Source organism: Lygodium microphyllum, chromosome 4 (assembly GCF_053477565.2).
Source record: "Lygodium microphyllum isolate KBCC chromosome 4, Lygodium_microphyllum_v1.1.10, whole genome shotgun sequence".
NCBI lineage: Eukaryota > Viridiplantae > Streptophyta > Polypodiopsida > Schizaeales > Lygodiaceae > Lygodium > Lygodium microphyllum.
This window is the reverse complement of record NC_141138.1, coordinates 22,882,354-22,943,301: the sequence shown is the minus strand read 5'-3', so window position 1 is coordinate 22,943,301 and position 60,948 is coordinate 22,882,354. Positions and strand designations below refer to the sequence as shown.

General features: G+C 38.6%; 1 protein-coding gene across 1 annotated transcript; it reads left to right on the top strand.

Moving 5' to 3' along the window:
* The first annotated feature begins 14,816 nt into the window (after positions 1-14,816).
* Positions 14,817-16,713, top strand: PRXQ (Thioredoxin superfamily protein). The gene is made up of 4 exons (XM_087675799.1): positions 14,817-15,233; positions 15,344-15,481; positions 15,587-15,676; positions 16,262-16,713. The coding sequence occupies exons 1-4, from the start codon at positions 15,027-15,029 to the stop codon at positions 16,478-16,480; spliced, it is 654 nt and encodes a 217-aa protein (XP_087531925.1). The 5' UTR covers positions 14,817-15,026; the 3' UTR covers positions 16,481-16,713.
* The last annotated feature ends 44,235 nt before the right edge of the window (positions 16,714-60,948 follow it).

Here is a 60,948-nt window from a genome sequence, read left to right as displayed (position 1 = left end):
TGTTGATGTGATTGATGTGATGCATGGCTTGATTGGAGAAGAGATGTATAAAGGTAGAAACAAGACAAAGCTTGCAAAGAATGGAATATTCTTCTATGACCATTCTTATATTGTCCCCATACAGCATAGCCAAAGGGGATCAATTTCCCCCCTTCCTTTGCCGATTTTTCAAGCTTTGGGTGGCCTTTGTCAAGTCCAGCTACTAGTGAGGGCTATAGATGTAAAATATTTTTTGAGATACATAAAGCATTAAAACCTAGTATCTCAAGTAGACTAAGTAAAGTTACTTTGTTCATGCCTATTAATATATTTGTTGACTTCTTTTCTAATGTTGAGATAAGAAAATCAAAGGCCATGCTTTCAATAAAGAGACTAACATATGATCATGTTATGCAATTTGTTGATGAGGAATGGGACACTAGGATAGAAGGAAAATTTATATGTAAGATAGATCAAGACTCTATAGCTTGTAAATATATGATTTCTACTCAAAATTTCATCCTTAGCTTTTATTGTAGTAGATGGCATTATGTTGGTGGTAGTCTGGTTGCTTTAGACCAAAATCTTGATAATTTTAGCAAAGATCCTATAGTGGATCTTGATGTTTGGTTCAATATTTTTATTTCCTAAAATATTTTCTCTCCAAGATCTCTTATAGGGCATTTTTGAGACCTCCAAACTCCCCTAATGAGGACTTGATAGGATATGAAGGATCCCATAACCCAGGACTCTAGATATGGATAGAAGATATCAGAATTACAAGATCCCCCTCAACAAGGATGAACAAGATACAAGACAGTACCAGATAAGATCTCATACTATGATATTACAAGGTGACAAGACAACACTAGTATAATAGAGAACAAGATAAGACAAGACTAGATACCATGACTAGACAAGAACTAGAACTAGAACTTAAAGTTAATTACTTGGAGGTCTCGACTCTTTGAGCTCCCAAGTCTGGCATTGGCAAGACTAAGGAGCTCTATAGCAAGCCCCTCCTTTTATAGGTGTTGAAGTGCAGCTAAATATCTTCTAGAATATTTCGTGATGACATCATCAATGATGTAGGAAATGTCATGGCATATCTTCTAGAAGGTTCTATGATGACATGGCAAGGGGTGGGTTCACATGGTTGGCTCAAGGATGTTCTATGAAGGGTGCATTTGCAGCCTTACGCTTTGAGCCATTTCCCTTCTTACTTCTTTCATTGTGTCTGATTTCCTTCTGGGCTGCCTCTTTTAGCTCTCGACACGCGCTTCTCCACTTTTTCCACTTTTTTCTTGTTCTGAGGTTAGCATGGCAATAGGGATGAAATGTATATTTTTGTGAATCTATCTACCACAACAAGAATAGAGTCATTTTTGTCTAATTTGGGAAGATTTGTTATTAAATCCATGGATAGAGAAGACTAGGGTCATGCTGGAACGGGCAAAGGTTGCATGAGGCCATGTCGTTTGTGACAAGGTATCTTGGGCCCTGTTGCAGGTATCACATGATTTTATATATTCCTTAACTTATTTCCACATCTAGAGCCACCAAAAATCTCTTAAAATAAGCTCTAAGGTCTTATTAACTCCAAACTATCCTTCTATTAGGATATCATTACATTGTTGGAGTACCTAAAGTCCCGGCTTTCCTAAAGGGATGTAAAATAGGTCCTTGTAGTATAACAATCCATTAGTCTCCCAAAACTCACAAACTTCATTTCCTTTTCCCTCTGGATTTTTTATCTTGACATTTTTGGCCAAATCGTCATGTAGCAGGGCTTCATGGATTAATTGGACCAAGGTAGGGTCATCTTGGTGACAACTGGAGATGGTTGCTAGCTAGAGGTGCTCTGACTTTAGTAGTACTACTCATTGTTTATCAAAATCTTCTTCTCCCTTCTTAGGTGCCAAGTAGGATATTCTTGATTAAGCATCTGATTGGCATTGTTGGCATCCTGGGTGATAGGTGATGACAAAGTCAAACCTAGATAAAAAGTTACTCCAGCGAGATTATCTTCGATTAAGGATGTAGATTGTCATAAAGTACTCTAGATTTTTGGGATCTGTATAGACGATAACTTTATGGGCTACACCCTCTAGATGATGAAACCAAGTATCAAAGGCCCTTTCTTATTTCAAGGTCCAGTTGTACAATCTCATTTACAACCAAACATCCTCTTTTTCCTGCTCAAGGAGGATGGTTGTAACAACTCTTGGGGTCCTTGCTCTCTTATTTGGAAAATTTAGGCCTATGTGTCCAAGGTTTCCACAATATAGACATAGATGATTGTCTCTTCATCTTTGCTTTTCTTGTGGGTCAAGGGCTTAATTTTGATACTATCTATTCATCAGTTTGGGCTTGGTTTCTTCTCTAATTAGGTCTCTGATTGGGGCTGGGTTCCATTGGCAAGGCCTTAATTCTTCTTGCTTTTCTTGCTTCCTCTCGAACAATCTATTATCACACTGGATGGCTTGCATGATATAATTATTGAGTGTTTTTGCCTTAGGCATAGTGAGCATGAGGTCCTTGATGTCATCTCAAAAAAGTCCATTTGAATTGGCCAATAAAATACTCCCCATACCAAGTGAGGTCACAAATTAATTGCCTAAATTCAAATGCATAAGTAGAGGCAGGGCGGTTACTTTGTCGTAACTTTCGAAGTTTTGTTTCTGCTACTCGACTAGTGTCTACATCTCCAAATGTGGAAGTGAGCCTCGTAAAGAAATGCATCATAGTTATGAAGTATTAGCATATTCTTTTCCGAGATTAGGGAGATTGGGGCAAACCATGATAAAGCTGGACCACAAAGCAAAGTCCCAATGAATCCCACCTTGGAAGTATCATCTAGATACCTATCTGGTTGCATGTGGATATAGAGCTTTACTTGTTGCAGGAATCCCCTGAACTTCGAACGATCACCATTGAACTTATTTGGCATGCTGATCTTGGGTTCTCTTGTTGGGGATTGATAAACATGCAAAATCATCTTATCACTTCCTATGTTGTTCTACAAGTCTCGAATCTGGTCTTGCATCTCTTAAAGCATAGGATCTAAATGCATAGGGTGTTCTACTTGTGTCATTCATTTAAGTCTTGAATTTGTTGTTGAAGGTTTTGAAGAGAGGCCACGATTCTTTCAAGGATCACCTCCATGGTGCTAAGTAGGACTAGAAGGTGGTCTTGCCAAACTATTATGGGAGCACTAGACTGTGCTAGAGAGACTAGACTAGGTGCAAGATTTGTTATAAGAATTTTGATTACAAAATAATCCCACGTAGGGGCACAATATATAATGATAACTTAACAAGATATGAAAAATCCCACAACCCGGGACCGTAGGTATAGATAACAAGACTCAATAGGATATGAATAATCCCACAACCTAGGACCATAGGTATAAATAAAAGACAACAAAATTACAAGATCTTCCTCGAGACGGGGATGAACAAGATACAAGACATTACTAGACAATATCTCATACTACAAGATTACAAGGTGACAAGACAACATGAGTATAATGTAAGACAATACAAGACTAGATACCATCACTAGATAAGAACTAGAACTAGAACTCAAAGTTACTTACTTGGAGGTCTCGACTCCTTGAGCTCCCAAGACTTGCATTGGCAAGACAGAGGACCTCTATAGCGAGCTAAAGATCTTCTAGAATGTTCCATGATGACATCATTGATGATGTAGATGATAACATGGTATACATTCTAGAAGATTCTATGATGACACAGCAAGGGTGGGTTCTCATGGTTGGCTCGACGATGTCTTGTTAAGGGTGCATTTGCATGGGCTATGGATTTATATGGCATGAGCAAGGATTAATCTATACACTTGATCATGGCATGTCCGTGACACCACCACTCCCAAGATGGCGCATGAGTCCCCCGGTCGTTCCCTCACTACCTCTCGCTATTGTCCCATCACCTTGGAGAGCCCATAGCCTCGTCTAATCCTCTTGATCCAACCAATCAGGCTTTGTTGCACCATTCTTGATTGTCTTATGCATATCTAACCTTCAGTGTGACATGTAAGTATGCATACAATCTATCATCCATCTAGTGGAGGATGGATCAATTAGTGTAGGTATTGAAAACTCTTTATGCAAGGATTCTATCACATATTCCTTGCTCACCTCTAGTGTATTCTTCTTCCAAATGATACAGCACATTGTGCCTCAAGACTTGTTGACACAACTACCTCATGCATAAAAGCATCCTCCTCCCCTCATCATTCATGAGTACGGCATTGGTTTTCTCATCCTCCACGAATTACCCGTACCCTAGTGGGGTGCATCCAAGGCTCCCACCGGTGATGCTTCTGAGCATAACCAAAAGATGAATATATATCTGGCATATCCATAAGGGTGGCATCTCTCGAAGCAATACCCATAGGTGCCACCTACAAATGGCTAAGAAAAACCTAGTGTTAAGGGAGTGGATGTGCCTATAGGTGTATTAAATTTGGAAAGTAACAAGTATCCACTCGATCGATAGGAAGGGGATACTACATTAGTGTCTTTATAGAATGCACTTGATCCATCCTCTCCAGAACAGACATGGAAGCGAGTAGTAATCGACCATAGGGTCACAACATTTGTATCTCCATAGCACCCCCTAGAACCACCCCAAGAATGAGGAGAGGGATTTTGCAGATCCTCAAGTCATCCACCATAAGCACCACCTCCATTAGTAAAGTGAGATGTCCTTAAGCCTCCCTCCATGGCCAACCTATAGTGTCGACTCCATCTACTAGAGATCAATGCATTTGAGCATATTGAGATAAAACATGTAGAGTGTCCAAATACCCATCAAGACAACTCTTGGTATGCCATGTCCATGAAGCGCACTATCTAATTTGGAGACATATGTGTGAAGATCTCCTACAACTCCTCATTTATGTATTATCAGCTCATCTTGCTCTTTGGAGCATTTATAGTGACCTGCACAGCCAAAAATTGATGTTAGCACATTTAATATAAGGGTGAAATTGAAGCACAATAACATATAGACCACTCCTCTAATACGTCCCATCAGCTTATAGTTTCTCATCACATGTACCATTTGGAGTATTCACTCGGTGGATGATAATTAACATGATAACAATTTATAATTTTTCAAACTTAGTGTCATAGATCTCGTAGAAGGAGATAAGGACATCCTCCATTGAGTCCAAGGAGTAGTGGAGACAGTCTATCTCTTTGAGAAGTACTTACCCACAAGTATGCTCACAATACAGAGTCACCTCCTAGTACATCTTGTGGATCTTGTGGATGAAGTAGAGATTGTAGACCCAATCCATACTCGAGGATGTTCTTCTTGGAGCACTTCATGAAAACCTTGAAAGACTTTGTGTGACAACGGGCTCATCCAGGGTGGGGTAGCATGGCTAAAGGTTGGCTAGTGTAGGAGGCATTGGTATATATTTTAGAGTGGCTGCCAAATGGTGCATTCAAAAACTAGGATACTATGGACGCTGAAGGAAAATGACAAACTAATAAGAGATGTGGTAGTTGGAAATGGGATATAGAAGAGGATGGATGGAGCCATGGAGGAGAAAGTGAATCATTTTTATATTCTACACTCCATTGATTTTTTTGACTCCATTATAAAAAATTGCTTCTTGTGCTATTCAAGGATGCTCCCGTTTTTTTTCCAGGTTGCTAAAATATCACATATTACCACCTGGAAACATGATGCTTGTGTCCCGTAATGATGTACGATTGGTCTGAAGGTGATGTAGTCCAAAGGTGAGTACATGCTTTATTTGCTATCATATCTAGATTTTATGCGCAACAACTAAACTAATCGTTTCAGTGTACACTACAAAATCTTCAGTGTGGCATGGTTGCGTGGGCGACATTTTCATGTTGAACGCATCGATAACATGTGCTCCACAATGAATTGTGGTGTCATGGCAAAGTTTGAGCAAGAGAGCCAACGACAGGCCACAGATTTGAATACTATAGTAGATGAGATAGAGTATTTTGGAAACCTGCAAAGTGTTATCAGAATACCAAAATAGATGAGATGGAGTATTTTGACAACCATTTAGCGAGGTCCATCTGGATTTTTGGAGGTAGATTCCAAGAAAAGATGGACAGATTCGTGTGACACATTTGTCCTGCCAAGTCATTATGAACAAGTGTATGGTCCTTTTTTAAAGATTTTTCCACGATAGGAAACAATCACAAATATTGATTCACTCTTATATGTGATATTGAAGTAATCTTCTATCCAAATCCCTAACTAACTCAATGGTGATATGTTGTGCTATCAATACCTCGGAGTACACGAGTGTATGATGAAAGCAATGTCCCCAGTGTGGACAAGGAGAGTATATAGGTAGAGCGGTCGATGTTGTAGAGGGTGGAGGGCGAAGAGGGGTCACTTTCTCTCTCTCTTCCTTCTCCTCCCTTCTTCTCTCTATTTCTTTATTTCTTTCCGTCCCCACTCTCACTCAATGCATCTCATTACCATCAAAATCAAACATAGAAAATAAAAAACTTATAAAATAAGGACATTGATAGACCCCCTCTCCCCATCTCTGTTTGTGTCTATCTTCTCCCTCCCCCTTTATTTTTCTATCATTCTATTCTCTCTAATTTTCTCATTGTTTCCCTATTTCTCTCTCCCTCTCTCTCATTCTCTATTTGTTGTTCTCTCTATCTCTCTTTCTATCTCTTTTTCTCCCCCCTCTCTCCCTTTTCTTTTCACTCTCCTTCCTCTCTTTACCTCACCCTTCTTTTCTACCTATTTCTTCTCTCTCCATCTCTCTTTCTCTCCTCCCTTTCTTTCTTTCTATCTTTCTCTTTCTTTGTTGCCTCTCTCTTTGTTTCTCTCCCCCCTCGTTGTTTCTCTTACTCATTATCCTCTCTCCCTTCCTTTATATTGTTAAAAGATGAGGATCTAGAGCATAACACAAGCTATGGTATATGAAAGATAAAGACCAAACTTGTAATGATATGGACAAGTAGAGACAAACTGTTACACAAGTGAATTAGGTTCCAAGATGGAAGCTTGGACTCATAAACACAATCTTGTGTAAGATCAACAATGACAAGATACTTAACTGAAAGTACAAAGTGTCATGACATTGTATTCATTCCATATGAAAGTGATAGTCAAGTACACTGCTTTATAGAATTTGGGTTGTTCCACTCTCCTCACTATGCATATGGGATTTAGGATAGCTCTTCTTGGATGTTACATCATTTGTCTATTTCTCAACATATATCCTGTTTCTCTCTTTGTTACCTTTCCTCCTTTCTCTCTCCTTCACTCTTTATCTCCCTTCCTTCTTCTCTCTCCCTCCTTTCCTCCCTTTCTCCCTTTCAATTCATTTCATTACAAAGAAAATTAAAAAAAATAGCGATGCTAAAATAGCAACGCAAATAGCGAGTCCGCTATTTTGCATCACAAGTCACCGTCACTATTGCCCCATTCCCTTGTAGTGAGAGAAGCACAATAACTCATATGTAGCTCACAAGAAGTCCAAGGAACACAACATTGAGAAGAAGACATGAACAAGCATTGAAAGTAATGAAAGAGAGTGTTTGAAGTAATTTAAGGGAGACAAGAAGGTGATAGTGCTAAACTTCATCTGCCACAATCATGTTCTCACAAGCTGAATGCTTGAAGTCAGAAGGAGTATGCTTGTAACCCTGAGGAAGACCAACAACTCTTAAGACAACTGCATAGTTAGTTCATGAATAATCAGATTACCACAATCATTGTAGGCCAACACTCAAGAGGATGGAGAAGCATATTGTGACGTACATGGTGGTGTCATGAGAAGGCATCGACGAATTCGAAGCTTCACTAGATGACCGCCAAAAGCCACGAGCATGGCAAGGTGGTTCAACACCATCCTAGGAGGCACAAACCTAGTGGAGTATATCTACAGTAAGCGAATGAGGTTTTAGAAGGTGGTGTTCTACAACAAAGAAAATATGCACAAGGTCCTCTCTCAAGGCATATACTTCTAGGAGTTGGACCTAGTATACATCACACCATGGCAACTCTTGCACACTGAAAGGGATTCACTGAAGAAACAATGTCTAGTGTGGATCAAGACCCCGGATCTCCCCACCTATGTGTGGAAACTTTTGCCCAAGATCACTAAAGGAGTTGGTAAAACATTGTATGTGCCACTACTAGCTAGCCCATTCAAGAATAGGATATGCTTGCTATGAAATTCAGAAGAAAAGAAGCCAGACGTTGTGGAGATTGTTGGGGGTAAAGGCACCTCCACCTAGCCGCCCGTGTATTACTACACTGACAATACACGTGCCACTGTACACTGCAGGTGGCAGGCGCCCGTCACAGTCACTTATTCCTTATTCTTTTAGTGACAGATTGAATAAAGGAAGGCCCGGCCACATATTGTGGTCGTTGGAGTTCCCATTTCTTGTCTCTCTCTTTCTTGCTCTTGCTCTCCCGCCATAGTTCTCTCTTGCAAGCTTCGATCCTTCTCACCTTTCAACTGGCATCAGAGAAGGTCCTTCGCGAGTGCTTCTCGGCCTTCCCTGGCATCTATATGAGGTATGAGAGCCTGCTTCTCACTCAGTTCTCAGCCATTCTTTGACATGAACAACAAGGTTTCATGAAGAGGCAGCCATAGCTTCCATCATTGAAGCTTGTTGTCTTCACCTCTTGCTTGGACTTGTCCTAGGCTTGTGTAGATCTATTGTAGACCTTCATTGGGCTCTTGCTTATCCCTTACCCACCCTGATTTGGCCCCTCAAGTACAACAGCATGCTCACGTTTTATTTGCGCATGTTTGCAAAAATGGCTCAAAAATCACTCTTTTTGTCATATCTCGGGCATTCGGAACCCGATTCAGGCAAGGTAAGAGTCTAAGTTGGGGTTTTTGCATGCTCCAGATGTGATGGTGATGTTGGATTTGCCAAATTATGATGATAGAATATTCTACAATAGATTTCAGGTCTGAGACAACATGTATTTGTATGCATATGGCTTATGTAATGCTTCTACTGATGTCTACTACTGGATCAATTGTGGATGTTATGCCTCTTATGTGAGACACATTTGGAGCTGATTTAGCTCAGCCATTGTTTGTTTTGAACAATCCCATATCTGTCCAAAATAGGGCAACACTTATCTCTTGAAGTCTATGCTTACCGGGATTGATCACTTAATGCATATTGATGCCCGGATGATGTCTACATTAATGGAGATGCTATGTTAATGGATTGCCATCATTTTTGTACTAATTTGAGGCCTGAAATACTCAGTCTAGAGCAGTGAATGTATGTTGTAAACAGTTGGGGGATGAAGCTATTCTACTCATGTATGCTTATGTCTATGCTATCCGGGTCATATCTTGGAGATGTACATTGATGTATTAACCATCGGGGATTGGAAAATAGTTCAACATTGCTTCTTAATCATTGGTTGAGCTTGAGCTCCGCTTTTCATAGCATTTGGATATTTATCTTGGATGTACCTTGGCACTTATCGGTCTATGCTTAATCGCTTTGGACATGCACTTATGCTCATGTCACCTACCTATGTCAGTTACATTGTTGGAGCTTGGATGCTATTGGAGTTTTACTTGGGCTTGACATTCGATTGTCTGAAGCATATTTTGGAGATTTATTGGCTTGCCAGAGTTTATTTTGGAATATAATTCGATGTCTTAGACACATTTCAGCGTTGGCTTGCATTGGCAGAGAACCAGTCAGGGAAAAGGCTCAAATGCCTAAGGTTAGATAATGGGGGTGAGTATGTATCACGTGCTTTTGAGCAGTTTTGTGATGAGTGGAGTATTAAGCATCAGTTAACCACCCCTTACATCCCACTCTAGAATGATATGGCTGAACGCATGAATAGGACCATTCAGGAAAGGGTCTGTAGCATGCTTAGCCAGGCTGCCTTACCGCAGCACTTTTGGGCTGAGGTAGTTACTACTGCAGTGCATCTCATTAACAAGTCACCTCGCAGTGGCATTGACTTTCAAGTTGCAGAGAAGGTATGGGCAGGCAAAACCCCCTCTTATGATCATTTTTATGTCTTTGATTGTGAGGCATTCTGCAATGTGCCCAAGGACAAACACAATAAGCCGGATCCTAAAAATGTCAAATGTATTTTCATTGGCTATGGAGATGTAAGAGAGATGGGTTACCAACTATGGGATCTGCAGGTGTAGAAAGTGATCCGCAGCCATGATGTCATCTTTCATGAGGATAAAATGCATATGCAATCTGAAAAGGTGGTTGAGGTACACAGAGTTATCTTTCAGGAGGAGCCACCTGCTCCTGTTCAACCCGCTCCACGGCCAGGTAGACACCGCGAAGCATCACCTGATGCTCATGGCCTAGATGTAAGACATGCTGATATTAGATAGGACGTTGGTCAGGCAACAGAGCCTGGATTGAGGCATTCTACTAGAGATAGACGACCTCCTAACTGTTTTGCACCCTCTATGGATTATGTATTGTTTACAGATGTAGGAGATCCTCTTACTTATGATGAGACTATGCGCAAGGGTGATTATCACTCTTGGGAGAGGGCTATGCAGTCTGAGCTTGACTCATTGCATAAGAATAAGACTTGGGATTTGGTTTCCTTGCCTCAAGGTAAGAAGGCTTTACCAATGCAAGTGGGTGTACAAGCTGAAAAAGTATCCCTAGACACCCTAAGCTGGCATATAAGGCTCAATTGGTTGCTAAGGGTTTTAAGCAGGAGCATGGTGTTGACTTTGATGAAGTCTTTTCTCCTGTGGTCAAGATGACCACCCTATGCTTAGTCTTGGCCTTGGTTGCACAGCTTGACCTGGACTTGTACCAGATGGATGTCAAGACAGCTTTTCTACATGGGGACTTGCATGATGAGATTTATATGGAGCAGCTTAAGGGCTTTGCAGACCCTGGTAGGGAACACCTAGTGTGCAAGCTAAAGAAGAGTCTATATGGCTTAAAGTAGGCACTTAGGGAATGGTACCATAAGTTTGATGCATTCATGCAGTCACAGGGCTATAGCCATAGTGCTATGGATCCGTGCTTGTACACAAAGAAATCCTGTGACGGTTCTTTACTAATTTTCGTACTCTATGTGGATGACATGCTTTTAGTAGGGACGGCTCATGAGGAGCTCGATGCTCTTAAGGCTTAGCTCAAGAAGAGCTTTGAGATGAAAGATATGGGACATGCCTCTCATATACTTGGTATGCGCATCATGTGCGATAGATCTCAGGGACTCCTCTATTTGTCATAGAGGGAGTACGTACATAAAGTCCTTGAGCGCTTCCGCATGTAGGATGTTAAGCCTATTGGCTGTCCATTACCTTCTCATGTGAAGGTTTCATAGCCCAATTGTCCGCAAATAGATGAGCAGAGGGACGAAATGGCCAAGATTCCCTATGCATCAGCCGTGGGCAGTCTTATGTATGCCATGATAGCCACCCATCCAGATATTGCATTTGCAGTTGGGGTTGTGGCACATTATATGGCTACACCTGGCAAGAAACATTGGGATGTCATGAAGGGTATCATGAGGTACCTGAAAGGCACAGCAAATATGCGTCTTTGTTATGGCAACCAGGATACAGGAGTCATGGGGTACACTGACTCTGATTATGTAGGACATGCAAATAGTAGGAAGTCCACTTATGGCTATGTGTTCACTTCTGCTGGAGGGGCTATCTCTTGGATGTCCAGGGTGCAAAAGTGTACAACCCTTTCTACTATAGAGGCCAAGTATATTGCAGCCATAAAGGCTTGCAAGGAGGCTATCTGGTTAGGCCATTTGATTGCAGACCTTGGTATGACAAATGTTATACCTACACTGCATTCGGATTCTATGAGTGCCATTCAGTTGGCCAAGAATCTGGTCTTCCATGCTAAGACGAAACATATTGAGCTGAGGTATCACTTCATTTGCGAGGTCGTTGAGGACAAGTCTGTTGACCTTGTCAAGATTTCGACTGAGCAGAATCCTGCAGACTTGCTCACGAAAATCTTCACTACCGAGCTGTTTGCCTTTCTCAAGAGATTGATGGGCATTGGATGAGATGACATCTTTTTTCTCATCCTGTTGTGTATGTGTACATGTTGTACTATCTTTTTTTTTTCTCTCTCACTGGAGCAGATTTGCCTTTAAGTGGGAGGTTGTTGGGGGTAAAGACACCTCCACCTAGATGCCCGTGTATTACTACACTGACAGTACCTGCCACTGCACACTACAGGTGGTGGGTGCCCGTCACAACCACTTATTCTTTATTCTGTTAGTGATAGTTTGAATAAAGGAAGGCCCGGCCACACATTGTGGTCATTGGAGTTCCCATTTCTTGTCTCTCTCTTTCTTGCTCTTGCTCTCCCGCCATAGCTCTCGCGTGCAAGCTTCGATCCTTCTCACCTTTCAAATTGACATCCCTATGATGGGCCAACTCAAGTTGTACCCCTCTTGGAGCAAGTTCGCATGAACATGTTTCTCACGTGGCCAATTGGGACCACTATCATAAAGAATGCACATGCAATAATGAAGGGGAGGACAAGCAAGATCAGGAACATAGAAATGCATCATGGGCCAAGATGGCAATAAGTAATAAAAATCTTCTTAGTAGGTCACCACCAGACCTACAATGATAAAATGATGGTTGGTAGGAAGTCAAGTCATCAAAACGAAATAACACTACAAACAAGCAAAATACAAACTAGAAGGAGAACAAGGAAAAGGGAAGTCTACTTGTCAAGTACTTCTAGAACAAAGCCAAGATTCCAATGTATAGTCATAGTAGGGTAAATGCTTTCACACAGCTCAATAAAATTTCTTTGGAGCAACGTGGATGTGAATACCCATGTGTGAATGTGAAGATTTGCATGGCAATGGGATTGGGAGGCAAAGAAATTTTCAAGTCAAGTAATCAAGAATGGTTTATGGCGAGAACCAATAAAGAAATGCTTGGGGACGTCAAGGGCCAAATAAGCAATGGTGTTGCAAGTACCATTGGTGGCTTGGTTGGGGATTCATATATGCAAAGTAACTCATCCAAAGAAGACAAGTAACTTACTTAGAGACCAATTGATATGTTAGCCTCAATGCAAAGGGTCTTAATGGGGAATTATTGGAGCTTAGTTTGGACTCAAATCAAAAAAGGAAATTATGATGTAACTTTTTCAAAGAAAGACACAAACTCCATAAAAGGAGCATCTTTGAGTTTTTACATGGCAACTCTACCGATTTTGTAATAAGGCTGAAAGGGAATGAGTCAGGCTATCTCACAATCATCAAAACCTACAAGTAGCCAACTAGGGCTTTCAGTGTTGATGAAACTAGGAAGAAGCCCCTTGTAACATCATTAACATCTATGACTACAACCAGACCAGATAATTGAGTGATGGAGATACTTTGCGTTGCTACCTCCAAGAAAATGCCTCATTGGAGCGGATTTCAACATGGTCCTAGACATCAAGGATGCCTTTATAAACGTGTCATTAATTGGTCCTAGTTGGAAGCTTTTTAATATTCATAAGCATACCCATCACATGAATAGCCATTTTACATAACATTTCTTAAGCTGCCCAAAATATTAGGTGAGCCAAAATAGAGGTGGATCACAAGTGTCCAATCTCAAACCACCTATCTATAATGTTAAGTCAATGGGTGGTTGATACCTGTCAAATCCCAGGCATGCACAAATTGCGTATTATCAATCATCCACACTACACACAAAAGTTCTTTCAATACATGGTAGCTAGTGCCATTTCCAAAATGGCCAAAGCCATCTATAAGTTTTCCCTAGAGCCTTGGGCTTTCTTTGTTCTCACTCTTCAAGATTGTGTGTCTCTACAAGGATATTGGCCATGCAATGAAGAAAAGCAAGAAACCTCTTGGGCCAACAAGATGCTACAGAGCATTATGAAGAAGAAGGGGTTAACAAGCTTGGACCTGAGCAAGGAAAATCTATAGTAGATAATATCTCATATCCAACTAATAAGGAAGGTGGCGCATGTTAAAGAACTAGAGAAGTTATGTTCACTTTAAAACAGAAGACTCGTCCCAAACCCACAATGCTCCTCCTTAAAGGTCATTAAGAGTCTAAAAGCAAGAAGAAACAAAGAAAGACTATCCATCATTGAACTGAATGCAAGATCATGGGTCATTGATAGAATTTAGCTCCTTATACAAAGATGAAGAGGTCGTTAATAAGATTTTGGAGCCAGTCAGTAAGGTGATCACTAACGAGGATGGCCACTATGGGATCACAATGGAATTCATGAAGTACCATTGGGATCAGCTTGGCCTATTGATCACAAGGATGATCAACCATCATTGGGAGGAGGTGGGTAGTATCCCATCTTCTTGGTCCAAAGAGATAATGACTTTAAGCCCTAAATAGAAGACATGCACCAAGCTTACACATTGGAGACCCATAGCACTCATGAGTGTGATATACAAGATCTTCACAAAAACCATCGCTTCTGAGCTACCTTTGGTGCTTCAAAAATACATAAGCAAACTACAATATGACTTCCTCAAAGACAGGTCCTCTTGGAGAACGTCTTGAATGCCATCCTGGCTAAAAAGGGCCAAATTTTAGTTTTTCCGCAATTAAATATTGAAAAAACCTTTGATCGTGTCAAATGGAGATTGTACGCCATGAAAAAGGATAGACATGTTCCAAAGCCAAACTTGCAATTCAGCACATGACATACATACAATAGTCATTAACAAACTTGATTATGAGCTACGAGCAACCGCCATAAGCTTTTACAAAAGAAATCGTGGCGGGGGCACCGTGGTGTGTGACGGGCCTTGCTAAGTACTTTTACTAGCGAAATGTGACTCGTGAGGTGAGGTTGTGGTAGAGAGAGTGCTCTTATCTGCCTTGCACCGCCCCTCTCCCTCTCCCTCTCCTTTCCTCTAGTCCAACACTGACTGGTGCGTGCTGCTGTGGTTGGAGATAGGCAAGGCAAGTACACGTTGTAGCTTTACTCTCTCCAATTGCGCGAGGGAGGGAGGGGCCGGAGAAGAAACAGAGAAGCTGCATTGGACGTAGAAGCCATGGCTGCAGCGTCTTCCTCCCTGGCTCTGTCTCATCGCCCAGCCACCACCTGTCCCCTCTCTTCCTTCCCCTGCACCAAGGCCACCCCCCCATCCATCAAATTCGTATTTTCGGAAGTCCTTGGAGGCAAGCTCTTCTGCTCCTCTCTGTCTCTCGGCCCCCTTCCTGCCCAGCGCCCTCTTCAGCATCATCTCACTGTCTGCAAGGTCTACTCTTCCTGACATTCTAGTTAATAGCCCCTCTGCTGGCTTTGCATAATTTAGGGGCAATGCATGTCGGGATACTGAAGAGTTTCGTGTGTGTGCTGCCCTCTCAGGTGTCCAAAGGAGATGTGGCGCCCCCCTTCACCCTCAAAGACCAGGACGGCAGGTCTGTCTCTCTGTCCAAATTCAAGGGCAAGCCCGTGGTCCTCTACTTCTATCCTGCGGATGAGACCCCCGGCTGCACCAAACAGGTAAAGCTCCTGCGGCTCACCCCCCTTGAGTCCGGCATCTCAAAAGATCGCCATGTTTTGCATTCGTCCTCACGATATTGGCTTGTTTCTTCCCTTCTTCGTCAGGCTTGTGCATTCAGGGATTCTTATGAGAAGTTCAAGAAAGCAGGAGCTGAGGTGATTGGAGTTAGCGGTGACAGTCCCGAGTCTCACAAGGTCAAGAATTTTCATCACAGGCTGATTCCTCTTTTGCATTTGAGCTCTATTTCTCTAGTCGATATGTAGTTGAAGGGACTTGCACAAAACTGATGCAGTATTGAGAAAGTGTATCTAGATGCATTTGGGTTCTGACAGCAGAGTGAATGATCAGCTGCATGCAAGCAACGTCACCGTTAAATGGCACAACCGTCTACGTAAGTTTCACAATCTCAGTCGAATCATAACACCACTCAGGGAGTCATAGAGATCCGGAAAGCAAATTGAGTAAGGTAGGAGACTATCTATGCAGTGAATTCTTTTAAGTCCCAGGATACGGATCCGTTGCAAGCCTCCGCACACTGCAATGAATCGAAAACATTTGGACTAGGAAACAATCCTTGCTTAGAAGCTGCGAATGTTTAGTTTGTTTGGATTGGCAGTCACCCCAGGCCATTGGCAACCTGTATCGCATAAGAATTATCTCATTGAAGGTGTAATCTTTGGTGTGTTTGGATCAGATTGAGATTCTCAAGGAGGCCATGTCTGCATGTAACGCCGTACATCTGAGGTGCTTATCTTTTTTGCCCTGTTTGGCATACGCAGAATTTTGCCAAGAAGTATAGGTTGCCGTACACACTGCTGAGTGATGAGGGGAACAAGCTTCGCAAGGACTGGGGCATTCCAGGTGATTTCTTTGGCTCACTGCCTGGGCGCCAGACGTATGTCATTGACAAGAAAGGGGTGGTTCAGCTGGTCTTTAACAATCAGTTCCAGCCAGAAAAGCACGTGGATGAGACACTCAAGATTCTCCAGACCATGTAGCCTGTCTTCCGTCACAACCCAATGAAGGGGAGTATATGCCGATGGCTGTACATAACTGGTTTTTCCTGTCATTTCTGGATACAGTCTCCACAGGACTTTCAAAAGAACCGCTTAATTGCAGTGCCAAATTTTTATGCTTGGCACGAGAGTCGGTTTCATAATGCCATTTTCCCAGACTTTGTTGTAACTTTAGCATTATTGTAATGTGAATCGAGTATAATGGTTCAATGTACCACCACCTGTACGGTCCAATGGCTAAGCGACGCTAGTGGTTCAATGTACCACGGCCTGTATGGTCCAACGTATCTCTCGGTTGATATATCTGTTCCCCCGCAGTTTGTATGTTGTGTCTTGAACAGACGGAGAATTCCAGCACCTACCTCCTCAGCCGATGGCTTAGTACTCACCAATGCAATCTGCAAGGAACAAGGGAACATGTGCACCATAGAACCCACAACAGAGGATAGAATGCCCTCACGTGATTTTGAAGCTCATTAGATCGAACCTTGACCACAATCTTTTGCTGGGCTTATCTAGAGACTGTAGAGCTCAGTTTGTTGGGCAATGTCCAAAGGTTATTTGCGCGCATTTTTGGATCCCATTGTTTTTTCAAAGATAGAATTGACTTATAATTTTTAAAGATATATATTGTAAGGTTATGGTATTCTGCACACATCATCTTTATGAGTCTCACATTGTGTTCATTTTCTCTCATATATCCAAAAGGCCAATGTGGCCTATGAGACCACACTAGTACATACAATGAAGTGTGTGTGTGTGTGTGTGTGTGTGTGTAGAGAGAGAAAAAACAAATGAGTATATTAACATCTCCAAAAGACCAATGTGGCCTATGAGATCACACCAACATATACAATGAAGTGTCTCTCTCATCTACAAAAGGTAAAGCATATGTCTATGATGTTAGGCAACATATGTAGGATAGATATAAATTACACTATTAAAAAAGAGGAGAGCCAAAAGATAGAAATGCTCCTTTTCTCAATTAAATATCTTTTTTCCTCGGGGGCATTTGTCTCCTACTATGGTGCCCAATGATAGCTCTAATCTATTTGTAATAAGCGTGTTGGACATGGATATCTCACTTGACCGTGTGGTGCCCAATGATAGCTCTAATCTATTTGTTATAAGCGTGTTGGACATGGATATCTCACTTGACCGTGTGATAGTACTCTATACAATCAAATGCCCCCTTCAAAATGAAGCTCCTCTCAGGTGTAGCCCTGTTGGCTATATGTCTTGGTAGTGGTGGTCATGCTAGACTCTATGGTAGAGAAAAAATCCATACCAACCCTCTACCTAGGTGGACCTTGATATGGGGAGCTTCTATCCCCTAGAGTAGCAACTCTATGCCTTTGAAACTCCAAATAAAGGAATTCCAAAAACCTTTGATCCTCAAATTGCATCACTTGGGCCAAAACCCTCTCAAAAAAAATAGTGGTATTTGCCTTGAATATCATGGTATACTATATAGTACTGAAAGACATAATGCTCTTAAGTCTCTCTAGTTGTATGTCTTCATGTTACACATGCAGTCCTCTATCTTCATACCTTCCATTTGTATGTCTCAGTCCTTAGATAATATATTGAGATAGAATCTTATAAATAGTTGTATGTAATCCATGTGGCAATTGAGTATCCATATACTTTAGTTAGGTGATAAAGTCATCCTCAAGAGAGTGAGAGGTAATTTGTCAATTTGCATACTAAGCAAGCTCATCCATACACATCTGGGCATAGAAACAATGTCTATCACCCTTTGTTACCAATTGACTACATGAAGCCAATGCTAGCAATGGATATCTATCCTAAGGTGGCTCCTATGATTTATATTTAAAAGTCACTGCCTGGAGCAAGGCTTCAACCTCTCCACTCTAATGATCTCATAAGGGTTTAAGCTCTTCGTTTCTATCATACATGATATTATCATGATGAACAGTTGCTTCATATGCTCCCATTCATCATAAAACTCCCTCTTTGGCCCATCATAATTTGTCAATTGTTGTCTTCTTGTATGATAGAGGCTTTTCCCTAAATGGCTACCCCATAGAGGAGTGTGGCTATAACCTCTATATTAAAGATCCACAATTTGACTCTTGGTTCATGGAATTGTATGCGTGCACACTATCTCTCCAATGCATCTAATGTTGCAAACGCTCATGCTAGTTGAACCTATGTTGCAAAGACTCATGCTAGTTGAACCTATCATGTCTCTCTCCAAGAAAATTATGGCCCTTTAAAAGTGACTCCCAAGTATACATACTATCTAACAAACTCCACTTGCTCTCATTAAAAGTAAACTAATACTCCAATCTCATCAACCAAGCAGCTGAGGTGTTGAGTTCCATAACCTTGGTTTTCTCAAGGTTTACCCTAACGTCTCTATCCCTACAAAACATTGATAGTGCATCCAAATGTCTCTATTGTAGTCCCTTGGGTGAGTCAAATATTAGTACATTGTCATCTACATAGAGCTATATTAGCGCCAATACCCTGCTATAAAATGGCTCCAACCCCTCCTAGATAGTGCCTAGCATTGTCACAAATAGAGCATAGATACTCCATTGTATCTCCTCAAGCACACAATATCCTATAGTCCCCCTCATGAGCCTAGCATGTGGTACCATATTGAATGCCTTACAAGAATCCACAAAACAATAATATATCATTTTCTTGCTAACCTCCCAATCACATGATAGCATCCCAATCTTGTTGGTTAAAGCTTACTCCATAATAGATCCATATATCTTAGCTAGCATGTGGCCAATCATAATGATCCTTTAATTACTAGCTACCATGGTATACGTGCTCTTAAAGAACCATACAATCCTATGGTCTAACCAACTAGTTGAAAATACCTTAGAAACCACTCTATTAAAAATATGAGTCAACATTGGTACCAAGATATTACAAGAATTTTCAAAGTGCCTTACCATTAATCCATCATGATTGTATGGTCTAACCAACTAGCTGGGAATCCCTCACAAATTGCTCTATTCAAAATATGAGCCAACATTGGTACCAAGATATTACAAGCATTTGCAAAGTGGTTTGCCACTAATCCATCATAATCATGATCTTTTTCTTTGCTCCTTCTATCACATCAGCCTTTGCACTCATGTGCATTTAACTCTTCTTTTAATTGTAAGATTGTTATCCTGTAATCATCTATGGATTTTTGCATTTTAGACCCCATTATATCTAGTGATGCTGACATTTGTATATTCTTTTCAATGGTTATATTAATCTCTTTATGCATTTTTTTCACCTCTTCTAGCAATTTGACCAAAATCTTTTCACATGTCTCTTTCTCCATTTATTATTTCATGATTCACAACTCTGTGAGTATCATGATTTGCATCTCTATGTACATGTTTTCATCAATATTACAACAGATGTTCCTAAGTCTATTTGATCCAGGGAAGACTGTGGGCTTTATGGTTAAACATTTTATGCCTTATGCTTTTAGATGGGAAGAGAGAGAGAGTGTGTGTGTGGGGCGAGGGGGGGGGGGGGGGGGAGACAAAATGCATATAATTGGGCATTCGATAGACTTCTATTATTTCAAAAGCTTCAACCTCCTTGGTCAACTATCTCTTGCATAGCCTCTTAACACTCAAACTCTAACCAACTATACATTATTTCTTCATGTACAAGAAATTAAAGAATATAAGACTAGTATCAAGGTGTAGTGAATTCACCAACTTATCTTCCTACATTGTAGTCTGAAGCTTGAAAGCTCAAAGATGGTTCCATGATCCAAGTGATACACTCCAAAAGCAAAACACCTTAGCTCTTTCACATCCATCACCAAGTACACCCACTATCAAGCAAAAAAGATAGAGAAGAAGAATAAGAATAAGAAAATATAGAAATCTTCACCACACCCAGTTTCTCACTCTCTCACAACCTCACTTCCTCATCCATAATCTCAAACTTGACCTCATACCACTCTTTCCCTACTAGGATACCACTCTTTCCCTACATACTATGAATGTATAATGTGCTTTTGTTTTATTTTTCCTTTCTTTTTTTCTCTTTTTTCTTTTCTTTTTTTAATATAATAAATAATAATATCTAGTAGACCTAGCCACTTCATGTTGATGTCTTCAGTTATGTGTATGAGTGGCCATATAGTGCATGGAGGGAGCTATCCTCTAGACCCGTTTCCTCATTCACTTTAAAATCAAACACTACTCATTAGGGCCAAAACGCTTCAAAAAATGCACTTTTATTAATCACGGGATTAAGAAAAGGGCAAAGACAGTTTGCCATGTGTGCAAGAATATGGTATTCTTGTCTCCTCTTTTTTGGAGATAGTAGAGTCCACTTTGTGATTCTCTCCTCCTTTTTAGCCAGAATCTCCAAAGTCTAACATGTTTTGGTAGTCTCGAAGTCCTTATTTACTTATAAAATCTGACAAAGGACATAATAAAGATGTTGTGAAGTTAATAATGACTTTTTGGAAAGTCAAGAACTTTTTGGCATCCAGTATATTTTCATTAGTCTTCTTACTATTCCTTTTTAGTTCTTTCACATTTCTCGATGAACTTCTTTCTGCGAATTCAATCTAAGTATGGCACCTAGAAGGCGACCTTCTCGTTTAGTAAACTCCTGCACCATCTATAACCATAGAGTTGAAGAAAATTGGGAGCTAATAATCTTTAGCATAAACGATTGGGTCACCATGCTACCCTCTTGCAAGGGATCTCATAAGGTAAAAAGAAGAAAACAAGAGAATATAAAACATCACTGGTAGGGACGTATCGTTGCTTTCAAAATTATGCCTAAAAAGGGTGGTTTATCAAAGTGCAATATGTTTACATGGCCAAGGATATGCAATTCCCTCCAAACAAATGTGTTTCCTAGCAAACACATTGTAAGTCTTGAGTTGATAACATATATGATGTTTTTTTCATTTAAGTACTAATAATGAATTCTTAGCTGTAGACATAACAAATACTGAATTGTGTGAAAAACGCAGATCTAGAGCATGGCAAGAGCTATGGAGGATGGAAGATGAAGACAAGATTCATGTTGACATAGACAATGTAGACAACTGTTACACAAGTGAATTAGTCTCCAAGATGGAAGCTTGGACTCATAAAGACAATCTTGTGTAATGGACTGACAATGACAATGACACTAACTGAAAGAAGAAAGCATCATGATATTGTATGCATTCCATATGAAAGTGATAGTCAAGTACAATGTTTAATAGTAGCTAGGTAGGTAGCATTCTACACCAGTGTGCTTATGGGATTCAGGATATCTCTTCCTAGAGCATACATCATTTGTCATTTCTCAACACCCCCCTCAAATGATGACTTCCTACACTTGCTGGCTTTTGCTCCCCCTACATGGTGACATGGCCCGAGAAACTAGCTCATAGGTAGCCTAGTCAAGTTAAAGCTTGAAACTTTATATCTTTGGCAGGGGTTTTTACAAAGCAAATCCACTGAGGAAAACATAGTGATCCACTATGGGAAAAACATATGAAAGATACAATGAAAATTCTTTAGAACAATCTGTCTGAGTTGTTGATGGTAGCGGAAGCATCTTCTTCTTTTTCTTCTCTTTCATTCATGAACTGATTCTGGTGGTTACCATTTTGCATCTGTTGTGCTCTTTTACGGTGGAAACATTCACTGGCTATATGGCCAGTCTTACCACGATAATGACATGTCATCAAATCTTTGTTGTTGATGTTGAATCCTTAACCTCTTCCTTTGGGTCCAACAACTCCTTTGGTGTATAAGAGATTTTCCCTAGATGATGGGACACCATCTTTTACCTTCTTGTTCTTCTGTTTGTTCTCTTCATCAAGAAGAGAGTACTCAATATCTTTAAGGGAGAGACTTGGAACATTACTCAAGGTGGACACAAGATTCTCATATGGATCCTTATTTACACTTGCAAGCAGTATGGCTATTGCTTCATCTTCATCGGTATTCTTCTTAAGAGTTGCAAGCTAGGTTTTTAGGCTCTTGAACTTGTTAATGTGTATGTCCATGGAAGCATTGTCTTTTATATCCAGTTTATAAAATTGCATGAGTAATTTTACCTTTGAATTCCTTGCTTGGGTACCAAACATTTGATCAAGTTCCTCCCAAGCAGTTCTAGCATCTCTAATACCAGAGATATGATGTAGCACATCATCACTTAATCCCCAGGCAATGATGGCTAGTGCCTTGCTATTCATCTTCTTCCATTCTTTGGTTTTTGGTGGAGCTACTACAAGGATCTCACTTTCTAAATCTTCTTTCCTATCTTTTGCATCACCTTCATCGTCTTCAAAGAGATCCTAGAGGTCTTTCCTCATGAGGTGGTACATGGTCTTTTCCTTCCAGGCATGGAAACCTTCTCCATTGAACTTTGTTATTTGCTCAAGATCTGCCATGTTGATAAGCTTCAATTAACTAGCAAAAGAGTTGTATTTTAATGTTCAAGAGACACAAGTACAAGATAGTGTGAAGACACACTCTATAGTATCAAGAGATACTATGTCTATTCTTGAGCTCGAATCTTCTTTCTGCTTGATGAGTTGAGTGTTGCTTGATGGTCTTCCAAATCTTCTTCCAAAGCTAGGTACTTGAGTGGTACAGCAGGTCAGTGTGGGCAGAGACCTGGTTGAGCTCAGAGGAGTGAAAAAGTAAAGTGAAATATAAGCTTGAAATTGAGTAGCTATGACTGCCCTATTCTAGGGTTTTTTACAAGTGACTAAACTTTTGTATGTTGTAGCTCGTACAGTCGACGATTCGAAGTGATACTTGGTGGGGAGTAAGCTTGGATGTGGAGCTCCAGTTTCCCTATAGCTGCAGGATAAATCACGCAACAACTTGACAACGATAGTTGTAGGAACATGTTCAGGTGCAATTTTGACAACGTGACCGAAAATACGCAATGCTGAGCAACTGGGAGGCCAATTTCCCACTGTAAAGTACCAAACACGAGCGTAGGGAGTTTAGGAATGTTTTCCCAGAAAAGATCTTGGAGAGATATGGCATGTATATGGAGATCCAACTCCTCCAAGTTAGGTAGGTGATGATGTCCACAAACACAATTATGGCAGCGACTCTGAAAAGAGGCAATGCTGAAGATATAGTTGCCTAATGTCAATGATTGAGGTGCAAGGGAGGAGCTCTAGAAGCAAGGAAACACTTCTCCAAAGGGAAGTTCAGAGAGATTTGGCCTGTGAAGAGAGATATGAAAGCGCTGACAAGGTGCTGTTGGCTATGGCTACCGTGGAAGCTTCATTGAAGGTAGGAATGCAAATGAAGTTGGAGATGGGGTCTAGCACTCAAAATGAGCTGAGCAGATATGGAGAGGAGCTAAGCCATGCTTAATTGGGCTCTGATACCATGTGAAAAGCATGGATCTAGAGCATGGCAGGAGCTATGGAGGATGGAAAATGAAGACAAGATTCATGTTGACATAGACAATGTAGACAACTATTACACAAGTGAATTAGGTTCCAAGATGGAAGTTTGGACTCATAAAGACAATCTTGTGTAATGGACTGACAATGGCAATGACACTAACTGAAAGAAGAAAGCATCATGATATTGTATGCATTCCATATGAAAGTGATAGTCAAGTACAATGATTTATAGTAGCTGGGTAGGTAGCATTCTGCACCACTATGCTTATAGGATTTAGGACATCTCTTCCTAGAGCATACATCATTTGTCATTTCTTGACAAATGGCAACCTTTGGAAAGCTTAAGTTAAACCTTCCATGCGATTCATAAGGTGTTCATAGACATTATCTATGCTGATCTGACTGTGGGTTCTTTTAATGAGGCAAGGGTTTTTATATATTATGCACGTTATGCGGTTCCCTCTAAATCATGTACATATGGACATATTAAGGATTTGCCATTGCCAAGTCTTTCATTTCTAAATTGGAAGATTCTTGATAAGGCAATGATGCACAATTTTAAATTCAAAGTATATTAGGATATAAGTCCATGATAGCTCGAAGGATCTCAAGAAAAATATGCCTATCATAGTTTATACCTTGCATATCTTTATGGCATGCCTCAAAATATCATATTTACAAATGATAAATGTATCTTTGCTAAGTAGAAATGTTGCAAAAGAGGAATTGGACAACATTAAAGGAAGGCTTTGGAAATTTGGAGAGTATGACCATAAGGGCGATACCATGAGGTGTATTGTATGCCCCCAATCCTTGTCTTTGTCTTACAACATCACATGGCAAACTCTTGTTTTGGGCTTCAATTATAGGATATATAAACTTAAACTAGGCATTTGGATTTCCTTGGATTCTAATACAGATTACAGATTGCATGCCTTTTAAACTTAAGGTGCAAGTTATAGCACATGAAGAAGAAAAGGAGGTAAATGTCACTTCCAATTGGAGTCTAAAATATGTAAGGAATACCTTAGAGTTGCTAGACAATACATCCCTTGGATATAAGTTCAAAGTCAATTGTAAATTTATTGGGAAAAGAGCTAAACACTCTCTTGTATATGAGTTGTTTGTCTCCCATAATTATAAGTTTTCAGCCATAAATATGAAAATAATTATTATATTTACATAGAATAAAAATATTTTCATTAAATCAAGAGTTACAAAATTGCAGTGAAAATATACAAAGAAAATTCCTCCAAGTTTTTGTTTGGGTTTATTTATCTTCTTCTATCTCCGGCACCTTCTCATTCTTTGGCATTGTAACATCTTCATCACTTTCTACAAAGATCTCTAGTTAGTGGCTTTTTTATTTGGTTACTCGAATAATTTGACTTTGACAAGTACCTCTTCTCTTCAGGTTGAAGAGGAGATGGATGAAACTTCATAGAAAAAAGAGTTGGCATTTCTTTCTTTTTGGAGTTCACCTTACTAGTCTTTCCAGATGACTTGCCATTGCCCTTGCTCTTACTTTAAGTTGAAGATTTTTGTGGAGGGGAGTTAAGATCAACTAGTGTGATTTCCCTATCCAAAATCAACTTAATATATCACTCCCTTATCCACCACATATATGAGTCAGGGTAATCTCAGCACTGCGAGAAAAAATATAACAAGTTGGTAAATTGAAAAATTGTCCCTCAAAAAACAAATAATATGAAAGAGACTTACATTCACCTCATCTATCTTGAGTATCTTTGAATCTATTGTCTTGTAGACATTTGAAATCATTCTCCATCCACAAGTATGTGTATCACTTTGCAATGGTACTTCTTGTTCAAGAAAGTTATATGGTTTTTCAGGATTAGTAATATCTTCATATTATGTGGTATCCAAGAAGGTAGTCATGAGCCTACTAGCAATGCAAATGAAAATATGTAACTAAAATAGACAATCAAATAAAATAAATAATGAACCAAAAAGCAAGTAGTATTCCATTCAACGTATATTTTTGCTTGGCCATTGATACCACTTAGAGAGTTCATGAGGATAATTTCTCTTGTGAGTATATCCGATGTAAGAAAAAAAAATATGATAGTTTGTGATGGAATCAAAATCTTTGAAAGACATTGCTATGTTTTAACTAGATCTCAAAAACAATTCCACTAATAACAGTGGATCAACAATAAATATACTTTTTAAAGATTTCTTAGCTAAAAGAAGCAATCAGCATCCTAAAGCCAATAGCAAAAATAAAGGAGTATTATTTGCAATCAACTACACAATCATTCTATATACTAAAAATTTTGAGAGTCAAAATGTCTTACCTTATGCAACAATAAACTATAGAATCTGACAATTGAATATCATTTTTAACTAGCATGGACTTGTCCTCAAAAGATATGCTAAGATAGTCCTCTTCCTCAGAAGTGCAAGAAATATTGATAACCATTTTTCCATATACCTCACCCATCCTCTTATAATTAACAAGGCCAAGCATAACAATTTTTCTCTTACAAACATTGTCCTTGTTTTTTATGACCTCTTGCATTTTTTCTTCTTGGAAGGATACAATCCTTGTTGGGTATAGATACGGCATATCCTTGATCTTTGGCCATTTCACTTTCTTGGACAATTTTGAGAGAATATTAAGGATCTCAAAGGCTTTTTTATCAATAGTGGGAAAGGGCCTCAATACATTGTTGATTCTGCTAACCATACTAAAATATTTGCTCATCAAGGTGATCCTATGAGCATGAGTAGCAACAAGGTAAGCATCATTCATAAAGTCAATAACAAAGTCTTTAACTACCTCTTGAAGATAAAGAATCACTACAAGCTGCCATTTCTTTTGTATGCCAGTTGGTTTTAGTCGACACTCTTGATAATCTATTATAAATATCCTTGACAACTTTGATATAAATTTTCTTTGAAATGACATGTTGTGTAGCTCTTTGGGCCTTCCTTATCTCACTAAAATACATCTACATATAGTAAAACCTAGATATTATCTTTCTCCTTGGCTTAGAAGGCTCACTTCCTTGAGCAGAAGAGGGTCTAGATTGATCCATTGGCTAATCAAATGCATTATCCTTACTCTCTATAAAACTTTATTTGCTATCTACTTTGTCCTTGCCATCAGCTAAACTAATAGAAAATTATAGAAAGAGCAATCAAAAACTATTTGCTAAAGGTACCGTTGATACGGTGCCCAGAGAATAAGTTGATACAACGCGAGAGCGGCAAAGCCAAATCTTCGTAGGGTCCTATTTGCGCCATATCATGGAGCAGCTAATACGGCGTGAGCATGGCAAAGTGTAACATTGGCACGATCCTTTTCACTCCATATCATGGAGGAGCCGATATGGCACGAGAGTAGCAAAGTGAAATCTCCACAAGAAGGGTTCCTCCTTGCTCTCTATCGAGAAGGAGCAAACAAACACGCACAAAGGACAATCCCCCTATTCATGTTGTTTTGTGATGTCCTATTTTTTTGTGAGACCTTACACCTATCCAAAAAATAATCTATAAAAAATTTAGTTTTTGAAAAAAAATTAGAAAATTTTAAGAATTTTTTGAGTCCATTTGCTATTTCAAAAAATTTTAAGCCAAACAATGCCCCAAAATGGCAAAAAAGCACAAATAAATCACAAAAATAGGCCATCATGAAATGGCGCGAATAGGGGGATTGGGTGATATAATAAAAAAGACATAATAAATCATAAAAATTGGCCATCACGAAATGTTGCAAATAGGGGGAGTTGGGTCAGGGTCATCCCACCAACCTCCCTATTTGTGCCATTTCGTGATGGTCTATTTTTTTGTGATTTATTTGTGATTTTTGGTCATTTTTAAGCCTTTTTGCTTAAAATTAGTTTTAAGATAGCAAATGAGCTTACAAATTTCTTTAAAATTTTCTACTTTTTTTCAAATTCTAATATTTTTATGAAAAAAAAATTGATGGGTGTAAGGTCTTAGTGAAAATAAACATCATAACATCATCAACACATAGTCGCATATTATCATAAAGCTTGAAAATTTTTGGGCTATTCCTTTACTATTTTTTCTATCTATCATTACATAATTTGGATCCAAAAGAGACTATATTTTTTAATAGATATTGAATTAGTATATATTTGCTATATAAATTATATCATCTTTAGGAGCTTTAAAACTATATAAGAGATATTGAATAGCTATATAGTTTTTAGATAATATATATTTTCAATAATTTCTTTGCTAATCATTCTATCAATTTATTAAATTATTTTTATTTCAAAGAGAGTATATTGATGAAATATATTTTATCTTTACTAAATAATATATTCTACCCTTTTGAGCTATAGAAAAATATTAAAGAGATATTGAATAATTATATCTATTATCATGGATTTCATGTAAGAATTTGAATACTAATGACTTATTTATTCAATCCCATTGATTTATCAAAAGTTTATATTGTCATACAAATGACTCTACTAATAATTTATTTATCTAACTTTATTGACTTGTCAAAAATTCATGTTATTTTATGTAGATGACTTTGTATAACATCATATAATACTCTCTAAACTATTTATAAAAAATGAATAAGATCATGAATACTATAAAGTAAATGAGATCTATAATCACAAGGATTATTTTGATAAATAGTTTTTTGGTGAAACGTAAGATATGTTACATTTGAAGAAAGATATACAAGGATAAGGCATCAATAGTGTAGTAATGCTTTCAACCATAAAATGAGTCTGCATTAGAATCAGAGTTCTAAGAGGAAGAGATAGAGTCAAGTCCTTTCTATTTCTTCCTACAAATCAAGGGAAGAGATCTTACGAGATTGCAAAGGATATAATAGCATGAGTAGTATCATTCCATAACATCAAGCCACCATTTAGATATTGAAATCTGATAGTGCTATTAAGAATCACAATTGAGGATATTAAAACCCGATAGTGCTATTAAGAATCACAACTGAGAGTATACTGAGAAAAAGACTCCCAAGAGCTAATATCAAGTAAAAAGTTGTATCCTTCATATTCTCCAAAGCATTCCCTGCACACATGAAATACTCTTAGACCTAAAGTTGATATTATATACAATATCACTAATACTTTTATCTCTTACTAGGTTAATATTTTTAATATTTTAATAGAAAAAATCGAATAATAAATGTTAAAAAATGTAGAGGTTTACCAGCAGTAGCAAGATTGTTTGAATTAATGTTTCTGTCTCCATAAATCAAAGTACTTCCTTTCTTCTGATTATAATATATTATCCTTGTCTTATCCATTAGTGCTTGCTAAAAAGTTAATATTACAACATTGTATAATGAAGATATTCTATTTTCAAGTGCCAAGATCAAGTTGAAATTTTTCACTTTCTATTCTATTAACTTGAGGTTCATCCTTAGTATATCTATCCCTATCAATTTGTATCAACACCATGAGACTCTTTTAACCATTTTTTAATGAAACAATTTGAAGAGATGGAAGAAAAAACTTAGATTTAGTTGAAACAAAATCTTACAAAATAGATGACTTAGGGGATGAAGTAAAGATGCGGCTTAGATGTCCTAATCTAGTTGGGTCTACTAAAAATTAAGGACCTAATCTTGTTTCAAGTCCATGGAGGATCATATCTCTATAGCTCAATCGACAAGTAAGTGGCATTGGTCCTCTGTGCATAAACTCTTTTGATTGTTGATCACCTTCTCAAGATTTTATGAAAGGAGACAAAGGGAGACCAATGCAGACTGCTGCTGGTAAGAACCATATGTGATTTTGGTGAGAAAATTTACAACATATGCATCATTGACTTAGGTTGAGGAGGATTTTGTGAGTTATAATATAAAAGTTCTTCTCAAGGAGAACTATTGAACCAATAGTTTGCATAAGAGAATCTTTTTGGTTTGGCACATATAGTTGTCAGTTTATGCATCTCACTTGAAGTGACCTTGAAGGTCTCCATCCTCAAAATCTTGAACAATCTATAAATGTGGCACTAGTCCAAATTGATTCTCTCATGTACTTTGTAACAAACGTCAACAACTTATTTCTTTTCACATTTATAAATAATGAAAAAACTTTATTTCTATTAGATGTGGTGATTTAATGCATTGAGCTAATAAATAACATAATACTATAGAAAATAACCATTTGATAGTTTATCTAATAGCAAAATAAAAAGATGTAACATAATTGTCACATGAAAACTCAAATAATACATCTCTCTTATTAAAAGTAGTTGCCTAAGTGTTTTCTACCCCACTTGGTGCATAGTCTAATGTATCACTTCAATTGTATCCTCTTATAAAGGATTCATTCTCAAGACTAAAAAAGAACCTTTTTGACAACCTAAAGTTTGGACTTGTTCATGAATTGCTATTTTATGGGTACAAATATTAAGCATAGATCAACATTTGCAACCTTTGGTAGCTTTAGTTTGAAAGGAATGAGCCACGACTAGTTAGAAATGTTTTATGTGAAAAGTGTCATGAATTTCAATTATATTATCAAAGATAACATCTCAATGGAATTATCTCATTAACTAAAGACTTTTTCCTTTAAATGAGGTGTCTATAGTGGCATTGCAGTTATCAATTACATCATTAAAATGAGAGGTTGTTTGAGAGGAGTTGATATCTTATGTGAGAAACAAATGAAATGAGTCCAATAGATCATTTGTGAGAGTGTTAGATACACATTTTCATGGAATGAAGACTTTCAATGTATAGATACACCAAAATTCATCATTTTTTATCTTATTAATTGCATAATAATCAAGATATTGCGAGAAGCTTCCATAATATCATAGCTCAATGTATATAAATGTATATAAGCAATAACTAGAGACCATCGAGGGACACATTAAATGAAAGAGCCTTTTAATGGTTAGTTAACCATGGGAAATTCAATGACTGTGAACCAAGCATAATGACATAAGTATCTCCACCAAGTGAAGATTGTAGCTAATGATAAGTTCTAACATCTCCTTTCTACAAGTCTCTACCAATTATTCTCAAGTTACCACTCATATCAAGTGTGTTCACACCCATATATACTATATCTTTTATGCATCTTTAAGGTAGCTACTATACCACCAATATATAATATCAATTGTGTTTACACATATATATACTATCTCTTATATGCATCTTTAAGATAGCTACTATACCACCAATGTATAAAAATGTATGTTTTATTGGAGGACTTTATCTCTACATTTTAGAATACCTCTTTCATACTAACCATTACATCTTTGTTTGTGAAATGTAAGAGATATGTTAGACCTATATGATATTTCTAAATATATTCTTTATTCCCTTAGCTCACTATTCCATATACTTGTATCCACCTTAGTCTATACTCCATCCTTAGATCTCAACCCTCAACTAAGTAATACTATCCACTTATCAAGTAGTCCAAGTAGTTTTATTATAACCACAAGCATTTAGCTTCATGTAATAGGCCCATATCCAAAAATGTTATATTCCATGTAGCTAGACTTAGTTTAATCTATTTGAACTATTTCAATAGTCAAACTTCATATTTTATAGGAAATTCATAGTCCCTTTAAGATTTCTATCAAATATCCATAAGATAAGTTGTTTAGGCATAAAAGATTCATGTTTCCAAGCACTAGAAAGAAGCCCATGAGTTCAAAATCTCAGAGGAAGGAAAAATACAACTAAGGAGAGAAGTAAATAAGTAATAGACTAAGTAAAATAATAAATTACGTATGTATGTATGTATGTATGTATGTACATACACATATACATATAAATATATCATATAATTGAAGAAAAACTCATAAAAACAAGGGAGGAGGGGTAAAAAACAATCATGTTGCTATCTCACCATGTCATGGACCAAGTTGAATTGCTTTTTCTCTCTCACTTGCCACTTTAGATTGATCACAAATATCAAAACACTCAAATCACTTATCAAAAGTAGCACTAACTACTATCCATAACAAAAAGAGGGAGCTTGGACTAATCCAAGGTAAAAATCATTGAGAAATAATGTTATCCACAATAGTGAACATCAATGTATAGTAGTAAACTAAAGTCTAGATATCTAAACCATCCATAACTATAGCTTACTAATCCAAATATGCAACCATTAAAAATCTCTGGAAACACTAGAGTATAAAAAGAAAACACCGAGATGAAAACATTGTCCACAAGCTAAAGATAAGGGTTGAATTATTGTAGAGAACTAAGGGTTGGAAGCATCTATATAAGGATGGGGAAGCCCCCATAGCCATAAACAAGTTTGAGCATCAAGCCTATGCTATCATAATCTCCCCATATACCATTGCCTTGCTCTAATTAAGCCAATACCTTGCATGTATAGCCCTAAAACTCTACTAAATCGACTTAAACTGCCACCAATCTTATCCAGACACCAAGAGAGTCAAGTTTTCCTCTTTTGGGCCACTATTTCTTTGTTTTTTTTAATAGCAAGAAATGCAGTTGGGAATTGCCCTTTTCTTAATCCAATCCATCTAGTCCATCTTACTCGCATTATAATCATAATTTCCTATCTCATCCCCTTGTTTTTTCTACAATTTAGTTGATGATACCCAAAGAAGCATAAAAACAAGGGATAAAAATATGCACGCATTCAACAAATTCTCATTTTTGTAAAGAAAATAGTACTCACATTATTGCAAAATCACCAAAAATATATCACATGAGGGGACCACATCAACATCTATCATAAATAAATGGTATACATAAAAGTGTACATGCATGCACTTCAAAAACTGTAGAAAGAAGTGAAATGTAAAGGCTAAAGCCTTACAAATGCAAATGTATCAAAAAAATAAAAGAAATAATGAAAAATATAAAGGGTTGTGTCTCTTTTGGGGAAAATGTGGGGTGGAGTGCATGGTTGCTTATGTACCTCTTCTCTCCCTTTCTTCCAACACACATGTTCTTCTTTTGTGTGGTGCAAAAATCTCTCTCCTCTCTCTTTTGTGCAAAAGTTTCTCTTTTCTTTTTCCTTTTCTCCCACTTTTCTTGTTTTCAATGGTTGAAGCTATAGCAGAAGATGACGAAGATGAAGATCTTGTTCATTGTGGTTTTTGTGGTTTTGAGATCAATGGCAAAGCCATACACATAGATGTTGTGTATTTTTTTCTCAATTTTTTATTCATTTCTGGTCGTGGGAGGGTTGTTTTCATTTTGGTGCATAGATGCAAAAGAAACCAGTCTCAACCACTATAATCCAAGGTTTTTGACGTCCTTACAGAAATTGGAGGCTATAAGGCTTACTGAAAACTCAATAAATAAGGAATTTCTGAAGATACATGTGTTAGAGTGAGCTGTAACATTAGCACACGAAGAAAGAGAATGAGGAGACAAAAGTTTTTCATGAAGACAAGATGCCTTGGATCCATCTCCCAAGTTGTCCTCTCCATTATCGCAATTGGTTTCAAGTTTTGAATCGACCTTTTACTTGAAGGACTCCATTTGGGTTGGGAAACACTAGGAGGCCATGGAGCCTATAGGTGATATCTCAGATTATTTTGTGCAACACCTAAGCAAGTAAGGCAAAGATTATTGGAAATGACCAAGAAGAAGACAATGAAGAGAAATAGATAGATGATGTAGAGGAGGCTTGCTTCTAACCTTCTCGATAACATCTTGTGACCTAGATTGCAGCAAGGAGAGAAAAATCCTTAAATTTTAAAGAAAGAGGATTTCAAGGGGGAGATTTAAGAGATAGAAAAAGAGCATGATGTAGCCATGCCCTACCTTCTTGAAGAAGGACACCATGTGACAAGGAAGAAGACCTTCATGGTAGAGAGCGCTCTAAAGACCATATTGATGCTAGGAATGTTCATTTCCAATGAGAATATGTGTAGGATTCTCACGCCTTGGTTGAGTATTTCCTCAATAACATCAATATAGCAATCCAAAGGTCATCGATTCAAAGAAGAAGGGAGAAGAAAGGAATGTGCCCTTTCTGGCCCTATGTATTGAAGTAGAATAAGAAAAAGAACGAAGAATCATTATAATCTAGATACAACCTTTTTTGGATGTCTATGATAGAAGCCAATCTTTTAATGCCGAATGATGATGAAAGAAGAAGAGGAAAAAGAGGGTGTTTGCACCCTACCCAAGAGGAGGAGAAAGTGGTCACTAGTCATTATGCAAAGAGAAAAGAATAGGAAGAAAAAGAAGCATAAGGAGAAGAAAAATGGGAGCCACAAAAGCTTAATTTGAGATTCTCAAGTAGGAGAAAAGCAACAAGAGAAGACTACTCTCTGTCAAGCTTCATAGTAGACATTTGCAGGCATCTAATCATGAACCAAATGAATAGGGAGTGTGAGTGAGCGAGCAAAGATGAAGCAATTTGCCACGCAGGATCAAGAGATGATAGAGGACTTGGATGACCAAGGCTTATCTTTGGTCTACCAATGCAGCATTTAGACTGAAGATCTGTTCTATTTCAGAATTGTGAAGATAAGGTGAGAAGTACAAATAGAGTGAGGCCTTCTTGATATCAAGCATCCATTGGTTGAGACAGAGAGTTGTATCCTATTAAGAAAAAAAGAATACAAAGAAGAAGAAAAAAACAGCAACAACAATGTGGTTCTTTGCCTTCTTTCTTCTACCTCATCATCCACAACCTTCCCCTCATCTCCACTGGCAACATGGCCTCCTCCCTCTCCATGGCGGCCTTTGTATCCCTTCCATACACAGACATACTAGCAACATCCAAGCATCCATGCAAAGCAAGGGAGAGAACAAGATAATGAAGAGAGAGAAGAAGAGAGGCCTTTTGCATCTCTATTTGCTTGTCCCTTCTTCGCAAAGTACAAGCCCAAATAGCATGATTGTGACTGCTCTTTTCTAAGTTGATATACCAAATAAACTAGAGATCTCTTTTCTCCCAAAAAGATAGAAGAATCAAAGGACGAAGGAGGGAGGAAATGCAAGTTGAAGTAGATGAAGAATGAGAAAATGCAACAAACACCTCTCTCAAAACTTCTTCTTCATATGCACCTCCACAAGAGCCTTTTCTCTTTGTATATATCTCTATGTCCCTAATTGCTTCCTCCCTCTCTTTTGCAGCCTTCTCTTCTCTCCACCAACACCTCTATTTTGTGCCTCCCAACTTTGTACACAATATTGTTTTTGTGAGTGCCTTCCAAACCTGCAAAGAGATATCATCTACTTCTTCTTTGCTTATGTGGGATGCACAAACCCTTAACCTAGTATAATCTTATTTAAGAACTAAGAAACAAAGAGAAGGGGAGAGAATGATAGTTCAAACGAATGTAGACAAAAAAGCAAGCATGAATTTGGTGGGAAATGTGATAGTAGAATATTTAACCATTGAAAAAGAAAGAATAATGGTTGAAAAGTGACCGCTGACATGAGTTAACATCTTCATGCATTTAATTTCTAACCTCTTTAAATGAACAATATATTCTCTCATTAATCACATCTGAATTGCCAAATTTGGAGGGTTCATTGTTTTAAAACCTCAACTAATTAGCAACTTAATCATTTTCTTACAAGTGCCATTTTTTTAAACATTTTTGCTCCTAATAATAGCACTAGATTCCTACTTTTTCTATTACTTTTGCACAATTTCCTCTAGATTCTCTTTCTCTGCTTCATACTATACAAGGTACTTGATATCAATCCTAACTAGGCCTTAAGCTCTTTACAATCATCTATTTGTGGGGTGCAAGAAAGGTCAACAATGCTACTTCCCTAAATAGCTCTTGTTGCTTGGCCATGACAAATTCATAGGCTTCCAATGGTACCTTATGCTAGCTCTCACTATATAGCATTGTGCCTAGGTCATTGGATAGCATCAGAATGTTTTCATACAATGTCTATATTTCATTTTCTACTTGGCCAATTGCCTCAATCAAGATAGTAGCAATCATTTCTTGCAATCCTGCATATGTAGCTTTCCACTAGCCTTATGCACATTTAGATGCCCTATTATATGTCTTTCATGCAAGCCTATTTTGGCATTTTATTCTTGGGCTACTTGGAGGGAGCTCTCTATCAGTTTCTGATTCATGTCAAGCAACTTCTTGCATAGCTTTTCCACATCTTCCTCCTTGACTAAGTATTGCATCTTTCTCTCAAAGCTCAAAGTATTTTTCTTGAAGCTCTAAATCCTTTTCTTTAATCAAATTTGGAGTTCTTGTACTTGGCCTTTAGACTCAACCAAGAACTTCATGTATGCTTCCTAAGTCTCATCCAATTACTTTTGAAGATCTTGCATTTCTCATACAGCTTTAGCTTTATCTCTCTTAAGCTCTTCATATAGCCACTTCAAAACTCCCACTCTACTTGTTGCACTCAAGCCTCCCATAGATGGCTCATGGGTGCTCTTGGATGATTTCTTCACACACAGCATGCTTTCTTGATTCATTGTTATAGTCTCTTTTGCCTTTGTGAGCTCAATGATTTGTGCCTTCATGCTTCCTAACCAATCATTGGCTCACAAAGGGTTGTTGACTCAAATGACTGTCACTCCTCTATTACTTTTTCCTTCCCCTAAATGAATCTCCTTTTTCTACTAGAATCTATGCCACTTGCTGGGTGATGGAGTCATCTTTCTTACATACTACCTCCTTCCTCAATGGAAGCCCTAATTTCTCTTTTATGTTCTTCTTGACTCTACTTCATTTGTGCCTCTAGTTTCTTCCACTCTTACTTCATCTCTTTTTGGTCGCTCTAATGATCACATGCTACTTTTCTATCTCCCCCTCGTTAGACTCTCCTAACGATGATGATCTTAACTCAACTTCTTCCCATAATTTATTTGTTTTCTTTTCTCCTACATCAATGGGATTTGGATTTTTTTATTTTGTCTCTTCGTCTCTTCTCTTTCTCCTAGGTGCTATGTTCTCCTATGTGATCCTTTGGTGACTATTGTTGAGACATGTTCATTGATGGCAAGATGCCTTGTAAAGAAATACCATACTGACTACTATGACATAAGTCAGTACGCTGCCATAATTGACAATGCTATTGTAGGCATCTATCCAATTTAACTTCAAATTTAGGTCCTTCAGAAGAACCTTATGGGCCTTTATTAAAGATTCTACCATGCACTCTTGCTAGAGGGCATTCAGTCTTGATTGACAATGTTTCATGTTATGATGTCTTCCAATAGCCATTTTGGGACCCATGCTAGGATGGTGGTGGCCTTGTTGTAAGTGAAGAGGTGGTGAAATACATCTTAGATTTCTTCTTCATTAGTAATGGCCTTCAACAGCACCCCCTCACTATTTATCATTGTGTCATTGCATTTCTTTGTGGCCTAAGGTGTTTTCTATGTTATGTTGTATTTACCAATCCCAAACATTATTCCAAGTTTTTCTTCTATTAGCATTGGGCTAAGTTCAAAATTCACTATCCTCTCCACAAAGTGGCCATCCTCTTTGAATACATAGGAGAATTTATTAGATCTAATGTCTAGGTGGTAGTTTCTAATGAGAGCTAAAAATGTCATGAAATGGACATTGGTTTATGTGACTTATAGGTAGTCAGTCTCACCAAGCCACATTTAGCTAGTAGCCCTATTGTGGTCTAACCATGCCTTCTAGGTTAGTTGGAATCATAGCAGTGGCACTCCCCACATGATTACCTATAGATCAAAATCCATCATTTGCTATGTGATGAATACTAGTCTATCCTCATTAAGGGGGACTCTGATCAATTGGGCAAGGAATGAGTGACATTGGAGGAATGGGGGCTTGCTAAGATACTCTACAAAAATGAATAACAAACATTAGAATTGTTCATTGAAGAAAGAAAAAAAATATAATTTACTTACCATTCTTTGCCTGATTAACCTTTGCACCACAAAAAGTGATTGTGGATAAGTGGCTAGGCCAAGGTCTCATGGATAGTGAATTCCTTATAAGGAGGATTTGGACACATGAAAATAACTTAAATTTCTCCCTTGCTATAAAAAAGAATATAAGCTTTTGCTTGTGGACTCAAGTATAATATTTGCAAATTTTTCAAGTTTTCAAGTTAAAAGGTCATTGTCTTATTAACATTTGCATCAATAATGGTTTTATTTATGTATAGTTGGAGTTTTAAGGATCCATCAATCATAAAAATCTAAATTATATGTGATCTCAGTGAGGGTATCCAAGTCTATTGGTTGAATCACAAGGATGTATAAGTAGGATGTAAATGTCGCTAAGCAATGAGGGTCCATTAAAATGACAAGCAATGTGAAGCTCCTCTTCTCGGTAATGGATGATATAGCAGCTCTTTTGGTGTGTCAAGTTTGTAGGACTCACTGATAGATCTTAACAATTCACAATATTTGAAGTCATCACTTAGCAATTTGATTAGAGGACCCTGCTCAACCAAGATAAAAAGGCAGCTACCTTTAGTTTCAAGGCATTGTTAATAACACTGCATGCAAAGCAAATGGAGGAGGTACATTGTCGTTTGAGTTCTTCTAGCTTCAAGGGGTCCTTACACCTTGTAGCAAGTGACAAGATTTTATAAATCACAAAACCCCTAAGTCCACATAGGGTAGGTTACTTTTGGAACCTTGTTTGTATGTCTTGATGTTAAGTTTGAGTTTTTCTAATCTAATAAAAACTTGATTTCTTGGCAAGATAGGAGTTTATAGTTTGATTTTGATTAAATTTTCATAAAGATTTTAACCATGTGTTTGAGATTGGATTGAATCTATATAACTTCCTTTCCAATGGGTTAACACACAAGATTGTACCATCATTGTGCATTGTACGGCGTGAGGCTTGCTAAGGCTAAACTCAACAATCTAGATGCACAAGCATGAGTAATTGCACCATCATCATGCACACATCTTGGCACATCAATTTTGGGGAAATTTTTGACACTCGATAGAAACTCGAGGATTGAGAGGAAGATGGGTTAGTGAATTGAGGTCCATGGAGGACTACATCAGCATCAGTTAGGGTTTCAAATGACACACAATTTTACCTAGAGTGGTTTGTCCAGCTGGGGGTGGATTGGAAATACATTTCTAATCAGATAGGAGAGGTCTTGAATGTAAGGAAATGCACCTAATTAATGAATTGTATTTGCATTTTGCATGTGCACTGACATCGTAGTGTAGGCTAGGCACTCAATCTTCCAACACGTACATCTTCCCTTTGTGAACATTGCATCTTCGATATGCACATCATGATTACAAGTTGCATTCTCATAAACACATTGGTTTCCTATGAACTAAGTTCATCAATTGTAAAAGCGTGTCTTCTCATAAGAGCATGAGGATCATGCAGGAGCCCATCTAGTGGATTCTAGCATGAGGTATTGGGCTTAAATTTTATAAAAGAGTTGAAAAGGATGATGGGTTTTAGTTGCAAAAGAAATAGACCTACAAATTTTTTAAAGAATATTGTAGAATTTTTTTCATTATTATGTTGAGAGTTGAGCTCCTACCCATGCAAATTGTAAGAGTCAAATGAAAAAATGAAACTATAGTTTTTTTTAGTCAAAATTTTGATTAAGACTAAGGTCTAGTAGCATGGAATAGGAGCCATGATTGGTTAAAAGGCCACAAAAAAGTGGTAGGATACTCAAGGGGCAGGGAAAAACCTAATCCCTAGGATGAAAACTAATGGAAAAAACTATTCATGTACATGCAAACTTTGCTTTCTTGATTTATTATAGCCTATTGCCTAAAGAGTGAGAGTGAGGGAGAGAGAGTGAGAGCTTGTGAGAAAGTGAGGGACATGGAGTGTGAAGCTCTTTGCATGCTATCTTCACTTCCCCATCCTATCATGATGAGTGTCTTTATGAGCAAGAGCATGTGAGTCAAGAGTGCAAGAGGGTGAGGGACGTTGAATGAAAAACTATCATCTTCTCTTCTTCTCCTTAAGCTCATTGTGTGTCAAAACACTATTTTGATTCCCATCAGGACTCCAACTCTTTGATGATGAAGCTGCTTATGTGTGTCAAAACAATAGAATATGATGGATACTTGCGTGCTTAGTCTAAAACACGGAAAATAGACAAGAAGAAGTCTTAGGTCCCCTAATTAAAAAATTGTTGTTCATTCTATTTGAATAAATAATGAATGAGGTAGACAATTAGTAAGCACATTATGGTAAATATTAACATACTTGAAGAAAGGACTGGCTAAGATAATCAAATGAAAAAAATGTTGATTTCTTGAAGAGTTACAATTGTATTTGGTGCTTCCGCCATGGGAGTCAAGCATGGGGAGAGAGAGAGAGAGAGAGAGAGAGAGAGAGAGAGAGAGAGAGAGAGAGAGAGAGAGAGAGAGAGAGAGAGAGGCAGAGAGACAGATATATATATATATATATATATATATATATATATATATATATATATATATATATATATATATATAGCTCTATTAGATTAATTTCCTAGGTGTCCCTTTCTTAAAGAGAGAGAAAAATATAAAAATAAAAAATAAAGTGAAGAGGCGAAAAAAAGCATGCACTTCCTTTTTGGGAAAGTTCCTCTTCATAGACATTATGGCCATCATCTTCAATTAGAAGATACCCTATATTTGTTGCCACTTATGACTATCCTACTACCTGTGGCCTACTATATTGGACATGCTGGCTATTCTAGATTCATGATCATCTACATCAACAACAAAAATAACAAGATCTTCATGATTATCATCACATCATCGTCGTGATCTTTGTTACAATAAGAATTAAGTGTGCTTGCTACCCACGACTATCTACCTAAGTTGCCCACACTCCTAGATTGCACCCTATTGTCCACACAATCTATCCAAAAGTCTTCATCTTCTTTATCATTGTAATAATCATCATCTTTGGCAACAATAGAAATAGTAGAATAATCAACATCATCATCATAAACATCATTAGCATCATCAAAGAACTTTGCAACATACCTTGTTATCTATGCTACCTTGAAAAAAGGCCACCCTGCTTTCCATGCAATCAGCCCTGAGGTTTCATTGTTATCTTGTTCATCAAAATCATCGTGATCCTCCCATCAATAGCAAAACCCAAGAACTATCATCATTTTCATTTTCATCATCATCAGGTTCAATATCCTCTACAAGACTTGGAGAATTGCAACAGCATTTATACCTTGCCTTCAATATCATCATCTTCTATGAGAGAAGTAGAAGCATAAATATTATCTTCATCAACATCTCAATTGTCTACAACATCTTCCTCACCATCAATATCATCATCTATCATATCTCCATCTCCCCTACTTCCCCCAGCATCTTCTCAGTTACATCTTCTACTCTCTTCTTTTCCTTCTTTCTCTATGGCATCTTCTGTGCCACATCCACCATACTTACAACATTGCTCAACAAGTGGAGAAATAGCTAAGAGAGAGGAAGAACAACCACAAAGAGAGGAAGCTAATAGCATAAGGAAGCGGAGCCACCACAACTAGACCCAAATGAAGAATTTTAATTGGCCATTGGATATGAGGTACGGATTTACTCAAATTTGAGCAAAACATTCAATCCGATTGGTTGCATTTGCTTGGCAAGGAGTTCGATTGTGCATTGAAGAGAGAGCGTATGTGTGGGGGGAAGGCTACCTCTAATACCATGGCTTCTTTGACACCCACCCTATTTGCAAGGGTGTTGGATAGATACGATTTAATGGGAGACAAGTAGCTCAAGTGCATCCATGATTGACTAGCATATCAATTTTAAATTCCTACCTTATTGATTAAGGTTGTTGGAATAAGTCAGGTGCATTAAATTTATTGGATGTCTATGAATCCATATCCATGCACAATGACACATACACTAGCACACATGCTCACATGTACACCATCCACTACACACATATGTACATGCACATTCCTACACATGTACACTAGTGTGCTCATTGTATCTCCTCTTTTATTTTGTCTATTGTACAGTACATCCATGATTTGGCTAGCATATCAATTTTTTATTCTTGGCTTATTGATTAAGGTTGTTGGAATAAGTGAGGTTCATTAAATTTTTTAGCTATCTCTGAATCGACATCCATGCACAATGACACGTGCTCTGGCACCCATGTTCACATGCACACCATCCACTACACACGTTGTCAAGCATTTTTGTGTAATCAATGGGCCCCTAGTAAAACATCAAGTAGGTAGGATTTTTTTGTGTTTAGTTGTTTGCATGATTGTTTGTTTTGTTGTTTTGAAGCTATATTTTTTGTGTTTGATCAGACTATTATTTTTTGTCATTATTTTGGATTTTTTGAGCTTGAAAACTTGATATCCTTGGTTGAGATTGGTGTTTTTTGGATAGATTGGAGCGAGATTTTGATTGTAGATAGTAGATATCTTGATATAGGTATATTCTCTTGTTGATATCTTTGCACATCACAGGGATTATGTACTCATGAGCACTTCACATTACACTTGTCGATTGCATTGTACTTGGGGGTTATCTCCTGAGTTTTTCAATTACTTTTATGCCATGGGTTGGATTGATGCACTTATTGCACCATCATTGAGCACTAGCATGGCATGATGCCTGCTACAATTGTATACAATAAAAATTAGATGCACTCGCACCGCCTTCACTGTGCACATTGTTCTTTACACACATGAGAGTTGGGATTTTCATCATCAAATTAGAAACCACTAGATGTGTGGGAAAGGTGGTTGGGTGAGTTTGAGAGTCATGAAGGACACCTTCAGTTGAGAGAAACATTTCTTCTTGAGTGACGAGAGGTGAGGTTAAGGTTCATAAATTAATCAAGGAACTTTGTATGCATTTCGCATGACTCACGAGAGCACTTGTAGATAAGCTAGGCACTAATTCTTCAATGCATTCATCTCTTTGTGTAGTAATGCATTGACTATGTGATTACATGGCATGGATTTCAACTTTGCACTTCTTTTCAAATCATGTGTGGTTGAGTACGGAGTTTATCTTCAAAATGATATTTTTTGCTAGGACACATTTCAAAGCAGATACTCTTTTTTTTAAACAAAGTGTTAAAATATATTAGAAAGGAGTGTGGATTTTATAGCTACTAGTAAAGAGGAGCTTCAATACAAGGAAGCTGCCTTATGCAACCAGTGTTGGATTACAGCATGTATCAAATTGTATCAAATTCAAATCCTCTTGCAATTCACAATTTTCTTCTTGAGATCTAGAAACGTGGCAACAACTTCATCTTGTGATCTTCTAGGATAAGCTTCCTCATGGAGACTTTGCAACTTTTGAGTATTCTAATCCACCTAATTATTATACCAAGTGAAACTCAGACTATCACTTATGTCCACCAATCCATGAAAGGCCTTGGTTGCCATCCACTTTTCCTTCTCAATACCTGCCATGCAATGTCCCTTTTCCAAGAACCTATCCTTCAAGGACTCCACCATGTAAAATCCTCCAGCCAGTATGATGGGACACTTTATAACCTACAAGGAATCTCAAACTTTTCCTCTTTCTAAAGAAGAGTTAGGGGCATAGATGGAGACAACTACAAAATCATCAAAACTTTTAAAGTGGGAAACTATCCAATTATTACCATTGTCAACAAAGATATTGCTTAGCTGCTCTTTGACCCTACTAGAAATGCCTATACATGCAGCTCCCTTTCTCTGATTATGCTTAGTGGTGAACCATACAAAATCCTTGGATATAAGATTCTTATTCTTAGTCAAAGTATCTTCAGTAGCTTTGACTTCTTGTAGGCAAATAACCTCAGGAAGAATAGCTTCATGGTCAATGAGCGATTTCTTGATAGTGATTGCCCTTTTTGGGTCAATGATCCCTTTCCAGTTATAAGATTGAATAGTAAACTTATTCATTAATGATTAGTTTTTTTTTGCCTTACCTTTTTTTGAGAGTCCTTACCCTGTCCAAAGGGCTTATTAGTGCTTTGACTTACCTTGGAAAATCTTTTTTTGGTTTGTTGTGTGTTGTTTTCACCCCTTTTTTGGCCTTTCCGAGGGGGGCGAATTGTTAGGGATGTAATCCCCACCAGGTAGTTCCTCCTCCTCAACTTCAGTAAAGTCCACATCTTCATTTTGTACACTCAGATTTGAATTGTCTATTGGAGTAACCCCCTCATTCTGTTGTTCTGGTTGAGTTTCCTCAATGATGACCTTATCATTATCTGAATTTGCATTGTTCTAGTGTTTAGTATAGTTGGTTTCACCTAGCTTGGAAGTCCCATTATTTTCATTATTTGAATTCATTGATAGTGCAGCATATCTATTGTTATTTTTACATTTGTAATTAACATTAGTTTTCTAGCTTGTCTAACCCTTACTTTTGTTGTTCCCCTTCCTATTAATCTATTGAAAGTCATCATCTTGGTTTTTATCAGTTTTAGGGGAGTATCCTCTTACTTATTATCAATAGTCTCATGTGTGTTCCATTCAAGACAATTCCTAATAAAATGATCCGTTTTGAGGCACTTAAAGTAGGCATTAGGCAAATTCTTATAGATAACCAGTTGGTCCTTAATAAATAACCCATCTGTATCTGAGATTATCAATGACTCTATCAATTTGTCACTATGATATCTACTTCAATGAGCAACTGAGGATGTCGTCTCGCGTTTATATTCGTATATGGCCTTTGAGCAAGTAATCTTCCTATGGGGGCAACCAAAATTTTCAAAAATGAATAGAGATTCATTGGAAATTTTGGGAATTCTACCCAAACAGGAACACATGTCAGTTTTGGTCCTATCAAGTCAAATTCTAGGGTCTATTTTAGTAAAGACAGAGGTGAGTTACGCAGCATCCATTGGCCATAGCTCAACAAAGTTAAGGTCACTTGTTTAGACTCAAATAAAAAAAAGAAATAGTTGTTCAATAGGTATTGCATGCTAATAGGTTTGCACCCAATTGATTCCCAATTATTTCTAACCCACTTTCTTAGAAAGTCAATCAGTGGGCGAGCACCATGACAAAGACCAATCAGTGCTCTTGACTGATAGGTGCAATCAAATTTCTTCAATTCCATACCAGGGACTAAGAGAACAACCCTATTACCTGGGATTCTTGAAGATGGGTTACCTTGATGACTTGCTCTCCCTGATTACTCTCTAGGGGAAGTCCAAAGTCTTCCTATCCTCCATTGATGCCTTCACCAACTACTGGTTTATTGAAATGAATAGTGTGAGTCTATTGTAGAACATTATTTGTCTTGTCAGTAGCACCTCCAAGCTCATGAGGGCACTCCAGTGAATTCATGTTACACCCTCTGTTGGCTCCTAGAAGTTCCCCAATTCCTCCCTGGGGTGCTGCACCACCACCCAAGGCCGAATCTTCACCACCATGGTTTTTGGCTTCTCCACGATCCCACATGTTATGACCTCCATTATTCAGATACTACACTAAGAGACCATTAAAGAGGGGGTTCCCCATGATTTGACAATACAACCTTTGCAAGGAGCCAGTCATCCATGTCTCGTGTAGGAAGGTGGTCGGATGAGTTTGGTGGATGAAGGGTGATGGGACACATCCAACTTGCGGCATAGTGGTATGCAGATTCCCTGCAGACGCTCCAGATGCAGATGAGATTGCCAGCATACCTAGAGGCACCTCCATGTGAGAGGCATGTGGTACAAGGTTCATCCCAAGGGGGAAAGGGGTGCAAGCATCTACCGTGAGATCTGGTTTGCACAAATACCTAGAGAACACGAGGGAGAGAAAAAGAGAGAGAGAGATTATTGCTAACTTGGGCGGCTTCAAGCGAGAGAGCTAGAGACAAAGATAAGCTAGCCTAAAAGATTTGATGTACTAAACAAGTTCAAGACTAGAGATCACAACATTTTAATATGTAAAGATGTGGTAAACAAGGGACTAGATATTCCTTCTCTTGGTGTTGTTATCAATTATGATATGTCCATGAATTCAAAGGACTACATCCATAAAGTTGGACGAATTGCCTATGCTAATGGAAAATCAGGACAACCTATTTCAATTTTGACGAAGCATGACATTGAGATTTATCAAAGAATCGAGCAACTCATAGAAGCTACCAGCACGATGTAGAGATAAGTTCTTATGGGATCGTCTACTTCTCTGATTTCAATGTAAAATATCGGAGAAGGAAATTTATGTTGGCTACTCTTTCAAGAGATGATAATGGAAGGTTTTTGAGTTACAACTCTGTAAAGAATATTTCGGCATGTGCAAGGCTCACAAGCTCTAGAAGATTCGCTTTTGCATCAAGAGTGCGAGGCCGGGCCCATGTGCCATCCTGTGGCCAACAAATACTACTAAGAAGAAGAAGAAGAAGAAGAAGAATAAGAATATGGATCGGGAGAAAGCAGGGATGATGGAATTGGAGTTATTAGAGGCAAAGGAGGAGAAGCATAGGCCTATAGCAATGAGGAAATTCATAAGACGAGATGGTGTAGATTAAATGGCAAAGGTAAAGCTGAGAAGGTTTTTTGGCCAATTAGCTTTAGGGGATATATACCTACAATTGTGGCTAAGCAATGTTGTATGGCAGCTTGTTTTCTTAAAAAAACATAATTTGTTTAAAAAAGAAAAAATATTTAAAAATATTTAAAGCCTTTAAACACAAATGTAAAAGCTTGAAGCTTTTATTTCAAAAGCATGTTTGTGTTTAAGAGAGTATGAAACTATATAAACCCTTGAAGGGTTAGAGCTAGAGGCCCTTCTCTTACCAAAGAATTTTTGCTATAGTGAGTGAGAAGAGGAGGGAGACACAAGAATAAAATCGAATTGCAAAGACAAAATATTTTTTGGTAAAGCTTGGTCTATTCATGGTTTCGAGCATTGAGGGAGTAACAAGTTTTGTGGATTTGCAAAATTATTAACAAATTGAGGTATGATTTTTATTAATTGGGTGTCTATTGTTGTCGTGTGTATTTAGTGTTCTACGGACTACATGAGGCATAAGTGTTGTTGGTTTCCTGTGTTTGAAAAATTATTTTTGTTGAGTTCCATTCTTGAACAAAGTTATTCAATTTACTAGCACTCCTTTTGCTCGCATGTTTTTGGATTATGACTTGGGTTTATCTCAATCACTACTCATGAAACATCTTTTTTTGGTGCCCCCATTAAGGAGTGCCAATTTGACTTTATTTGTTACTTGAGAATTTTTTGCTTGAGATCTTGTTTTTTTTTTTAAATGGCCAGTTCCTTCTTGGAATTTCATGGTATAAAAGGAGAGGATCCTCAACAATTACTTGAAAAACTTGAGCTTGGATGCATAATCCGATGAATTACTGACTCGACCTTGAAACTTCAAATTCTAAAGATTCAGTTGTTGGATGAAGGTAGAAATTGCTTTGAGGATTATGAGAAAAGTTTGAGATTGAGAAATGCTCCTATTCCTTTAGATTGTGAAGCTACTAAACAAGCATTCCTTGATAGATTTAAAGAGACTAAGACTTCCCAAGACCTTTGGTGAAAGATAGAACTTTTCCAAAAAAGAAAGAAGACCAGACAATATAAATTTTTGCCTTAGAATACACCCGACTTTGAGATCGTTGGAACACATCTCTAAGCATATGAGAGAGACCACCCGAAATGTTAATAGTAAAACACTTTGTGGAAAAAGTACAGGGAGAGGTGAGGACTAAATTAGAAATTAAGGAACCAAGCACCTTTGAGGAAGTAGTGATGATTGCAATTGAAAAAGAGAGAAATTTTGAGAAAATAAAAGTGAGATAACCATTTAGAACACCAAACATCAAGAATAGAGACCAAATTTGGCAAAGGGGATGGGCAAAATTATCAGATATTAGTGAGACATAATGCTCAATTAGCTCCAGAGATTGAGGATCAATTCTGTGGGGAAATGCAAAATATGAGGTTAGGATCTTTGAGAGGCAGGCCTTTAGGAAGAGGTAATGGGGGATTGATGGGATTGACTAATCAAGAAAATATGAGAGGAGGAAGGGGAGGAAATGGAAGAGGATATTTCAGAAGACCGTTGGTTTGTTATTTCTATCGAGAAATAGGTCACATAAGCACAAATTGTCCATATCCACCGAGGGTAGAAGGGGATATGTATCATTTACCTCAAAATCTTCCAAACAGATAGATAAATATAGGCAGCCACATGCGGCCTTTAACCCCCAACAACCTCCCAATTAAAGCTAATGAATGTGCCTAAGTGAGGAGGGAACAAGAAAAAAGGTGACTAAGTACAATGTGTACATATAAGTATAATGAGATGAGGAATAGACATCATCTCATCCTACACCTATTATCTTACTAAGAAAGGCATAGTATTCCACTTGGAAACTTTTATTGAGTAGATCAACATGATTCTTATCTGTACGAATCTTGAAAAATCCTATCTTCTTGTCCTCAACCACCTCTCTAATAATGTGGTAATGGACCTTAATATGCTTGGTCTTTGTATGAAATACTAGATTATAGGACAACCGGATGGCACTCATAGAGTCCGAATGTAATGTTTTGTGATACCAAGGTCTGCATCCAAGTGGCCTAACCATAAGTCCTCCTTGCACATCTTAGTGGCTACAATGTACTCAGCCTCAATAGTAGATAAGATAGTGCATTTTTGCACCCTAAATATCCAAGAAACAATACCTCAAGCAAAGGTGACTCATATACTAGAGGTAAACTTTCTATGGCATGTATGTCATGCATAATATAAGTATGTGTAACCTATTACTCTAGTGTCCTAACTGTCGTAGCAAAGGGAAAATTTTGTAATGCTCTTAAGGTATCACATGATACCCTTCACAGCATCCCAATGTTGCCTACTAGGTGTCACCATATAACAAGTTATAACTCCCACTATAAATACTATGTCAGGTCTAATGGCTATCATGGCATTCATCAAGCTGCCCAAAGATCCATACATGAACTTGGCCATCTCAACCCTCTTATCATCTGACTAAGGAAAATCTACGTGACTCACCTTCACATGAGAAGGTAAAGGGATGCCAATCAACTTACCACCCTACATATGGAATCACTCAAGTACTTTGTGAATGTACTCCTTCTATGGCAAGTAGAGGAGTTCCTTAGAGCAATTATGTGTAATGTCCATACCAAGTATGTGAGAAGCATTCCCCATATCATTTGTCTTAGAGCTCTTATTGAGCTGAGTCTTTAAAGCATCTAGTTCATCATGAGCACTCCCAATAATCAACATGTTATCAACATATAGTGCCAAAATAATAAGGCTACCATCAAGGTCTTTTTCGTGCAAAGACATAGATTCATATCATTGTGGGAATATGATTGTCAATGCATGAAAGCATCAAACTTGTGATATTGTTCCTTATGTGCTTACTTACATCTACAAAGACTATTTTGTACTTTTGCAAAGCTTTTTGCTTTGATAGATCTAGGTCTAGTTGATGCTTGTATAACCATGCTCGCATTATAGTAGCATCCAATGTGAAAATAACATAAGCGCATATTCTCTAAGAGCATTCCTATCCAAGAGCAACTCTCTTTTGAACTACCCAAATGTCAACTGCAAAAATTACACATTCTTCCCATCTATATACCCACTGCTAGACTTTAGGACCCCTCCAAGGTTGAAGAACTTAAATGATAGTGTATCTCCTCCAATCACTTTGCACGGACTTGATACTAACATGACCTCAAAAGGGCACTAAAGGCAATCCCCTTTTCACCTTGGTAGAGCAACATTGTATAGTCAATTTGCTCAATGACCAAACCTATTATAATTCATCTTTATGATCCATCCTTGATGCCTGCAAACTCAATGCACTCAAAGAAGTTTCTCCATCACCCATTGTTGGATCTTAATTGAAGAAGAGCTTCACATTACTAGTCACTTTAATGGACCCTCATTGCTCAATGATCTCACACATCCTTTATGGTTCAATAGGCTGACTTGGATGCATGCATCAAGCTTACCTGATTTTTATGACTTTGGACAAAGCTCTGATTGTAAACAAATAAAACCATTCTTGATGTACATATTAATAGAACAGATACCATTTGACTAGAACTAAGACCATTGGAAAAAACTTAGAAAATTTCTCACACGCTAAACATAAGTCCATAAGCTCGAAAGCTTTATCTTCTTTCTGTAGGGGTAGAGCTTCAAGCTATTCTCCTATGTCCAACTCCTCCTAATGAGGGAACTAATCATCAAGGAGACCCTAATCAACCTAAAATCAATTTTGGTGGTAAAAAAAGTAATCAAGATAAGTAAATTGTACAATATGTTTCCTTTTTAGATAATTCTAATGAGCATTAATCCTTTCTTGGATATGGCAACAAACCCTCATCCATCCTATCCTACCTATTCCTTACCTAGTACTAATCAAAGATCCCCTCATTGAAGACAAACTGGTCTTACTTCCATTAAAAAATCTAGATTTTGATCCATAAGTAAGCATGTGGGGAGTAGGACTAATATGGTTTCATCTTACCAATCAGGAAGGATTCATTGAACCACAAGGGAGTTGATAGCCAAGTGTGGCCTAGTTGAATATGTTTGGGCTAATACTAATTTTCACTTTATGGCATACTTAGCTCTCCTCAGATATTACCATCCAAAGACACCAAATACAGCAATTTCTCCATGATGTTAAACAAGGTGACATGTTTATTGAGAGGGCACTAAATTTTGAGCTCAATCCACAATTGATAGAAGAAACTCTTGGTATAAAAGCTAAAGCGAGCAAATACAATAGGACATAGAAAACACCAAAGGTTACATAAAGGTAGGACAACACAGTCATATAACAATGAAGTGTTGTTGAAAGCCATCGTAGATGAAGAGCTTTGAGTCAAAGCACAAGTGTTCCATCATCTTTTTACTTATAATAAGGCTGCCACCATCCTAGCTAGAGCTTCAAAGTAATTAAGATATCATAATAGGGAATATTGTCAATCAAGACTTAAATGCCCTCTAGTTTGAATGTGTAATTGAGTCCTTAACCAAGGCTCATAAATTTCTCATGAAATATCCCAATTTGAAGCTAAATCACACAGAGGTACATAACAACTATGGCAGTGCACTGATATCAGTCATCGCAATCAATATGGGTATGCCATTGCTAGATATTATGCCATCAAGTTTGTAGCCCGCCAATAGCAACCACCAAAGGAGAATACAAGAGAACATAGCACCTAGGAAAAGGAGAAGGGGTAGAGGCAGAAAGCTCAAATTCCAAACCCGATTAATGAGCTAGAAAAACAAAAGAAGAAACAAAGGGAAGAGATTGATCTTAGCTCATTATCTTTGTTAGAAGAGTTGGATAAAGGAGAAACAAAAGAGCAACAAATGATCATCAGGTTGTAAAAAAGAGATTTAAAAAAAAGAGTGGAAAAAACTAGAAGCCAAAATAAAACAAAGCCAAGAGGAACATGAGAGGGCAATTAAGGCTTCACTTGAGGAGGTCTTATGTAAGAAGGGCCAATCAATCTCTCAGCAATATCACAAACCTTGGTAGAGAAAGGAGAGTCATACAAAGGGAAAGAAAAAGTCCTAAAAGAGTCAATGTCATTTGAGTTAACAACTCTTCCATCTAATGTTCAAAGATGGGAGAGAGAGACATGGAATACTTCATATCCATGAGCCTTCAGGCTCTCATTGTGTTTTCTTCATTATTCAAGAACTAACTAAGAAGCACACAATACAATGTAAAAGTAAACTAGACTAGGTGTAGATCTATCTGACTAACTCTAGTCAGGTCACTGACTAACACACACCCGACTTATTCAATGTAGTCACATGGAGATAGTTGTACACACACACTAGCTATCACAGATGTTGGTCACTCATAAAGACGAACTGAAGTGAGCTTGACTTCTAACACTCCCCCTCAAGCTCAAAACAAAACTCAAATCATTTGCATCACTCCAAGTAGTTGTCTAAAGTGAATGAACTTATCTTTACCAAGTGATTTGGTAAATATGTCTGCTACCTAGTCTTCAGTCTTCACATGCTCCAAGTCAATCTGATCTGCTAAAACCATTTCCCTAATGAAATGGTAGTGAACCTCAATGTGTTTCGATCTTGCATGATAAACAGGATTGCTTGCTAACATGACACTGCTTAAATTGTCACAGTACAACCTTACTTTGCTATCCAAGTGTACTCCCAAGTCATTCAGCAACTTTTGTAATCACATAGCTTCACAGGCCGCTAAGGCCGCACCACGATACTCTACTTCCGTACTGGACAGTGCAACTGTAGGCTGTTTCTTACTCTGCCAACTGATCATACTGCTACCCAATCCAAATGCATAGCTGCTGGTTGACCTCCTGTCATAAGTGCAACCAACCCAGTCAGCATCAATATACCCCATCAAGTCAAGGGGTTTCCCATATGCATAAAACAGCCCATGATCTGTGGTACTCTTTACATATCTCAAAATTCTCCTGACTACATCCAAGTGTGGTTTGCAAGGCTTCTGCATGAACTGACTGATTAGCCCCACAGCATAACTCAAGTCAGGTCTAGTGATCGTGAGATAGATCAAGCTGCCTACCATCTGTTTGTACACGGTAACATTCTCAATCTCTATCCCAACATCAATCTGCAGCTTGACATTCTGCTCTAAAGGCGTATCCATAGGCTTGCAATCAGCCATACCATATTTCTGTAACATGTCTTGAGCATACTGCTTTTGTAGCATCCATATGCCTTGAGGTGTAGAGACAACCTCAATCCCCAAAAAATATTTCAGCTCTCCTAGGTCCTTGACCTTAAACTCACCCTATAAACATGTATTTACTTCAGCAATCCCGCTTTCATCATCTCCTGTAATGATCAAGTCATCAACATAGACAACTAGGAATACATAGCCACGATCTGTCTTCTTAACAAACAAACTATGATCAGCATCACCCAATCGAAAACCATGTTGCTGCAAATAACTGCTGATGCGAGCATTCCATGCTCTGGGTGCATGTTTCAGCACATATAATGCCTTTTTCAGCCGGCATACATGTGCTGGAAATTCTGGATGCACATAGCCTTCAGGCTGTTCCATGTAAACTTCTTCCTGTAACTCTCCATTCAGAAAGGCATTCTTTACGTCCATCTGCCATAGTTTCTAGCCTCTAGCTGCTGCCAAAGCGATCACAGTTCTAACTGTAGCCATCTTTGCTATAGGGCTGAAAGTCTCCTCATAATCAAGACCATACTGTTGCGCATACCCTTTTACAACCAGCTTGGCCTTGTATCTTTCCAATGATCCATGTGATTTACATTTTACCTTATACACCCACTTGCAGCCAATAGGTGTTTTTCCCTCAGGCAACTGTACCAAATCCCATGTGCCATTTTCAGCCAAAGCTGAATATTCCTTATCCATAGCAGCACGCCAATCCTCATCTGCAGCTACCTCATCAAACTTACTTGGTTCTCTAAAACCTGTTACTTTCATAATATAAGCATAATGACGGGCTGAATATCCAGTGAAAGTGTATCTATCAACAGGTCGTCTGACCCTCTCTGATCTCCTGAGCTGTGGCTCACTGTGAGCTTGCCTCTCATGAGGCGGCACATAACGACTCTGCCTAGCACCTGGCGTCATAACAGATGGAATCCCCAATTCACTGCCTAAGCTGTCCTGCTAGATGACTCATAACCTGTAGTGAGTGGACCTGTTACATCTTCAAAAACCTTTTCTTTTCCCTTATCTGTTCTCCCCCTCACTGACATATCCGTGTCAATGGATGCAGTAGTGTGACTACGCAATCGTCCTGTCCAAGGACTCACTGTAGATGATACATCACCTGTTTGACCACTCATGGAAGTACTCTCTACACGAGTATTTTCAGCACGACTCATACTGAGTGAGCCATCAGTAGACACTGCAACAGGATTCCCATACCAGGATGCTAACTCATCAAATACCACATCTCTACTTATGAGTGTCTCATGTGTAGAAGGTACATAACACTTATAAGCTTTCCGTTCATGTGCATATCCCACAAACACACTCTTCACTGCCTTAGGGTCCAGTTTCTTCCTCCTCTCATCTAGAATATGCACATATGCAATGCTGCCAAATACCTTCAAGTGCGAAATATCAGGTTTATGACCATACAGCCTCTCATATGGAGTGACATTATGAATCCCTGCTATAGGGGTTCGATTCAACACATAGATAACAGTCATCACTGCTTCAGCCCAATAACCATTTGGCAGACATTTCTCATTTAACATAGCTCTAGCTGATTCCATCAAAACCCTATTTTTCCTCTCTGCAACACCATTTTGCTGCGGTGTATAGCTACATGTGAGTTGTCTTCTGATCCCATATTTAGCAAGATACTTGTCAAAGTAATTAGAGACACATTCACCTCCTCCATCTGATCTCAAACAAGATATGTAGAAGCCCACCTCATTTTCTGCATGCTTCTTGAAGTCTTTGAATTCATCAAACACATCATCTTTGTGCTTCAAAATATCAAGCCAAGTGTATCTGTTAAAATCATCAATAAATGATACATAATACCATGCACCTCCAAAAGAAGCATTATGTGAAAGACCCCAGACATCAGAGTGCACCAACTATAAAGGCCTAGTGCTGTTTTTTACATGTCTCATGAAAGGAACCCATGCCTGCTTCCCAAACTGACATGCAGGGCATGCATGTGTTGAGATATTGAGCTCCACTCGTGATACGCCAGGGTGACCGTTGTGCATTTATGTCACCGACTTGTCAGTTACAGATGCGGTTGGTACACTGCCCATGAATAATAGCTAGATGACAGCTATCCTTATCTACTCTAGTTCGTGGCTCAGTTAGTATGCTACCTTAGTTAGTTGAGTTTGGTTTGAGACCCATATATAGGGTTCTTCTATTTCTATGTACTAGAGTTCTTTTGGCTTACACAACTAAGAAGAGGAAAACTGTTTTCAGCCTCCACCTTTGTGTGTATTCCCCCATTGTGCAAGCAAGAAAGCTACAAGTGAGACTCCTTCCTTCTCTCCCACAATCTTGACATGGTATCAGAGCCTTGTTCGTGGTAAGGAGCTCAAGAAAGCAAACCAAGTTTGCGGTATTCTGGTAAGACGACTAGTGTTGCTTTCATTTTTTTGGTTTGGGAGCGAGTCTCTATAGGTAGCACAGCCGGAAAGTGCAAGAGTGCATTGTCTCAGATTGAGACATCCTTCGCGATGTAGCAAGAGGGAAATATATGCTGCGGGAAAGGCCTTTAGCCCTTAGTTGCTCTATTTTTTTTATTTGAGGCCATTTCAGGGCCTATTTTGGAGGCGGAAGTTTTCTGCACGCACCCAGGAAAAGGCCCTATTTTATGCTGTGCGACCACTGTTTTACAGGTGAGTGAAAAGTTACTCTAGAAATTGCATCATATGCCTGTGCGCAGAGACATTGGGAGTTACGGAATCATCCTTGTTGCCTGTTGATGCAAAATCGTCACTAGGAAGTGACTGTGTGGTCAAATACCACTTTTGTCAGTTTTGCATATTTGCCCTTGTGAGGCTGAAGCTGTGTTCTTTGCAGTGACAGAATTTTTTGCAGTGTTCTGTAATGGTGTCTGATTCTCTTTCACAGATTGTCACTGAAAAGCTTGACAAGAACAACTTCCAAGCATGGAAGTTTAGAATGACAAATTTCCTTATGGGAAAAGGATATTGGGAATTCGTTGGAGGAAATGAAGAAGAACCAGTTCTTCCTAATGTTCCCAATCAACATCAAATGCAAGCATTCAAAGCAAGGCATGAGAGAGCCAGGAAAGTTATGTACTAGCTGTCTATCAGCATTTCAGACTCTATGATTGTGCATATTCAAGATGCAAATACGCCAAAGGAGGCATGGGATACTTCGTCAAAAATGTATAGCACAAATACGCAAGCCAGGAAAATGTAGCTCAAGCAAGAGTTGCACAATGTGCAAAGAGAAAGTATGAGCATCAATGACTACCACATGAAGGTGAAGAAGATTGCAAATGCACTTGCTTCCATTGGGTCGCCAGTGGAAGATGATGATTTAGTTTCTGTGACCTTGAATGGTCTAGAAAAGAATTATGCACAGTTCGAAACATCCATTTTCGTCCGTGAAAGATTTCCTGATTTTGAGGAGTTGATTGCTCTTCTAATTTCTGAGGAGCAGAGAAATGGTGGTGCATCTTCTTCAGGAGGAACTTCAAAAGAAGCTGTCTTCTACTCAAATGCTGGAAGAGGTAGAGGCAGAGGTAGAGGAGGCCAATCTGGAGGCCGTGGTAGAAATCAGAATATGCAGCGAACTCAAGAAAACCAGTCCTATGTAGGAGGACGTGGTAACTCTAGAGGCAGGGGGAGCCAAAGAGGTCATGGTGGATGGCAAAGAGGCCAAAATGCAAACAGCAATGTTGAATGCTACTACTGTGGTAAAATGGGTCATATGGCTAAAGACTGCTATAAAAAGCAGAATGATATCATGAATGGAAAATTGCAACAAGGGAATTATGCATCTTCTAGTAGACAGGGTGATGACAGAAATGAGCATTTGTTTATGGTGTAGCACATTACCAATTCTGTGACAAGTGCAGAAGAAAGCAACGATGTGTGGTATGTTGACTCATGTGCATCAAACCACATGACAGGTCATGCAGAATGGATGCAGGATGCAAAGAAAATGGAAAAACCAGGATTTGTGGAGACTGGTGATGATACTGCACATCCTATTGTGCAGATTGAAAAAATTTCTTTGTCTATGCAGGATCGGAAAAAGAAATACATGTCGAATGTATTTCATGTTTCGAATATCACCAAGAACCTAGTTTCTATTGGTCAAATGGTTGAGCAGGGCTTGCAGGTCAGATTTAATTCTCATGGATGCTTTGTTGAGGATATAAAAAATAAAGGTCGCTTGATAGCAAAAGAAAGAACAAGGGCAGAATGTTTACATTGGATGCAGACATGCTTGAATTGAGTGCAGCAATGTTTGCACATGGGACCGGTGTAGTTGTAGATATTGATATCTGGCATAAACGCATTGGTCATGTTAATGTACAGCGACTTAAATCAATGCAAGCCCAAAATATTGTTGTAGGATTGCCTAAATTCAAGGTTGCAGAAATGCATAAGGTATGTGAAGCCTGTCAGTTTGGAAAACGGGCAAGGAAACCATTTCCTAGACATGTTCAAGAGAGTAAGAAGCCATTGGAATTAATCCACTCTGATGTGTGGACTACTAAAGCTGCATCTCTTGGAGGCTGTCATTATTTTGTCACTTTTATTGATGACTATAACAGAAAAGTTTGGGTGTATTTTATGAAAAAGAAAAGTGAAGTTTTTGGGCATTTCAAAACTCTTAAAGCTATGGTTGAAAAAGAAACAGGCCTGCAAATAAAATGCCTAAGGTCAAATGGAGGGGGAGAGTACCTCTCAAATGAGTTTTCAAGGTTCCTACAGGAGCATGGCATAAAGCAGCAATATTCATGCAGTCATATCCCACAACAAAATGGAATTGCAGAAAGAAAAAACATGCATATTGGAGAGGTATCTCGTGCCATGCTCAATGAAAAAGACTTGCCAGATTTTTACTGGGCTGAAGCAATTGCTACAGCAGTCTACATAATAAACAGGACTCCCACTACAGCAATACATGGCATGACTCCAAAGGAGAGGTATACTGGTAGGAAACCAAATATTTCTCATTTGAAAATTTTTTGTTGCATTGCCTATGTTCATGTGCTAGATGAGTTGAGATCCAAGTTGGATCCAAAAGCTGAGAAGTGCATCTTTATTAATTACTCTCTGCAGCAAAAAGGGTATAGATGCTATAATCCTTCTACTCATAAGTTTACAATGAGCAGAGATGTTGTTTTTGATTAGATGAGTAGCTGGTATAAACCAGTAAATGTGATTGATAATGTAGATGCCAAAATGGTAATGCTGCACAGAATTCATAGCAGCAGTCACAAGATATTAGTGGACCTGGAGCGTCCTCTAGCAGTGGTTCACATTCTTCGCCATGGACAGGCAGATTGAGATCAGGAGAATCTTCTCAAAGCAATGCAGATAGTGGTATGCAGGTATCACGAAAAGGAAAAGACAAGGTAGATCAGCCCATGTTTGATGTAAATGCAGGTCACTCTTATGTGGATGGTGAATCCAGTGGCTCAGAACAGAGCATTGATGATGAGTTGGGTATTCATTCTATTGTTACACCTAGATTAAGGAAGACCAGGGATGTTTTGAGAGCACCTGGGAGTGAACCTACTTTGCGCAGGTCTACCAGAGCTAGATATCCTATGGATAGGCTGAAATATGATGGATTTACAGCCATTCACTATGCCTATATGGTCAAAGTGATACAGGAGCCAGAATCCATTCTTTTGAGCAAGCCATGGGAAAAGAAAAATGGGAGAAAGTCATGGATGAAGAAATGGATGCCTTGGAAGCAAATGCTACATGGGAATTGGTACCTTTGCCTAAAGGTAAGAATGCAATTGGCTGTAAGTGGGTTTATAAAGTGAAGCATAATGCAGATGGTTCAGTGAACAGATACAAGGCAAGATTAGTAGTCAAGGGGTATGCACAAACATATGGCATTGATTATGAAGAAACATTCAGTCGGGCTGCAAGGATGGCAACCAAGAGCAGTCATTGTTATGGCTGCATCAAAGGAATGGTCTTTACATCAGATGGATGTAAAGAATGCCTTCTTGCATGGTGATTTGCAAGAAGAGGTCTATATGGAGCAGCTACCAGGTTATGTGCATGTTGTTCATCCTGAGTTTGTTTGCAGGTTGAAGAAAGCCTTGTATGGCTTGAAGCAAGCACCTAGAGCATGGTCTAACAAGATAGGACAGTATCTTGTCACTATTGGCTTTCAGATTTCCAAGGTAGATTTCTCACTTTATGTGAGAAAAACAGAGAAAGGTATTATGCTGCTTGTCATTTATGTTGATGATTTGATTATCACAGGTGATAGTGATGAAGATATCCTTCATGTGAAAATGCTATTGAAGCAGAAGTTTGAGATGAAGGATTTGGAAGAGCTGCGTTATTTCTTGGGCATTGAGGTGATTAGATCACCAAGTGGGATACGGCTCTTGCAGAGGCAGTATGGATTGGACATGCTATCCAAATATGGGATGACAGGCTGTAAGCCTATTTCAGTTTCTTTGGAGCAGAATGTGAAGCTAAGCGCAGATGCAGGTGAGCTTCTAGAAGACCCTACTATGTACAGACGCATAGTAGAAAGTTTGATTTATATGACTATTACCAGGCCAGATTTGAGCTATGTTGTTGGATTGGTAAGTCAGTTTATGCAGCCTCTAAGGAAACCACATTTGGATGTGGCTAGACACATACTCAGGTATGTGAAGTCCACATTGCAGTATGGACTATTTTATGAGACTGGGGTTCAGATACAGTTTCATGGATACACTGATGCTGATTGGGCTGGTAGTATTTCTAATAGACGATCTACCAATGGATATGTGTTCTCTTTCGGGAGTGTTGCAGTCACTTGGAGCAGCAAGAAACAACCTACAGTTGCCTTGTCAAGCATAGAGGCTGAGTACAGGGGTGCAGCAATGGCTGCATGTGAGGTAGCTTGGTTGCATAAGCTACTTTATGATATGCATCAGTCTACAAATGGGCCAGTTGTCATTTATTGTGACAACATGAGTAGTATACACTTGGCAAATAATCCAGCCTATCATGCTAGAACAAAGCACATTGAGGTGCATTATCACTATGTGCGAGAGAGAGTTTTACTAGGTCTTATTGATCTAGTTTATGTCAGCACAGAGGATCAGGTAGCTGACATATTCACGAAGGCATTGGGCACAGAGAAGCTGCGCAAGTTCAGAGACCTGCTTAGTGTGCAGGAATTGGGATTGAGCTCGAGGGGGAGTGTTGAGATATCAAGCTCCACTCATGATACGCCAAGGTGACCGTTGTGCATTTATGTCACCGACTTGTCAGTTGCAGATGCGGTTGGTACACCGCCCATGAATAATAGCTAGATGACAGCTATCCTTATCTACTCTAGTTCCTGGCTCAGTTAGTATGTGAGAGCGGAATTTAGGTGACGGGAAGTGCTTAAAAATAGCTAAAAATTATGAATATCAAGGGAAAAATATTCAATGTCAAAGGCGGCGGCTCGATCTAGGACGATTTTAAGCGCCAAAGTGCTTTAAAGGCGCCCGAGCGACACTTGTTGATTTTTCATAATTTTTTAAACAGTCGTGCGGGTTGACAAGAGCTAGTGGCCAATGCGGGATGCTAAGCCGGACGCCCAGGATTTTTCAGAGCTCGATTCCGAGTCCGGACGGGGAAATGGCCAAGAAACCGGTCAAGATTTGAAGAGGTGGACAAAGTTTGGCCAAAGTGGGTGTGACCCTTGGGAGCCCAAATTAAAATGTAGCATGAAACTTTTGAGGGGAGAGATGAGGAAAAATCGTGGAGAGAGAGAGGAGGCCATCACGACTGTAGGCGCCGAAAATTGCGCCCCATTGTTGATCAATGGAGATGGCAGCCTGCAAACAACCCCTGCAACTGATCATGGGGCTTCATTCCCTCCTGTCTGTGGATCTTATCACCGCCCTTCGCCCGTCGAATGATGCCCTCTTTGAAGATCTCTGATTTCAGTCTTTCTCTCTCCTCCCTCTCTCTCTTCAAAAGGCAAGTTCATGTGGGAAGAATAAGGAAGAAGAAAGAATGATGGAGGCTTGTCCGGCATAGATCGGATTGCTCCACGGGCTGGAAATGGTGATTGGTGATTGTGCTGGACATGAAGTGCTGCTGATTTCCAAATCTACAGCCATGGACATGAAACCCGAAACACGCAAATAAGCGGTAATTTGAAATTTTCAAGGGAAATTTGAGATTCTATAGCTTTTAATTGATGAAATGTTGTTCATCTGGGATAAAAATTGTGCATGTTGCTGTTTTCTATGGGTTCTTGCTGGTCCTAATCAGAAAATCAGAAAAATATGCATTTTGTGATTCAAAATAATACATTAAAACACGTAAAACATGAAAAAACAAGGGAAAATGAGAGTTTTTGGCATAAAAATGGGGGAGTGAATAGGAACATCAACTAAACTTTCATTTTTCTGCAAGAAGGAACTAAGGGCCACAGCCCATAACCTGTTTTGAATTTTCAGTAATTAAATAATGCAGAAAAATAAGGAAAAATACAAGAAAAGGGTGGAAAAACCCTAAAA

Excerpts from the sequence above, each read along its gene's own strand:
- PRXQ (XM_087675799.1), top strand. The coding sequence starts at position 15,027 with ATGGCTGCAGCGTCTTCCTCCCTGGCTCTGTCTCATCGCCCAGCCACC. Across the intron at positions 15,234-15,343 it reads ATCATCTCACTGTCTGCAAG|GTGTCCAAAGGAGATGTGGC; the intron begins GTCTACTCTTCC and ends CTGCCCTCTCAG. Across the intron at positions 15,482-15,586 it reads CCCCCGGCTGCACCAAACAG|GCTTGTGCATTCAGGGATTC; the intron begins GTAAAGCTCCTG and ends CTTCTTCGTCAG.